Raw genomic sequence first — 67,500 nt, forward strand, 5'->3', positions numbered from 1 at the left:
AGTTTGTCATTATAAGCAGCCTCAGAGCATTATTATTTCATATTTAGTACAAATCTAGCTCTTTTAGTGCATATTTTGAGGATGAAACTGAATAGCTTCAATTGTGCAGATAATGGAATAAGAAATGTTTCACTTGATTTAGAAATACTTACCTTTTGTTTTGGCTTTGCAGAAAGCTTAAGAAATATTCTGTTTTGTCCTTGCGTTGACTTTTATTTAGTCTAGTTTCTTTCTTGACACCAACACGGCACAAACTGACAAAATGTAAAAGTGTATCAAAACATTATATGACACACTTGCTTTGCCCAGAATTCAAATTGTGTCATGACCCGACGATGACATGCTGACCTATTGCACTTATGTCTACAATCATGTCTACAATCATGTGTTACTGTGGATACACTGAAGTTAAAATAAGATACAGTTGATTAGAAACGGCTACATCACCTTTCTGTGCCACAAACCTGTCTATGATGTATTACAAAGACTTTTACTAATATAGCTTAAGTACATTGCATTTGCCTTTGAAAATCTTGCAAATCAACATTGAAATACATTATTACTTTTATGTTTATTACTGTCCAATAAAGATAGTAATACATACAAATGGGATTTCGTTTTCTGCAGCTCGATCTCACTTTCCTCATACACTTGTATCATGCTCGGAGTGAGTGACAGGTGGATTTAACCAGTCGCGCTCAAATATTGTGATCGATATTTTTGGGTTATTTTGCCCATCAATAGATTATGTCCACTACACATTTTGCGTAAAGCTTGCGTAAGTTCTTCACTGTTCTCCATTTATTTACTGTGTCATTCCCTCTGGCACTTCTCCATGGATAAATATTTCTGTGACGTGGTTTGAATTGGTTCGTAAATATTTTATTGTGGTCCATTGACTGTGTGACGCTGGAGTTATTCGCTCTGATGCATCATTTCTGATAAAACCCTGGAGTGACTCAAGCAGTGATCCAGCAGCTCAGTGTACCACAGGAGGCGGCTATAAAAGGATATGGAGTCATGAGTGTAGTAACAAGATGAAGACTAATGTTTAATGCATTGGAAAATTCCACAGGGAAATTAAATGATACATATTTCAAGTAGAGCCTTACAATCCTCAGAGGCCAGGCTTATCCAGCTCAACTTCTGTTATAAACACATTGTCTGAATGCCTGTCTGTTGTGCAATGTACTGCATTATATCTATTAATGGCCAATGGACATCAATAGTTTAAGCTAAATAGTATACGCAGACAGTAAACTGACTTGAAATTGTACTCATTAAGTTCTATATTCTGTGTAATGCTGTGGCTGCTTGTGAGAACTTAAGCAATGTTTTATTAAGCTAAGTCATTAATATTATGTCGATTGGAAAATGGTTCAAATGAATAAATGACAACAAATCTGGACAACAAAATAGTGCATTCCTTGGAGTGTTTTAATTGGTCCAGCAGATGCAAAAATCACATGCACAACATACTGGGAAAGAGTCCAACAAGCATCCATCCAAAAACTACATTCTAATAAATAAATATATATTTTTTACAAAAACATTCAAGTATCTCAAGCAAATGCGTCAACAGAACTTCTTTTCATTCAGTCCCAACTCAAAAAGTTAAAAAAACAAAGCAACAATCATTTTTCTTCATTCAACACCCCCCACTGTAGTGTATCACTCATCTGACAGAATACATTAATAATATTATTATCAGCACGCTTTTCTGTAACAAAAATAAGGACTTTGTGCGTAGCGACAGTGGCAGCAAAGAAAATTAAGGTAGATTTTCTTCTACATAATACACACATACATAAGTGAAATGTTAATTGACAAGTGAGATTACATTGACACGTTAAATTGAGAAATGAGATGAGAACTGAATTAAATTGCAAGTGAAGCAGCTTTAGGCACTATTTGGCAAAAACCTGCATAAAAGAAAGATAAAGGTAACTCAAAACATTGTACGCACCCACGACGTGCAAAATAATCAACAAAGGGTTCCGTAAATATACAGTAACCATATAATTGATAGACATTACACAGACATTATAAAAGAAAACTGAAGTAAACAACTAATTCAGTCAAATTTGAATTACAATGAATTTAAGTGGAAAAATAGAAAAGTCACAAAAATAAATGAGATGACCAATATCATTATATAACTGAAAGAAATCAGTGTGATCGTGAAATAAAGAAACCTTCATTAATTGTAAGACTGGTCAGTGGGAAGTTTGTGGTCTCTTGAGGAAAAGGGGTTGTGTCATTTGAAGATTTGAAAAACGTCACGACGACCAGTCTCTTCTCAGCTTCTGAAATACACAAAAACAAACAAAGCATAAAACTCTCTGCTTAGATGAGAAAGTCAAAAGATGTTCCAACCTACACTACATCACTTGGAGGTAATAAGTTACATATCACATTCACACAGACCAAGTGAGTGAAGTGTCTTGCCCAAGGACACAATGTGCTGGTTGGAGCTGGTATAAAACCACAAACCTTCCAGCTAAAAAGACAACAGACACAAGCCACTGTTGCTCCTTCTTTTATATCAGATGATGTAACAGGAGCTACGTTCATTGAAAACGACTTAAAGGCTCTGCATCTGGTTTTTACTTTTACATTTAAACATTTTAAAAACAACTTATTCCCTCCACTTTCCTGATGCATTGTGAACATCCTAATTATTCACCGTGATCAGGTTTAGCCCTTTTGCCATTGAGGTAAAGCTGATAACAATTAACATTCCAACAGCTTTATCATTTTGACCAAGAAACACTTTAACATTAGGTCTGCATATATAACTGCCTCTTTAACTGCATTTAAGTACAACGCATTAACTCATTTTGAGAACAACCGCTGTCATCGACATCTTGACTTTAATAAAAAAGGTAAACACAGCGCTCCCGTCGCATGTTTGAAACGCTCCTGAACACAACGTGCTGAAGCCCGAGGACAGGTTACATCACCTGTTGCCTCAGACCCGTTACTTCAGTGCTATTTTCAGCTTTGCTTCGGAGCGTGGGAACAAGTTGGCTAAGTGAGAAGGCTAATCCTCCGGTGATTATGAGTGAAGCCAAGACGCCGTTCCACTGAACCAGCAGATTCAGCGCATGGACAGACGCAGACGAAAGCGTGTCCATGTTCAAGCATCTGGCACGAGCCCATATTAGCATTTGTGTAATGTGTCAACCTCTTACGCTTCTGAAATATTAAAAAACGATATAGTATGAGCAGCCATTAACACGCATTCAACAATCATATCAACTTCATTGGTTTACTTGGCTTATTTCTCATCGGTACTTTAATATTTCTTTTAGCACATTTAACAAGTAATATTAACATGGCTCTTGATGTGTGTCAAAGCAGTAAAAAGTTATTTTCAAATATCTTCACGCCTATCTGCAAATACATTTTCGTTTTAGATGTTTTTTTTGTTATCCATAGCTTAGGCAGTTACTTCTACATTTAGAAATCTGCTATAAATGTGCTCGATGGAAGAATAAGTTACAGTTTTATCACGAAAACGGGCCCGTCTCCAGATATGATTGTGGTACGAAAAGTCTGCCATTGGCTTCCCCAAACATGAAGGTTTAATTCAAACTATTCTGCTATGGTGCAGTGGACACGCTACAAGTGTTTTACCTTTGACAGACTAGGAGCGACAGCACTTTGAGATAGTGAAGAATGGTGCGTCTTTAGCAGCACAAGAGGACAAAAATAAAGTAAAATGAGACAAGAGACAAGAGGGAGACACTGTCAGCATGACTCAGCCACATGTGTTGATGCATAATCAACAAGCAGACAGGAATTACCGGAATTTGAACTTGCTATACACAAATATGAGATACAATTTCCTGTTTCCTGCATCAATCACTGACAGGAAATGGGGAGGGGCTTCAGACTAGCATCACCATAAAAGGGAAAAGGAACTGTTTACTCTCAGGTTTTGTTGCCGTTACGGTAATAAATAAGAACAAGACGAGTAGAGCACTTCTGTTTGCATTTTGTGAGTAGAATTTGTATAAAAGCGCTACTATTTTAATCTATTTGTGAAGTAAATTGTTAAAAGTGTATGTAGTTGACAAACAGGGTTTAAACGGTAATTAGTTTGACTAATAGTAATAATTACGATCATTAAAAAAGGTATTATTGTAATATAAAGAAGTGTTTATATTTTAGGGAACATTTTTGTGTATTTTAAGTACATTTTTTACATTCAGGTTTACTTCTACATGAATAAAATGACTATATATACACGGTAGTAGCAATTCTACTCCACATTATCCCCTAAATGCACAACAGAATTCGAGTCAGTTATGGCCAAATTTGAACAGGAAAACAATGGCTAAGACGTGATGTGGGATATGACGGCTAAACATGTAAAACTGAAGATACTCACAGACAGACTTTGCCCAGCCAGTGCTGTCAGTGGCAACAAGGAGGAAGCAACAAACAGGGAAAGAGGAGCAGGGTGAGTGAAAAATGAATTAAATGTATTTAACAGAAATCAAGAACATAGGTCGGAAAGTGGCCTGTATCAAACTAGTATTAGCTGACATTAAGTGCAGAGGACAAATATCACAGCACAGATCTTATTTAGATGCTGTTCTGAGGCATTTTGTAACAGAAACACACATAAAGAACTGTTAATACAGATGAAATGTTCGTTTATTAGTCTGTTATTCTTATTTTGCCTTTGTACTAGTGTTTTAAGGGTAGTTTATTGTTCAACTGCACAAGAGCCGTCAAGTGATTTGCCTTGAGCACATATTAAATCAAGAGTCAAAGTCACCTGTCCAGCCAGTGTCAGGGGGAGGTGAGTGGGGCTGCAAAGGGCCAGAGACTCCACGGAGTGGGGCAGCTCCTGGATGGGGGCTTGGTCCAGGTCGTCGATACGAGGTTTTTTAATGTTGGACTCTGGGCTGGTCAATGGGGTCACACTGTTCCTCCTCTGCAAGGTCCCGGGACCCCTCTTCATCTCCTGCAAGAAGAAAACAACATATGTGAATTAAATGGAAAGAGAAAAATCATGTTCATGTGTATTCTGTTGCTGTGCTTTGTTGCAAGTGTAAAATGGTCTTCTTGATCTTATTGCGAAATTATCTATTTGTACCGTATTTACTGCACTATAAAAAGGTGCACTTAAAAGCCTTTAATTGCACCTTATAATCCAGTGCGCCTTATATGTGGATTAATTCTGGTTGCGCTTACTGACCTCGAAGCGATTATGTGTGGTACATGTTCTGTTTCTCTTAATGCGCCTCATAGTCTGGTGCGCCTTATATATAAAAAATGATCGAAAATAGACCGTAGACAGCTCGCCTTAAAATGCGAAAAATACAGTATGTGCTTTTTTTTGTTTTTATAATCTATATTGTTCGGCTAAAGCTATATTCAACCTTCATATAGTAATTTTGGAGATCTAATTCAACTCATTAAGAAGCAACACAATTGTTTATCAAAAAAGCTATCAATAAATCATCATATTTGTTCCCTATTATGAAAAAAAACATTGTGACCATGTAAGATCTTTATTTAGGTGTTTTTAGGTGTTGTTGTGTTGGTTGCTTCTTCTTTTTACCTCAGGTCTGTCCCGGTGAGTGTTGACCGCCTCCACGTTCAGAGAAATGGACTCCACTTTACAGCCGTAGGCCACAGGAGTGAGCTTCAGGACCGTGTGCAGCGGACACTTCAGGTACGGCATCTCCTCTGACGAACACAGGTCGCACACATTAAGGTCACTGGAAACCGGCAACCCCTGTAGCACTGTTGCCAAAATGAATGACCCATCTGTAGCTTTTTTTTTGCTTTACCTTTTAGCCTAATACAACTTTTTTTGACTATTCAAGGCAATGTTTTTAATCAGCGTTTTTACCTGCGCTTTTGTCGAGGAAATAAGCCAGCAAACATCTCATCACGGCCTGGTGGCAAATGACCAGCACGTTCTCCTGCCTCTCCAGCTCCATGATGACAGGCTCCACGCGCTGCACCAGGTCTTGATACGACTGGAAATCACAAAGCAAAATGTATCTAAGATGGACATAAATGATGATTCCAAACAGCATTTTGTTGGTTAAGTAGACATTCAAGTTCCATTTCAGTTCTTTTTTTGATAGTCAGCGTGAAGAGGGTTGAAAAAGAGAGTCGAGGCTTTCAGCAAATTGCCTAAACCTGTTAAGTTATTGTGTGATCTATGTAAACTGTTGATTATTAATAACAAAAGTACTCCGTGTACCTCTCCAGCGGGGTAGCGGTAATAATATTTATCTTCATCTCGCAGGGCAAACTCTTCGGGGTGCTTCTCCTTCATCTCGTCGTACGTCATGTCCTCACACACACCCTAAAAAGCGCAAAAGACAAACTTAGAACTTCTTTAATATTTCAGCTAATATTGTGCTTTTTTTTTTTTTTTTTTAACTCACAGCGTCGATCTCATTGAGGGCCTTCCACTGCTCGTACGGGATGCCCAGGTGCTCCGCTGTCTGAATGGTGCGGCACAACTGACTGGTCCAAACCTTCAGATTCTTCAGCTCCTGCTCCTTCACATACTTAGAGAGGGCCAGCGAGAACTAGGCACAAGAACAGCTGATGTTTAGTGATCAGAACCTTACAACACAGAGCTCAAGGTGTGCCCACCAGCTCAGAGGGCAAGAAGAAAGAGGAAAAACATGTCCGTAATGCCCTCTCAGCCTGTGGTTACCCCGCTTGGGCTCTCAACAGAGTGAAGAGAACCAAGAAGCAGGACAAAAGGGAAACTGAACAGAGAAGGAAGGGTGTTTCTATCCCTTATGTGTCTGGCCTGTCGGAAAAACTGCAGAGAATTTTTAGACAACACGAAGTCCCTGTTTATTTTAAACCAGGCAACACTTTAAGACAAAAACTGGTTCACCCAAAGGACAAATTGCCGACTCAAAAACAGAGCAATGTAGTTTATTCGATCCAATGCAGTGAAGAAAGCTGTAAAGAACGGTACATAGGTGAGACAAAACAGCCTCTACACAAGAGGCTTTATCAGCACAGAAGAAATACAAGTTCAGGACCACAGAGCGCCGTGCATCTCCATCTTGAAGCCTCTAATCACTCGTTTGAAGACGGTGAGGTGAAGGTTTTAAGCAGGGAGAAAAGATGGTTTGAAAGAGGAGTCAAGGAAGCTATTTTTGTTAAAAAAGAAAGACCTTCTTTAAACAGAAATGGAGGGCTTAGGTTTAATCTTCCTGTTATCTATAATGGGTTACTGAACCCCTGGAAAGGTAAAGGACCAGGGAATTCAAATGCTAATCAGGTACTCAGGGTGGTTGAGCCAGGGTCTCACTAAGACAAAGAGGTTTTAACAGCCCATTAAGATTCTGAATAGGCTAGCTCGGTAGATACAAGGGGGGAGTTTCTGTTGAAACCAACAACTCTTTCTACTTCAGGAAGGCTCCTCCCAATGGGCGGGTCTTACCACAGAACAGTATTAATATCGGAGTTCTCGACCTAAATTCTGTTATTGACAATGACTCTTGGATGAGAGTCGAAACGTCTACTTTTTCAAGTCCAGATGACTACAACTGAAGCTTTTTCTACTATGGAACACGCCTGGACGAATGAGGGATTACACCGACTGAAATAAATAAAGACTTTTTCCATGTCTATAGGCAAAGTATATCATGGTTATAAGTACACAAGTGTCAGGATAAATATGGTGAATGTAGGCACTACCTTCACCGTGCAGGCATCAATCTAAAATAATGACTACGTAATTGACTGACTTTTTATTTGCATTTTTACGGATCAAAGTGAAATTATATGCAGTAACTAGGGACGGTGTGACAAGATCTCACATTAAATCAATGCTTTTACTGAATATATGAAAAAAATAAATGAATTGGTATTCTATAAGAAAATTTGAAAAATATATGATTAGATTTATTATAAATGATGCCAATATCTCGTCCCAATCTCCTTTTTATGTCTAAGATACTCAATAAATACTTTTTCTATGTCTATAGGCAAAGTATATCATGGTTGTAAGTAAACAAGTCTACTGGTAAACGTAGGGCCCCAAACTCTTTTTTTTATGTCCAAAACACTGTCTAAAATGCTCACCTGTCTCCCGTGTGCAGACAGTCCCGAGTCTCCGCCCAGCCTGCCCTCAAGGTTGTCATAGCTCTCTCCATGGCGACACAGGTAAATGGTTCTGGGCTGTACGTGGATGTTCATCAGGTAATACACGATCTTACTCTGAATGTGATCCTGGATACGATTCACCAAGAACTGCCGACCTACGTCCATTATACGGATGAAAGACAACTCCCTGAAGACACAAAAAAAAAAAGAAAGATGGTTATGAATTAGTTTTACTGTGATACCTCGGTCGTCATGGGGGGACCAAAACCAGCAGATTTCTATGCATATATACACACACACACAGACACACAGACACACGTGTGGCGCGTGGCTTGAAGTGGTCACGACACCAACATTTCAAACTCAATTTTGATTCTACAAAAAAAAAAAAAAAAAAAAAAAGACTAATTTTGATACCTCACTGATCATGAAAGTACCATTTTTATTTTTAGACACAAACTTTAATTATTTATCCCTCTGGTCTTATACAAGTTCTAATTGTGACAATACTATTATTATTTTTTTAAATTAGTATATTGTTTTAATACTTTTTTTAGATGTATTATTGTTTTTATTTGTATTATTATTATTAAAGAGTATGCTAATGGACATGTTTAGTATCTGTTACTGTTCTTTTGACAACTCTACAATGTACAAGTTGTTAAATTATGTTTTGTGACTGTCCAGAGCCTTTAAATAGTCTGACGTTCAAGTAGTAATGGTAGAAGCAATGACGTAACTGCGGGACTATTTACTCGGTCTTGTCACATAAGCTTGAATTACCAGAACGGCACGAACTGTATTAGTTTTCAAATTTGGGATATTTTAAAACCACGAGTACACTGGTGTGTACTGAACCTGCTGTGCTGAACCATATGACATAACACTGTATAATATTAAGACATCGTAAAGAGAATTATTTAGTAGGGTAAATTTGCTTTTTTTGGGCTCTCTTTAGTAGAAATCACTACATAACAGTTTTTTCCCGAACATAAGAAATTGAAATAATCTAAAACAAAGCACCTGTCGTACGAGTCAGGCTCTAGGGGCTGGTAGCTCGCTTTGTAGCACTGAATTCTCCTCTGGAAATCCAACATGGCGTCGTCCTTGTTGCAGTCCTTATAATCGGGACAAGACACCTTCACCTCCTGCACAAATTGGCAAAATGCTATTAATATTTTCCCTTTTTTAATATGATTAACGTACCGTGAATTTGAGCTTACCATAATGTTAGAGGCGATCACGCTGGGGTCATCGCAAACAGATTCGATGAAGAATATCTGAATGAAAAAGCAGATCGGCTTACCACACACGATCGAGTTCAGTCAATGAATTCCTAGATCAAAGTCTGGCTTACCTTGAACTCGTTCTCTTTGCCAAATTGCAGGATAAGATCGCGCCGTTCCCGGGTCGTGTTTGTGGCGTCAAACACCTATTAGAAGGAGTTATGTAAGCGAAAATTAGCCCAAAGGAGATTTAGGATTCAAAATTTAAGACAGAAATGCCAGATCTTACAGCCACGTGGCCTTCTTCATCCTTTAAGTAAGATTTAACATCTCGCAGAGCAGCTAAGGCACATTGTCTGAGAAAAGAAGTACAAAAAGTTAAGTTTCAACGATACAAATGCGCATATATTGTGTTGTGTATGTCGCTTACTGCCTGATTTTGACGGCACATTCATTATCCGACGAGAAGAAGTCATAAGAGCTGTAGTTTTTCACCGCCTCCCTGCGATACTCTCCTACATTAAAGACTAAACAAGAAAAAGAAGAAGTTATTACTATTCATCAGCATCATACTAATATATTGATTATACAGCGTCTGTCTGGAGTCTTGCACCACTTGGTAATGTATTATATATAAAATGGAAAGACTCTTTATCTATATATGACCTGACACAAATGCAAATCCATTAGAAAACCATAATAAAACATTAAATGAGGCGTGTGAGAAGCGTCATGCCCAAAGACACAAAGACTGTAAAAAAGTGTAAAGTGCCACAAAGACTTCTCCTCATTTTTAAACCTGTAGAAGTTAGAGAATTTCTACAAGACTTTATTCCTCTAATTGCATGGTTTCTAATTTGTTTGTCTGAAGGCTACTTCTTCTTCAAGTGCGTGTTTGTCATACCTTTGGTGGGCGTGCCGATCCAGTTGAGGTAGCGGGTGAGTTTTTTGGATATGTAAGTCTTCCCTCGAGCGGGCAGGCCCACCATCACTATCACCGTGGGGGGGTTGGCGAAGTGAAGCGCGCCAGCCCCTTTCAAAGACAAGCAAAGAAGCAACAGAACATGAAAACCTCTCCAGAACTACTTCTCCAGAAGTCTAATTATTATTATTATCAACCATTCCAGCAAATACAGCGCTGCCTTTAGTTTAGATTAACAAACAAATATTGGTAAACTAGAATGGGCTGCTATATTAATTACTAAATAAACTAAATAATTAAAGTTTAAAAATCCCTAACATTCTTTATGATTCATCATCCCTAATATGAAAAATCCCTAATATTCTTTATGATTTGTACCGGTAAGACTAGAAGAGAAAAAATAATATTAAGATGATTAATTTTGACAAAGTAAAGTCAAAAATAGCAACAGCTGTGTCACTTTTCTGTGGACCTCTATCGCATTCGCTGCTCATTTACATGTAGTCAAATAACATTTCCACTTCCCTTAAAAGCAACTAAAAAGAGACAACTCAGATAAGAGAGCAGATAGCTGACAGTGACATGCATTACTTTCACTTTAAAATATTGCTCATAGGTCATTTTTAGTTGTTTTCTGTGGTTGTTTTACTGGATACATTTGAAGCTTGCATTTTTGCTCTGTTCTCACGCAACCGTTTCCAAGTCTCTAATGTCAGTGACTTTCTTTTCAATTCAGACCATTTTTCTAGGACTAGCCTCTCATGCTCAAACAGAAATATAGTTTTTTACTGTTTCACTCAAGGCCCAGAGCATTGTATGATATTATTGGAATCATTGTGGTTTATACGACCCACTTTCCAGCACGTGGCTATTTATACAGACACAGCCATTAGTGCCACCTCAGTGCAAGTAAAATAGCCCTGATACGCTGCTTAGGGCTGTGTTCAAAATATCGATACGGCAATATATGGTCACGGGTATCGATATACTGAGTCACAATATCTCCTCTGTGCAGAAGATGTTCAGACCAGGCCAATTGTTTGGCAAGAAACATGCAATACTTTACTAGAATGTGTTCCTTATATTTCTACTTGGATCAGTTGGTTGGATGTGTGAAGTTATTAGAGAAGAATGGATTTATAAATAAGTGCTTTGTGGATAAACATGAAATTTCATACATTTTCTTATTCAGAGTAAAAACATGACCCATTTGGTAAATTTTTAAGACCCTTTTTTTCGTATCGTGACCCCTGTATCTTGGCAATATCCAGCCCTAATGCTGCTACATTATGGAAATGTATGGAAGATGTACAGTCAAATCACACAATTCCATTTTTTTTCCCAAACTTCCAAATGACTCCAAACGTTATTCTAAAACTTGTATTGTTAGTACGAAATTGGGAAATACCAGTAATATCAGGTTTAGATTTTGACCTTGACCTGCTTAGCCTATTTCAAGTTTTACAGTAGTGTAGTTTGAGTTATGGATTAAAAAAATACTGCAATTGCACATTATAATAAATGTCATGTAGCCCAAATTTAAACATATTTTTTCTACAATTACAGCATTTAACACCAGCTTCTTTTCTCCCCTTTTTCCTTTCAGTAGAAGACAAGCGATAGTGATAATTATATCCCAACAGAAATCAATATAAATGATTTTCTATTTATCCCAACACTAGAATTTGGAAATGATAATGTTGGTTTGGTCATATGAAAAAAGAGCAGATAGAAAATAAAAACAAACGTGTGGTCCTTTTTACAGTCCCTTCTCGTTTTGTGCGATACTTGAACCTCAATCAAAACATTTACTTCCATGTTTTGGCATAATTCTGATTTATTGTTATATCATCATAATGTCTGAATGTTGTCAAGTCAAAATATTTTCAAAAATCTCTAAATTTCCCATTTTAGTCAATATTGCCCACCCACGCCCAATGCTGACCCACCTCAGCTGGTGCATTAGTGATTGGGATTAAGCCTTTAGTCACGTATGCCATGGAGCTCATCATGCATCAACTCAGCCATGTGTAAATAATAAATAGGAAAGTTCAATATTACATTAACACAATGATAAGGCAGTCATTGTGTCACTAACAGGAAATGCCACTCCTGAGGTCCACTGTGAAATGATTAGAAGTATAGTAGGTCTATACAAGGGAACTGAATTACACATTAGACTGTGAGTGGATGGTTATAAAAGACAATTTAGTCATTCATTTCATCCAAATAGCACTCCAGTCTTGAGCACATGAACCCAATGACCCGACAAGGATAAAATTAATGACAGAAGGATGTTTAGGGTGGGACTAGTGCTTTGTCAGCTCTTGGATACAGTCAAGAAAATACATGTGAATTTTAACAAACATTGTGCAGTAAAATAATAACATAATCCTTATCAAATGATTAAAGGAATGTTTAAACAGACTAAAAGTATATTATTTCATTTAAAATATTATCCAAGTTAAATGCATTCTTATGCAGCTATAGACTATATTTATGTGGATAGAAGGAAATTGGAAAGAGATGAAATATTTGTACAATTAAAAGTGTCTTGAGTAAATTGATTTAATGGCCTACATTAAATGAGCAGTTTTGGCTATGATATTCAGGCTCCCATTCAGCCTTTACACAGAGGTATAATAAAGGCATTTTATGTGATTCTGAGCTGTCAAAATGATAACCAAACGTGTAACCTTCAGACTACAATACACGACTAAAATCCAATTTAAGACGATTTTCACCCATTTCATCATTGACGTTCATCAGGTCATTTCATTCATTCATTTGACACATTTTCGTTTGAGCGCATCGGAGTGGCACCACCTCCTTGTCCAATCAGAGCCCCGCGCAGGCCGGCTCCGTCACTATGGAGACGGGGGGCTCGTCACGTGGCAACAAAGAAAAGCGTGACGTGAAGCGAGTGCAAACGAAGCCCCACGCCGCTTTTACTTCACAGGTGCACGTGGGTTTTTACGACTAAACCGGCGCAAACGTACAAAACGGCACAGGAAAGACGTAAGCAAAAAGGTGACCGCGGGAGATGAAAAAACGCCTTTACCTCTCCCCGGAGCCGGTCTGTCATCTTTAGCGGGAACCCATATCTTCTGGATCCTGTTCTGGGTCAGCTCCCTGGGCATTCCTTGCGGCTGGAGGTCCGAACAGACACTGCACGAATCCAAGAAAAAGCTAAAGCGAAAGTGTCCGGCAAAAAAACCCGGGGTAAAAACGCGTCCGTACAAGAGAACGTCTGTGTAATGTTCTCGACTCGTTCTTCAGACTGCTGTGTCCCGCTTCGTGCCGCGCTCTGCCGCTTATTTAAGCCGGCGCGTCCCTCTCACATCCGCCCGCCTGTGGTGAGACCCCGCCCGGCCCGGGAAACCACGTGTGAGGCGCTGACGGGAGAGCGAGTGCACACGCTGCTGCTGCGCCGCTCCGTTCCCCGCGCCGCCCCCATGTGGTGTTAAAGGGTATCGCGCTCATACTGGTTTATACTGACATTTAAAATCATGCAATATTGTCTTATGATAGGTCTAGCATTATATTCAATTATTATTATTATTATTATTATTATTATTATTATGTATATTTGTTTAAAGGAGTAAAAGCAACAGCCTTTGAACAGCAGCTTGCCTTTGTGGGTGGTCGAGGCCTGGCATTTGGCTCTTCAGTAGCCATTGCCTACGTGATGAAAATCTGGCACCGTGTAACCATAGCAATCGGTAATTCAAAACTAAACACTTTCCGCTTTTTTTTTTTTTAACGGGGCAAACTTTAAAGACTTTTATTGTCAAACCATTGGCATCACATCATGATTGTAAATTCTTTAGTTAGCCTTAACACATTTATAATTGCGCAGAGTATTTTGCGTGTATTGGCTATTTAAATGTCATCTTTTCGACAAACATTTGGACACGTTTGAAGATAATGGCAGTTGTTGATCGAACTGTCTTCTTTCCCTTTGTCCCCTCTCCCTTTTAAAAATTAAGACGATGCGTCAATATAAATAACCTTACAAAGCATCTGAGTAAACAGGGCTTTTATCCCAGCGCTTGGCAACAGAACAAAACTAAAGTAAATTAACGGTAACGCGTTGACTCTGAGCCAGTTGTAGAAAAGGGGGTCAAAGGAGAAACGTGCCAGAGCGCACATCAGCACTGCCGCGCGGCCTCATCCTGGACAGCCCCCTCTCACCACATGTGAGCAACACAGGGCTTTGGAAATAGTAATAACGTGAATTCATGTTCCCTTCTGAGTAAATGACGAGTCAGCTACGGGGTAATAAGTCTATAGATAATAAGAATGAAGTCAGGGTTTGTTTCAACAGCAAAAAACAAAATTAGGCAATACATAATATAAAATGTATGGCTGTAAGAGGCTGGGTGACCAAATCAAAAGTAAAATTAGCTGAATAAGAGCTGAATAGTAGCCTTACTGAAGAGTATATTAGAATATGTTGTTGTTGTTGTTGTTGTTGTTGTTGTTGTTGTTGTTGTTGTTGTTGTTGTTGTTGTTGTTGGTGGTGGTGGTGGTGGTGGTGGTGGTGGTGGTGGTGGTGGTGGTGGTGGTGGTGTTGTTTTATGGCGGTTGGCATCCAAGTGTTGCATTAGCGCCAGACTTTATTCTTCAGACTTTGTCGTATTCTTTGGAAGTTCTTCTTCCATTACTACTGTTTCAAAGCCCATGAGTTCAAAGCATGGTAGAACATCCTCTTGCTCCTCATCCTCAGCTCAGTCTCCAACACGATCCCGGGCAAATGACCTCCTCAAAAGAATATGATAATCCCGGATAATCAAAGCAACAAAGCAATAATTGGAAAATGAAACATTAAAGGAATCAGAAAAGGTTCAATGACGACAGAGTCAGAGGACTACGAAAAGTCTGAGGAATAAAGTCTGGCGGTAATGCAACAATTGGATGCCAACCGCCATAAAACAACAACAACAACAACAGCCATTGTCAGTGAGTCTGAAGAATAAAGTCTGACGAATAAAGTCTGAAGAACAAAGTCTAAAGAATAAAGTCTGGCGGTAATGTAACACTTGGATACCAGCTGCCATAAAACACCAAAGAGGAAGAAGAGGAAGAAGAAGAACAATATTCACAGTTCATTGTGACATACAACAATGAACAAAAATAAGGCATGCATTAAAGTAACAAATAAGGCATGCATTAAAGAAACAAAAACAAATTAAATTTACTAAATGCATATAGAGGTAGCACATCTTCCATATGCCATATGTATACTACAGTATAATCCTACACTGCTTCTATACTTTGTTTCATCAAAATAAAGAGACAAGTCTAACTATACATGCAGTCTATATAGAAATGATTTGAATGAGGGCTACACAAAGGTAAGCATTCCTTCTCATCAGTTATTAAGTGCAATGTGGATTCAAAAGCATGTCTGGGCCTGGTCTTATTATGGGCTGTTTCTGCTGATGTGGAACTTTAGGGTGATGACTCCAAACATGTGGATTAAGAAAGAGACACACTATAGAATCACAGGTGTGGGACTTTTCTGGTAAAGTGTCGCCACCACCACTGCTTTTCTCATGGTTTAGGGTTGTGGGGTGTGTGTGTGAATGATAGTGGGGGTCAGAGGGGCAGATGGGGCAGCCTTGCTTCAGTTAATCTGCTCCAGGGCAGTGGTGTGTTGAAAGGCGTTAAATAAACCCAATGATTCCTTAATGATTAAAAATGTGTATAAATGTATGAAGTGCCTTGATGGCTCACTTAATGAAACCATTCATGTTTTAACAATATCTGAGCAAAGCACTGTCAGATTCAACACTGGAGGCAGCTTTTTTGAGTAAAAAAATAAAATTTGATTCATGAAAATAGGTAATGTAAATATTGTAAACGTTCAGCACACTAGAGGCAGAGAGGAGCAAAGACTTCACACATGTTTTAAGCATTTTGGTTTGAGGTTTGTTAAGTGTCAGTTTTGTTACAGAACTGACTGACCCTGAGACATTCACTCACACGTCATTGTCAATGTGCCATAAACTAAATCTTTTCACAGCATGCTATAAAACAGTTTTGCAATAACTTCACTTCACAGCGTTTCATCACTGTGACCTCCACGACAGACCTTCTGATTTCTTAAATCATTGATAATGAGTTATATAAGATATGATCTCAAAAGTGGCACGTAGAGAATAGAAAAATGTGGTTGTGAAACTGCCCTGGGTTTGTTCATGGGTGTTTGACTTGATAAAGAAGCACACTGTAATCTGCCCAGAGGGGCCGGGGGCCGGATACAGTGGCTGCTTTTCATTCTCCAGACAAGAACCTGACGGATTTGCCTGAACCTCTTAGGAATGTATAGAGCGTAGTTTAGTGAGGTGGAAAAAACAAAGTCATCTTAACTCTGCACAATCGAGCTGGCCATTTATAAAAAGTTACCCAATATCTGATTTCACTTGACATCATTTAATCATAGGTTTTGAATGTGTTTCATTTGCTAAACTTAATATATTTGTATACACACAAATAAAATCATGTCGGTGCACACAACTGCTGCTGGACACGCCAGAATGTAAAGTATTGGAGAAGTGTGGTCTGACCATAGCTGAAATGGAAGTTTAACAGCATATGCCCCCGTTTGGTGGTTCAAATCCCATTCAAGACCCTCTTCTAGCTTGAATACATAAGCATGAAGAAGCTGCCAGCATGACTTGTTCATTACATCGTCTAGAGCCAATCTGTTCCAGGGCAGCTGTGGCTTTACCAACAGGTTATTTATAAGTACCACTACATCATGTCCCTCTATGACCTAGTTTTGGGCTAGTTTAAACCAGGTCGACCGCAGTGCCACGTATTGTCTGGTTCTCAAGGCCTCTTTGACCCTTCAGCCCGGTCTCGTGTCACTGTTCCAGGTATTCAGGTCAAGGTCATAACAGGCTGCCATAAAGAGCCATCAGCCGATCACATCGCTGCATGCACAGCTCTCGTTGGGACCATGCACTGACCATGCACCTGTAACCACACCCACGCACTCAGGTTTGGCCACCGACGTGAAGATAAACTGTCTGAACGTGCAACTGAAACACAGAACTGTATGCCTTTTACAAATTATAATGGGGATTTAGTGAAAAAGTTACAGTTCAATTGAGAATGTCATATTTTCTCATTCTTGCAATTGCCTCATGACCCATGTCTTGGTGTCATCTGGCTATTTTCCACCCTTGACCTTTGACATTTGCATAAGAGTTTGAAGTTGTTGAGAATTCTTATTTACAGATGTTAAAAAAAAGGGGGGGAAAGAAGGCATTCAAAACAATAGATATTACCAAACATGAGGCTCTACAAGGATATTTACTACAACCTATTCTGACGTAATATGGTTGTGTTTTGGAAGTAAATTGAGAATCTACTTTCAAAATGACTGGAATAAGAGTGCAATCAGTGCGTTGTTCTCATAATCCCTCGTCTACTGGCCTGAGATATCAATTAGCCTGTGCAATGGGCTCGTTGTGTCTTATCCAACGTTTGTCTTATGAATTTAACCTGCTCCGGAGGGATCTCTCCTGACATCCTTCTCTGCTCTTCCCCTGGGCACTTCTTCAGTTACATAAGCCTTCAGTCAAGCTGGCTTTGTGCTCACCAAGAGTCCATCAATACATTTAAATTCATTTTTGTATATTTTTTTTTATGATACTGCACAAAGCACTAATCTGGAATCACTTGCTGTTGGTTAAGATTAAAACCCAAATAATATTGTTTTAGCACCTTTAAAACGGCCTGATTTCCAAACGGTGAAAGGAATACAGTAGGTGTTTAAGATCTACTGTTCAACAATATAACCTTGGTGGAAAACTCAAAATGAACTTGTTTACACAACAAACTCGCGTCACAGCTCTAACTTTTATGGAGTAACGTAGAGGCTTTGCCAATTGAAGGTGCATTAAATACGTCCAATCATGTTTTTAAAATCAGATTCAACAGATTTAAGAACGGACCAGGTTAGACTTACCACCACATAAGAAGGACTTAACCAAAGTATATAATGTCTACCGTATATCAAGAGCCAAAATATAAGACTACAGAAGGTTCATTAAAAAAAAAAAAAAAAAAAGACAACAACTTACCCATGGATAATAAAATTGTTGACAATGTTTCATTTTATTTGGTGTCCACATAAAGATGTTTTAATGATAGAAGACATGGCAGACTGACGACATAATAAAGACACATCATAAATCAACTATAAAGACATATGTACATGATGGGAGGGGATTGGATGTGCGAGCGAACTCAGACTTGTTCACCAAGATTCAAAACCCGAAATTTATCCAAATTATAGAAGCAGGCCTTGACCACTCGACCCCCAAAATACCGTCCATTCAGATCCACCACAGCTGAGGAGAGAAGAAAAGGCTAAATTAATCATCACATTTAATAACCATAACGATACGAAAACATGCAATTAACGGGGGAACATTTTGTCAATACATTATATTATTTTCCATGCTGCCATTTCCCAAGAATTGTTGATTAGAATGAAGTAAATTAATCATAAACTAAAATGGCTTCCTCTTTTACCAAGTTAAATCAGGGATAATAAAGCTAAAGGTTTGATTGAGGATGAAATTAAGATCCATTTCAATCAGTTTATTGTGCATTGGTCAAAATATGAATGACATTATTATATAGTGTTGCAAGTAGGGTTGGGAGTCACAAGGCAGCTAAAGATTTGATACCAGTAATATGATGTTAAACACAATATCAATATTTTCTGGAGGAAGGGTGCAGTTTGCCACAATAATACTTTGCAAATTCACAACTTTCTCTGACAAAATTTTACCCAGATGAAGCTAAAGTGATGGAGTACACAGGTATTTACAGACTAAAAACACAAAATGTATGTTTCATGTGTTATTTTGATATAAGTACTGGCATGTTTGGAGTCTGTACAGGTAGAGATAGCTATTATTACTAATTTAGTTGATGATTTCCTCAATATTCCATTGCTGCAATCAATTGTTAAACTTGTTTCAGCCTTACATATTCAAGTCAAGCTGTAACACTGCTGTATAAATATTATCATCAATTTGCATATTACAGTAAATAGGTACAGTAAATACTTCAACGACTGATGGATACCTGTGAATATTTTTTTTTTGCTGCAACAAAAAGTGTTAAGTGTCAAGAACAATCAATTTTCTCAACATTTCCAGAGCCATAAATCTACATAAACCTACACTAATCCACCACATGGAGCTGAGGGATGTTGTGCCCACTACACGAGTCACTAAATACCAATGTTTGAATATGCACAGTATACTAGGTGCCCATGGTTTGTTTTAGTTGTATTCTATTTATTTTTATTCATGGCTGGATTAATCCCCTTTAAAAACGTACATGCTGCGTTTTGCACATGCAGCAACAAAAACAGATTACAGTGCAGTGGTTTTGCATATCATCCATCATTGTCGTCTAGAGGTTTACTTTCCCTTTAAACCTTTCTTTCATGGATAATAGAGTATAGTAGATAGATGGCTCAATTGTAAGCTGCGCAAATACAAAATAATACGTCTTGTCTCATCATTCCCTGAAGTTAGTGAGAGTAAATGAATCACAAAAAGATTTAAATCCCTTGCATTTTGGATAATCGTTCTCCTTATGGTCACTACGTTTCTGTCCTGATTCTTGTATAAATGATGTAAGTATTTTGGGGACACAGAGGTGGGTTGATGGGACACCTCTGATGTAATCCTTTTGGGAGCTCCGTCTCACCTCATTTCTGATCTGGGACAACTCATTTAAGAGGATAACAATGTTCACACATTTATGGAGCGGTTACACAAGGGCGAAGCCATGCCCATTGCGTAAAGTTGACATAACAAAAGAAAAGTAGGTGGATGTTTATACATTGTGGAGGCTTATAAAACAGAGTGCAAATATGCTTTAAGATTTAAGGATTTAAAGCAATAGTACTTGGAATAGCCCAAAAAACTGTGGGTCCTTCATTATGCAGTGTTTATGCTTTTCAAATACTGTTGTTGTACACATATACAATATTTTACAATATGTTCTGCAACAAAATGAATACTATTTCATACAAGTTAAACAAAAACATGTTTAGTTTGAGATATATAGCTTATAAATAATCAGGTCAAATGATTATAGTGTTTGTGCACTAGAGAAGAAACACCTGACCTTAGGAAATGTAATCAGCTGTCAATCAAAATAGAGGTGGATGAAAAATGTTATTTGTGTCATTCTTTAAATGTTATATTAAACCTGACTGGGAGTCGGAGGCACGTCATTGAGTCAAAATAAGTGCCTTAATGGAGGTTGTTGACATGGTGTTGCCTCAAATGTAATGTTCTGAAGTTAAAATACAACAGGCTAGCATCACGGTAGTATTTAGCCCAGAGCTACTGTTAGCATTCTTGGATATTTACACACATTTTGTCCGTGAAGCCCCTTTACCCACGTCTTTGTGTCTCTATATTTGGAAAGTTACTCAAAGTCTGTTTGCTCTTTTAGTTGTTGCACACTGGGCGACAGAGCAGCTCTTCTACATTAAAATGAACAGATCAATTCTCTCTCAGAGGTCCGTTAGTGGGCCGTTCTCTCGAATGCTGACTGTAGCTATTCCAAAAAGGCAAAATTAAGTTTGCTATTTTCTGTTATAGATTATAAAACCTTAAGCAATTAAATGTGTTCAATGCATTCTGAAAACTACCAATGCATCTTTTGGGCTGCAGTCCCTGATGGTTTCAAGAAGATTCATAACTTTATGATTATTCAAACCATGACAAACCTTTAATAGCCGACTCGACTCTCTCAAACTCCAGGAATATCCGGACTGCTTCATCGTCCGTGACCTCCGCTATCTGAGGGAGGAGTAACAAAACGAGTGAGTCTTCTGTATCTGAATAAACACGCTTATCTGGTCAAAATAATCCAGCAGTGTTACCTCAAATATGACACATTTGACCACTTTGCCGTATTTCTCACACTCTTCTTTCGTCTCCTCCTCCAGGTCCTCATCCACCTCTCCGCGACCCACCATGTTCTTACAAAAATAAACACAGCAGTCATGCACAGCTTAACCGAGTCACTCTTGCTCATCTATTTAGTAGGTTTGCATACAGCGTGGCTAAACAAATACACACAGATGCCATCAAGATTGTAGTAAAGAAATGCAAAACAAATATGCATTATCAAACCTCCAAAGAATTTGAACATGTAAACAACCCCACTTTTAATCGGTGTAGTAGTGTAGGTGAACCATAACCTCCTGATTAAAACGTGCACTAGCAGATGTAGTTTTTGCACCCTACAGGGGCGATGTCAAAAACTGATAATGTGTAAAGTTAAGCTCTTACTACTACTAAATATACTATTAAGTATTTATGAGAAATAAAAATGTGTTGAAGTCAAAGTAGTGCTGAGCAATATGACAAAAATGTATCACATTTTGTTCTCGTCACTGATCAATGTCCATTTTATTTTCAAATTTGTATCTCATTAAAAAAAATATATAAATTGTTTTCAATATTAATTAATAACATAACATAAGCATTACTGAATTTTAATCATTACAATTTAACACAAACTGTCTGAACTCTGCTCCAAACCACATAAATGTAATTTTGTCATTTCTCGAATATTTACATTCAACCTACGGCAGGTCCAAGGATGACAAGAAGCCTAAAATAGCCCTGATTAATGCACCAGAGCTGTTATTATTGCTGCAGAGGTTAGTGCCATGTTTGTTTACTTACCCTCAGCAGCACCACTTTGGTCGGGTTTTTGAGAATCTCTGTGAGAGGGTTTGCGTCAGACTTCTTGGAGGGATCTAGTGCTGCTGCTGCTGCAAAAACACCATAATTTAATGTTGAAAACAAAATATTCACTTTTATTACCACTGCACCAGTATAATATTCCACACAAATGTTTGGAAACTGATATTTTCTGATGTACATGTTCTACTCTTTGAGGGTTGCCTGAGCAGCCAGTCCCTCCAACATTCTGTCCAAATGCAGAAGGGTTTGGAATCGGACAATAGGGGGCATCAAAAACTCTCCAAGCATGGGCCGGTCCAACCACCACCTCTAATTTGTAGCATGTGTCGCTTATATTTGGAAAACAGCTCCTCTCAAATATCCTCGTGAAATTTAGAACTAAATATAGAACTTAATTTTTCTCAGATTTAAAAAAAAAAATAGTGCAGCGCTTGTTGACTCTGCAGAAATCAGCACCGTTTCTCAGTGTCAGTCCTGTGTGATTTTTTTTTTTTTTTTTTTTTTGTAAAGCCGCCATGATTGTTGATACATGAACGGACCATTCATTTCTCTGATTGATTTATCCGCCTGTCAATCACGCCCTTGAATCGCGGAGACAGGATATGATTCCAGACCAAACCGTCTTTGTAAAGTATTGTCAAAGTGTGTGGTCTTGGCTGGTCAGGCAACTATGAGGGTATCTTTCAATTTTAGCATTCATCATCAAGCATTTATTTATTTTGCTTCCTTTAATTCACATTTTGTCTCTTTTTTGGTAAGTACTTATTTAGAGCTGCTACTACCACTACTAATACTACCACCATCTGTTTGGTCAAGTTCTGACAGAAAACTACACAAAAAAAACATCTCTTCTAATAACACAGTGGTAAACAAGCTATTTTTATCTGCTCATTTACCGGAGATATTTTGGCACCAGGACTTTCACCTCAGTCAGAGATGACTTCTGATGTTGTGACGTGTCTTATCAGATGTTATGTCCTGTCCAGGCGTGGTCAGTCCGATAAATCTGTCAAACTGACCACACCTGGGAATAACATCTGCTAAAAGACGCATCACATCTGACGAAACATGTCAGGTACATGAACTATTGCTTGTAAACCACAGTCTTATTAGAAAAAAAGTGAAATTTCCTTTAAAATGTCCAAATATAGAAAACTGTTACAATCTCAGTTATGTATTGGAGACTATGAGGAACCCAGTCAAATGCTGGATGGGTAAATTTACTTTTTCATCTATGAGAGAAATCCATGCAAACACCTAATTACACACAATCAGAGAGAAAAATTCAAACCTGCAAACATTGAAGTCTCGGCTGCCAGACTGGAGCCTGCTGTTCACAACCACAATGTAAAGAAATACACAAACATGCATACAACATCACAGATAAACAACATAATTCACACAAAAACTTAAAAGTAAAAACAGAGCTGGGCCTGGGAGATATAAAGCTATAGAATCTATCATATCATAACGATCGGGACACGCACTGGAATCGCTTTAAATTAACTTGTTTTGACTTTATTCGGCTGGATTGAGTGTTTTCGTCGTGTCGTGGCGATGTGTCTTGGCTCTGAGTCCCCCGGCTCCGGCCCCGCCCCCCGCCGTACCGCGTTTCCACAAAGGAGGAACTCATGAAACTGCGGAGAACTGTCGTCTTACCCGGAGATCGTCACGTTATCCCGTCGCAATACTGACCTAACCTAATACTGATGTGCAATTCTGTCATATGTGCAATTGCTGTTGGAATTCATGTGCAATTCATGTGCAATTACTGTGAAATTCATGTGCAATCTATGTGCTGTCGTGACACATATTCATGTGCAATTACTGTCGGGATCACATGCAATGGTATTTATTTATTTATTTGTCTATGGGAGTTTTTATTTATTTATAGGAGATCTTCTACTGAAAGTGTTTTTCAGACTTCCTATAAGTGATCTGTTCTTCTGTATCTACCTCTGTATCTTCCTGCGTTGCACCAATGAAATTTCCCCATGTGGGACAATAAAGGAATATCTTATCTTATCTTATCTTATAATAATTAGATATAGCATTAGGGCAACCATCCATTTCAGTGTGGGTGTGAAATGTGGCCAAAATGATTTGCCTTATATTACCTTTATGAGGCTAAAGGATTCTCAAAAAATCCTTTCCCTATCATTTTAAGTGAATCACAACTGTAGAATTGGCACGGTGACACAATGGGGATACACACTGGTCTCTTTGGTCTTAATTTGAAGCTAAATAATAGTTTCTTAATCACGTAACAGACAGGGGACAGACAGCATTATGTGTTGGAAAAATTGTCTTTGGAATGGAACAATTCACAATAAGGTCTTTTTGTGATGCTAAATCTCCCAGACCGTGAGACACAGCGTTCATTAAATCACAATGGCATAATGAACGCAAATGCAAATGTATAATCATGACACAAGCACTTATTATGTCAGTCCAACTATTTGTTGGACTGACATATTTTGGTACAGACTGCAGTTCGACTCACTTTTCTCGGCTGCGTCTCCGATGATGATCTTGCCTCCTCTCTTACTGGTCTTCTCCACAGACAGGGCCGTGCTCAGACCCTGCTCATGTTTGCCCAGGCCCTGTCCCTCTTTGAAACCATACTTCTGCATGATCTTGTGAGCCACTGTGCCACTATAAAAAGGAAAGATATTAATATTACCGTAGGATATTATTCATGACAAGCAGGATATTTATTTGCTTGAACATTGTGTTTTTTTAATGTTCATTAGTGATGTCTTTCATTAAAAGGTAGGGTATGAGAGAGTCGTGCAAGTCCGCATTGGATAATCGTCTCTTAAATTAGATTGTAATGGAAAGTAAATCATTGCTATGGTGTCCCCTGATGCACAGCTTTGACGTATGGGGCTGAATGTACTGGACTTTATTAAAAATATTGACATGAACAGAGAGCTGAAAACAGGATCGCCATTTTGGAATAAATAAAGTTGATAAATGATTGAAAACACCAAATGAAAACAACAACTTGGCCAACGTCGTCCAATGTTTTTGTCCAATTTGTATTTGTATTGTACTTCGTATCTGGGGACAAATATTCTACATTCGGTAACCTCTCTTCAAACGGAACTGAAGTTTCAATGGGAAATGGAATTTCACCTTTTGATGCAAAAAGAACATACATTTTAGATGAATTTACATACATTTAGTGGGATTCACAACAGATTGAAGGCAACTGTATAATGATTTCACAGTTTTCCAAATACTCTTGTACTCCAGCTCATCCCAAACACTCTCACTGGGGTTCAGATCTGTAGTACATTAGTTTTTGCTTCTCCTTAGATGTTTTCTCTGCTCGATGCCGAAGATTTGACCCTTCTCAATCACACTGACATCTTCTCCATGACCACGGGATTTCTCTTTCCACACGGTTGTTTCAGAAATGAGAAGCCGCTCACTGGATTAGTCAGGTTTAAATACCGTGTTGCAGCTAAAAGATTCAGCAGGAGGAGATTACCTACTGTATTTGCTTTATTGAAACCAAGTGGCGACTTTTTTTTTGGACAGGCAGTGCACCATCCTTTTTCATCTCTAGATTTTAGACTGCACATACATTGGTCTGTTTTTTGTCATATTACTAACCCCATATTGGCCAGAAAGGAGCTGGTGGGTCCAGGAGGAGATCGCGGCCGGTCTGTGTCGTCGTACATTGGAGGAGGAATGGCCGCTTTTGGAGCTCGGGACGGTCGACTATCCTCATCGTAAGAAAACGAAGGGGGGCCTAAAAAATATGATTGCATTATTCATTCACTCAAAACCTGATGGTGGTAAATTACTATTGTAGCCCCTGGGGAAGACTGAAAAATAATTCCTTAAGAATCTTTGATCTTGACTAATGGCAATTTAAGCTACACAACAAAACAAAATATACAGTTTTACTGCAAAAGCTCTTGCGATCAAAACAGGAAACGTACCTTCTCGGTCGATAAGGGACGAAGGAGGGGCGATTGCTGCTCCACCCAGGCCTACAGAAAATATTAATTTCAATAAACAACAAACTCAAATATAAAAAGTAGAGCTTATTAGAGAGGTTTTTATAAGGACAATGTTATGTACTAAAATGTCTACATTTAGAGAAAATACGGCAGTTTTCAAGAGATTCAAATCAAGAGATGCCTTTATGTACTTACTGCAGTCATCTAGAAAAACAAAAGATTTCAACTCTCATCAAAGAGTCATTCTCAATCTGTGGATCGAATCTCGGAACTCAGATATTTAACGTACTCTGAGTAGGCCCTGCCGGGACCTCCTGATAAAGGGTCTTTACAGTTTATGTACGGTTTACAGTTTATGTACTTACTCCGTTTCCTTCTCTCCTTCTCATAATCCTCTTCATCGTCCGACTCGCCTTCTGCAGCTGGAAATCTGGAGAACCCACTTGGAGGACCACCACCTTCATGTCTGTCTTTCCTCTTTCTACAATGAGCACAAATCCAGTTTTAATATTGGACATATTTATTATATTGTCACATTTATGTGCACTTTTGTTCATATTTAAAAGAGTGGTGCTAATACAATTCAAGTGTTTTACCCTCCTATACACAGTATATTTTATTGACCAAACTGAGCCTAAAATAATACTCAATTGACATATGAGTGATATATAATCAAATTGATGGTACTTCTCTCTCTCCTCCATCTCCTTCTGTCGCTCCTGCTCCCTCTGTTTCTGTCGTTCTTCTCTGTGCCGCTTCATCACTTTCTCATAGTCATTTGGAAACATAGGATCATATTCATCGGCCAAAGGGATCAACACGTCTCCGGAGGAGAAGGCACTAGGGGCTGGGTCCTGAAAACAAAATAGAACTTTTACAGGCAGTGTAATATTGTATGAACTCAGAATGTAAAAGGACAAAAAGTATAATTTAAAAAAAACTCTTATCAAACATTACTATTTTCCATAAATCATACCTGATTAATAGAGTACTTATATGATTACATTTGAATTCTGAGATTATTTATCTTAAAATACTCCATTTCCTCATCTCATCACTACATACAATTTTTGTGACCTAGATAAGAGCTCCTTGTTGATGCTCATCAATTTAAAATTCTGCCTACCCCTTTAATTACATTATGACATGTACAGACCTTGAGTGCGGTCACTGTGTGTGGGCCACTGTCGAGAATCTGTCGGTCGTCGCTGGAGCCGCCTCTCTTCAGGTCAATGACGGGAGCCAAAACTGTGGTCGGTTTCGATCGCTGTGACTGTGTTAACATGAAATCATCCCATTTATTAAACATCATATGCATATCAACTTTATACAAAACAAATAAAAGGCAATAAAGTTAAAAGGGAAGTATTACTTACCTTGGCCTGAGTGAGAGCTGCTTTCTTCACTTTGAGCTGAGACTGGAGCAGTTTGAAGTTCTTGGACCATCCTTCAGTTTTTGTGTCACTGGCCCCGACACCGAGATCATCGTACAGTGACATTGTGGTTTATCAGGTTTGTGCACTATAAACAACAACCGTTTAGAATCATAGTATGTAACCACGTTTGAAAACACAATCTTATTTGATTTTAATCAATGGGTAGAAAAAAAACAAGTCCAGGCTTGGAATTATAGAGTATATAGTCCAAGATTTATCTCTCTTTTTTTTCTCTTTATCTTTCTTTCTTCTTTTTTTTACGGTAGAGCGTATAACGCACGTAAAAATACAGTAGGTGGCGACAAAAGCTACAACAACTACTACTACTATTACTACTAAGATGTCAATTATAAAAGGTTGTTGGCTGAAGTAATTGTAAACATAAAACAGACGAGCGCTACAAACCAATGAATGAACCATAGGAGTATGATTTGTCAGGCAAGTCTGCCCAGCACATTCAACTATACGCCAAGATGCAACTAAACTCTTGGCTAAACGCGTGTAATACCTCATTTTGAGACGTTTTTACAATGTGATGCCAGGACGCGCACTCAGACATCCACATGAAACGTGTCAATTATTCTATTTCAATCAAATGCAGCAGATGGAAGCTGCAGCGTTAACAAAAGGTAAAGTTAGCATGCGCTCTGAATAAGAAGACAACATCAGCTACACAGTCTTTTTAACACAAATATTCTTAAATGCAAATCATGCTTTGGATTTTAAACTTACCGGTGTTAGAAACTAAGCATGAGGATAGTGCAAAAAGCATGAAATTGTTAAGCACACATTAGATACAGCGCTTCTGTGTTCGGCGGAAGTGGAGCAAAACAAGACACACGCAGCTGCAAGGAAAGGTGACGCGCGCCACCTCGCGTTTGGAGGACTGTCGGAATTTATTTTTATTTTATTTTATTTACGCATTTATTTTTTACTTTTACTCATATTAACCATCGGGAAAAAATATGTATTGGAAATAATTAATACAAGGTAATAATAATAAAATAAAATAAAAATAGACACGCAAAGAAACATGAGACCAACTAAACCCATCCTTCCCCATTTTCCCTTACAAGAAGCGTTTACGTTACAGAACAAGTGGGAGTGAAAGTGAAACAGTCCTGGCCGTGGTGCAGCAGGAGGACGCGCACGGAGCGAGAATGCTTTCCACAGAACTCGCTTTGGGCGTCAGCAATGATTTGACTCTGCTCGTCCGCGCTCACCTCAAATGGATCGTGGGTTGTTGGCGCCCGGTGCGTGCGTAAAGCGTGTCTTTATAGTGGTTTACCTGCTGCTGGGATCTACGCGGCACTCCGGGACCGGTGAGGGTTTTTTATGAGCAATTTAAATAGAAACGCTTTATAGTCTATGAAACGACCATTTAGATTTACTAGTGCAGCAGAAGACAACATGTGTAACCAAGAGAGTATTTCGTTTTTATTCATTTGCAAATGTTTGGTTTTTATATTGTTGTTTATATGTATATTTTTGCAGACGTTTTCGTTGTTTTTTTATTAGTCTTTATTTTTTATTTGTCAGCCTCTTCACTTTACCAGCCAAACACATGTTTCTTTCTTTCCAATTGTTCCAAATAATCAGGATCCATATCAACAAATAAACAATAATCTGATTAACTAACTGTTCTCAACACTGAATGAATATTTTTGTTATCTCAGCAACCTCAGTACCCTTAATAACAGTTACATGAACAGGGCCCACAGCAACAGCACTTGATCTAACATGTCTCATTTATATGGTATGCTTTACTGGTAATTGCAAATATTATAGTACACACAGGCAGTAGCCAATACAGTCAAGCTGTGACACCTGATTCATTGTGTTATTTATAGATATCATTAAAAGAATCAACAATGAAATGAGTTGGACTGTTAAGCGTTTAGTCGTTCAGATCATTACTTCTTACTTCACCAAATAGGTTTTTATACTTAACTAATTACTTGATTAGAATTAGAAATGTGCCAAAAGAGAAAGGTGAAAGCATGAATGAGTCAGACAGAGATTCCATAATGAGTTGTAAAAAAAAAATAAAAGCATACACATATACAATTTACAGCTTTTCTTGTCTTGTCAGTGCACTTAAAGTAAATATATAGTCGGTGCAAAGAGAGTGAATTGCTAATTGCTTCCACGCTGCTTTTAGGTGACTAATCGATGCATAGAGGATCTCTTTAGTTGACCAAGAATTTTGTTTGTTTATTACAGATGTAGAAATTTGTAATGAATCATTGTTATCTAAACTATACACTATACATTTATTGCAAATCAAAACAGTCAGTTTAATCCCTCATTGGTCCGGGAGTGTTCCAGTGTGGAAGACGATTGAGTTCGGCGATATAAAGAATCTTAAAGCAAGAGTGTCATTCTTCTTATGAAATAAAAAGTGTTTTCCTCTTAATTGTAGAAAACACTTAATCTAGGCTATATTTCTCTCAGTTCTAGATTATGGTGATATTATATATATGTATTCTACTGCGACAGTGTTAAAACCTCTGAACTCAGTTTATCATTCAGCTCTGAAGTTCAGCTCTGAAGTTCAGCTCTGAAGTTCAGCTCTAAGGTTCATTATAGGAGAAGGATACAGAACTCACCATTGTGAATTATACTCTAAAGTAGAATGGGATGATTGGATGTGAGAAGAGAACAGCACTGCCTTTAGTTTGTTTATGAGGCTCTAGTTGTCATTTTGCCTCAATATTTATCAAGTTTATTGCACGTCACATCTGCCTGAGGTCTCAGGACATTTTTATCTTACAACCACATCATATCAACACAGAGACAGAGAAAAGGCTTTCAACAACTTTGCTCCTGTGGAACAAAACACAGAGACTTTTTTAATTAAATCATTTTATTAATGATTTTAAAGCACCGGCCAAGGACTAACTGCAGTGCCGATGCACTTGTTTTATACAATTGTATCTCATACTGTATGTATAAATGTGTTTTTATGTATTGGTTAATTTGATTGAATGTTTATTTTGTGTAGTGTTTTAACAGGATACCCATGAAAAAGAGAACTTTTCTCATTGGGTTTTCCCTGTATAAATACGTTTGAAAAATAATTAAAAACATTTATATAAAGAATGTATTTTTTGTGGTTGTGATTAAAAACCTTCCATGCTCCATTAAGATCAGTCATATTTCTGTGTACCAGCCTGACTGCTATCACACTAATGGATCTTCATCTCTTTCAGACTCCAGCTGTTCTTGCAGCAGTATCCCTCCATTGACCCTAACTATGCCCCCTGAGCAGAACTGCTCCATAAACAATAATGCTTATCGTTACAAATGCATCGATGGATATGTGAGGATGGCAGGCACCTCCAATCTCATCCGATGTACGGCAGGAAAGTGGTCCAATTCCACTCTCATATGCATAGGTAACGTCTTCTTTTACCTTTATTATCACATATGGACTATTCTACCTGGACACAACAGGACATACACAAGATCTTGGCAGGAACAATAGCGGCAAGCTTAAAGTGCATATGACAGGTTCTCATATTTTTTCAGTTATCATCACTTAGTTTGGTGGGACAGTCCCTGTGGTAAATAGTTATCAAGGTTGAAAATGACAGGACATAGATCTGAGAGACAGAATACCTCGATCGACGTCATCAATAAACAACAGTTTACACACAACTGACTGTCTGGCAGTTTAATTAATCATTAATAAAACAAATGTGATATCATGTATTTTTATTTGTCAAATTATAACTTTTGGAAATTGGCCCTTGTTTATAGTTTGGTTGCTAGGTAACGGTTGTCACCAGCATTGTCAAACTGGGGGAAAATAAGAAACAATGTTAGTAAAATCTTAAATAGAATCATGTTCACTATGTTTTAGTCAAATGTGTAATATAACATGTCACATGCACTTTAAGACAGACTTATAGAGAGATTAGATGTCGATAAAACAACATCAAAGACTGAGAAATAACTTTATCTTTCTAGACATCACATTCTAATTGTGGTTTTATATGACAGAAAACCCACTGAACCCTCCAAAGAAAACAAGCACTAGTAAGTATTTGTTTTTGTTATCGTAAATCTAAATGTTTTAAACAACTTTATCCAATATTTAAACATTCACACGGCCTATGCCAGCAGTAGTTGTGGCATTTGGCAGGATTCTGACTTTATACACTAATGATGAGGGATTTTACACTCAAATCACACATTCCAATAAAACATGTTTAAACTGGAACAATCCTTCGAAGACATTAAGCAATCTCATGTACCAGCCAAAGCTGTAATTCTAAAGAAATCTCCTGTTATGTCAGACCGGTATGAGACAGAGCTACAACAGGACAACAGCAGGATCAGAGTACTCCACGTAGTAATAATAGTTACGTCTTGTAATAATAATGTAACAGAGTGAAAGCTTCACAATGATAACAGAAGTGGATGTCTTTTCTGGAATTGACTAATTCAAATGATTATTTTTGAACTCTGCTTCAACACAGCACTGTGAACTTCCTTTTCCCTTTTTTATTATTAGTCATTATGGCGGACACAAAAAAGTTTACATCATTGTTCACAATAACTTATTTACTGAACAATACAGGCATATAAATAATACATTACACTGCAGTTTTGATTCAATAATATTACTCTCAAATTAAAATGTATATTATTTTATTATATTAAGAAATATAACAACAAATAATACTAATAATGAACAAAATTGACCAAAAATACCACTGATTGTGCTTTCTAGTGATGCGCAGGTCAGGTTTTATTCCAACCTACGCGTCCCACAATTTTGGCATTCTTTCCCCGCATCAACTTCCATTTCCTCCGATCCGCCCCGCGTCCATTTAAAAGGTTGCGTATTGAAATGCAGGGTAATTTGGACTACGGTCTTGATTCTGGCTCATTCTGTACCTAAAAGTTCTAAACTGTTGACAACATGTAGGATCTGCACCGGTGCAATGATGCATTTTAACACAGACTAACGACTAATAATCATTTAAGAAGGATTCGTTCTGCTCATCCTCGTGCTCTCTCTCTCGCTCAATGGCTTATAATTCGACTCATATTCACTGAGAAATGAGTAGACCAGTGAGTGGAGGAGTTTTTGTGAGCGGGGAAACTCATGTGTTTGGGATTAACAGACCAACAACACACAGACCTGCAACAGCCGCATGGAAATAATAATAATACTTTTTAAGGCTTTCCTAGGCTTTAGAGTTAGATGATCAAAAAAGAACATTTAAATTGCATATATATATATTTAAAATAATGCTAGGGCCTATTTATAATGGCATATTGTTATTATTATTACTTATAATAATAATAAAAAAAAAACTCCTCCTTGAGCCGACACCTTAACGTGGTGGAGGGGTTTGAGTGCCCGAATGATCCCGGGAGCTATGTTGTCGGGGGCTTCATGCCCCTGGTAGGGTCTCCCAAGGCAAACAGGTCCTAGGTGACGGGTCAGACAAAGATCGGTTCAGAAGCCTCTTATGACGACGACACAATCAAGGCAGTTCACGTCGCCCGGATCGGCGTCACCGGGGCCCCATCCTGGAGCCAGGCCTGGGATGGGTGCTCCATGGCGAGCGCCTGGTGGCCGGGTCTTACCCCACGGGGCCCGGCCGGGCACAGCCCGAAAGAGCGACGTGGGGCCGCCCTCCCGTGGGCCCACCACCCGCAGGAGGATCCATAGGGGGCCGGTGCAGAGAGATCTGGGCGGCAGTCGACGGCAGGGGCCTCGGCGACCAGATCTCCGGACACAGAGACTAACTCTGGGGACATGGAATGTCACCTCGCTGGGGGGGAAAGAGCCTGAGCTTGTGCGGGAGGTTGAGCGATACCGACTAGATATAGTCGGCCTCACCTCCACGCACAGTTTGGGCTCTGGAACCCATCTCCTCGAGAGGGGCTGGACGCTCCACTTCTCTGGTGTTGCCCGCGGGGAGAGGCGGCGGGCTGGTGTGGGCTTGCTGATAGCCCCTCAGCTCAGCCGCCACGTGTTGGAGTTTACCCCGGTGAACGAGAGGGTCGCGTCCCTCCGCCTTCGGGTGGGGGACAGGTCTCTCACTGTTGTGGCGGCCTACGGGCCGAACAGCAGTGCAGAGTACCCGGTCTTCTTGGAGTCCTTGGGAGGGGTACTGGACAGTGCACCGACCGGGGACTCCGTTGTTCTACTGGGGGACTTCAACGCCCACGTGGGCAATGACAGTGACACCTGGAGAGGGGTGATCGGGAAGAACGGCTTCCCCGATCTGAACCCGAGCGGTGTTCAGTTATTGGACTTCTGTGCTAGCCACGGATTGTCCATAACGAACACCATGTTCAAGCACAAGGGTGTCCATCAGTGCACGTGGCACCAGGACACCCTAGGCCGGAGGTCAATGATCGACTTAGTTGTCGTGTCATCAGACCTCCGGCCGCGTGTCTTGGACACTCGGGTGAAGAGAGGGGCAGAGTTGTCAACCGATCACCACCTGGTGGTGAGTTGGATCCGCTGGCGGAGGAGGAAGCCGGACAGACTTGGCAGACCCAAGCGCATTGTGAGGGTCTGTTGGGAACGTCTAGTGGAGCCCTCTGTCAGTAGGGTATTCAACTCGCACCTCCGGGAGAGCTTCTCCCATGTCCCGGGGGAGGCTGGGGACATTGAGTCCGAGTGGACCATGTTCTCCGCCTCCATTGTTGATGCGGCTGCTCGGAGCTGTGGTCGCAAGGTCTCCGGTGCCTGTCGTGGCGGCAACCCCCGAACCCGGTGGTGGACACCGGAAGTAAGGGATGCCGTCAGACTAAAGAAGGAGGCCTATCAGGCCACTCTGGCTTGTAGGTCTCCGGAGGTCATCGACGGGTATCGGCAGGCCAAGCGAGCCGCGGCTCGTGCTGTCGCAGAGGCAAAAACCCGGGCCTGGGAGGAGTTCGGGGAGGCCATGGAGGAGGACTATCGGTCGGCACCAAAGAAATTCTGGCAAACCGTCCGGCGCCTCAGGAAGGGGAAGCAGTGTCTCACAAACACCGTTTACGGTGCGGGTGGAGGCCTGCTGACCTCGACTGGGGATGTCGTCGGACGGTGGAAGGAATACTTTGAGGATCTCCTTAATCCCTCAGTCACGTCTTCTGAAGAGGAAGTAGAGACCCGGGACTCGGAGGCTGGCTCATCCATCACCCAAGCTGAAGTCACTGAGGTTGTCCGCAAACTCCTCGGTGGCAGGGCTCCGGGGGTGGATGAGATCCGCCCTGAGTACCTAAAGTATCTGGATGTTGTAGGACTGTCTTGGTTGACACGTCTCTGCAACATCGCGTGGCGTTCGGGGACCGTGCCTCTGGACTGGCAGACCGGGGTGGTGGTCCCTCTGTTCAAGAAGGGGGACCGGAGGGTGTGTTCCAACTACAGAGGGATCACACTCCTCAGCCTCCCGGGTAAGGTCTATTCCAAGGTACTGGAGAGGAGAATCCGACCGATAGTCGAACCTCGGATTCAGGAGGAGCAGAGTGGTTTTCGTCCCGGTCGTGGAACACTGGACCAGCTCTATACCCTCCATCGGGTGCTCGAGGGTTCATGGGAGTTTGCCCAACCAGTCCACATGTGCTTTGTGGATCTGGAGAAGGCTTTTGACCGTGTCCCTCGGGGTGTCCTTTGGGGGGTGCTCCGGGAGTACGGGGTCCGGGGCCCTTTGCTCAGGGCTGTCCGGTCCCTGTATGACCGGAGCAGGAGCTGTGTTCGCATTGCCGGCAGTAAGTCAGACCTGTTCCCAGTGCATGTTGGACTCCGCCAGGGCTGCCCTGTGTCACCGGTTCTGTTCATAATTTTTATGGACAGAATTTCTAGGCGCAGTCAGGGGTCGGAGGGGGTCCGGTTTGGGGACCACAGGATCTCATCTCTGCTGTTTGCAGACGATGTTGTCCTGATGGCTCCATCAAACCCGGACCTGCAACATGCACTGGGACGGTTTGCAGCCGAGTGTGAAGCGGCTGGGATGAGAATCAGCACCTCCAAATCCGAGGCCATGGTTCTCGACCGGAAAAAGGTGGCTTGCCCTCTCCAGGTGGGTGGGGTGTCCTTGCCCCAAGTGGAGGAGTTCAAGTATCTCGGGGTCTTGTTCACGAGTGAGGGAAGGATGGAGCGTGAGATCGACAGGCGGATCGGTGCAGCGGCTGCAGTGATGCAGTCGCTGCATCGGACCGTTGTGGTAAAGAGGGAGCTGAGCCGAAAGGCAAAGCTCTCTATTTACCGGTCGGTCTACGTTCCTACCCTCACCTATGGTCATGAGCTTTGGGTAGTGACCGAAAGAACAAGATCGCGGATACAAGCGGTCGAAATGAGTTTCCTCCGCCGGGTGGCTGGGCGCTCCCTTAGAGATAAGGTGAGGAGCTCGGCCACACGGGGGGAGCTCGGAGTAGAGCCGCTGCTCCTCCACGTCGAGAGGAGCCAGCTGAGGTGGCTCGGGCATCTGTTCCGGATGCCTCCTGGGCGCCTCCCTCGGGAGGTGTTTCAGGCATGTCCCACCGGGAAGAGGCCCCGGGGAAGACCCAGGACACGCTGGAGAGACTATGTCTCTCGGCTGGCCTGGGAACGCCTCGGGATCCCCCCGGAGGAGTTAGAGGAAGTGTCTGGGGAGAAGGAAGTCTGGGAGTCCCTGCTCAGACTGCTGCCCCCGCGACCCGGCCCCGGATAAAGCGGCAGAAGATGGATGGATGGATGGATGGATGGATAATAATAATAATACTAGGCTTACCACTATTAATAATGATAATAATTCATAAATCAGAGTGTTTATTGGCATTCAACGTCCCCCCTTTGTTTGCAAAAATCAAATAAATAGGGCAAAGTTTGATCTTTACTGAATGTATTATATTTATCAGAAGACTACATTATCATTTTAAATACATTTCTCTTATATTGTGTTGAAAATTACATTAAATCAGTTTTAATCATCATTGTGGTATCGAAATTGGCATTGAATATCAAGCCTTTTTCTTTGTATCAAAATAGTGCTTGTAATGAACTAATGCTGTCAGTTTATGTCATAAGAGGACATACAGACCTTAGAAACGGGTCTGACCTGGAATAATCTCGAGTTCTGCTCTTTGTGGGGTGAAAATATAAATCAGAGGATTTAACAAGCTAGTGAAAAGCTTTGTAAGTCTTACGTCACTGATCCCATCATACCTTTGACATTGTTTTGTGAAAAGCTCCTTCTGCCCTTTAGAGTCTGTCAGTTGTATTGCAGTGAATATTAAAGTAAGGCTGTGGCTGCAGAGCTGCGGCGCGGTCAACTGGCCCAGCAGTTTCAGGAACCACGGCACTGCCATATAGCCTCATGGCTAACCCTAACCCTAACCTTAACCCTGACCCTAACCCTAACCTTAACCCTGACCCTGACCCTAACCCTAACCTTAACCCTGACCCTAACCCTAACCTTGACCCTGACCCTAACCTTGACCCTGACCCTAACCTTAACCCTAACCCTAACCCTAACCTTAACCCTAACCCTAACCTTGACCCTAACCCTAACCCTAACCCTGACCCTAACCCTAACCCTAACCCTGACCCTGACCCTAACCTTAACCCTGACTCTGACCCTAACCCTAACCCTAACCTTAACCCTTAACCCTTAACCCTAACCTTAACCCTAACCCGGCGCGGTCAAATAGCGCAGCAGTTTTGGGAGCCGTGGCACAAAGTAAACATGGCAGTTTTGGCCGCGTGCCGCGGCTCTTTAGACACTCCCTTAAAGTAATCAAGGCTTAGTTCAAGGTTCTGCTGTTATATATGATTTATTGGTTTATAGGCCTTTATACTGGCCTGAAATAAATGATTAAACCATGTTCCTTTAAATTAACAGTTTGGAATAATCCATAATGAACCCATGAATTTAACTATGTTTGCAAAATATGTTTTTGTGAATCATAAAAATAATCCAGTAACAGTAGAAAATGTAATGAAGACATACTTTCCAAAAGAGAGACACACTTTGTAATCCAGTGTTTTTGATTTCTAAAGCATATGAACATATAAACTTGCATGATACCAAAGATTAGACATGGTGCTAAATGCATAATCCAGGCTTGTTAAACGTCTGCATCGCCATGTTTTGGTTTGTTTGGGCTTTTCGCATTTGGTTTCTGGATTTATTGTAGTGGTCCGACTTAATGGTGGTTCAAACACAGACACGAGAGCTGTTCAAAGAGAGTTTGCTTCTACTCTTACTGTGTACATAACAGGTTTGTACATGTTGTACTAATTACTAGTTTGTTTGGTGGGATAGTCCATGTGGTAAATACTTATCATAATTTTACATCAGTCAAGTGGCAGTTTGTTTGTTGAAAGTTATAGGAAATAGAAAGAAATCCCTCTATGTAATAAATACACTAAATTGCATCCAAAGTTAGATCCAGTCTGAGATGGTTCATATGGCACTAACATGTCCAAGATGTACATTGGTGCTAGGCCATGGAGAGACTTGTACACAAGCAGAGCTGCTTTAAAGGTCCCATAACATGCAAAATCGACTTTTCAGAGCTTTTAACCTTCTTACATTGCTATTTCACCCTGGAGAGACAAAGAGACCACGAGAATGGACTGTTGAGCAAGCTTTATTCGCGAGTTATTTGACGCTCAGACCCCGGCGGAAGACGTTGCAATCATGGGCACTCCATGATCTATTTGTATTAGATGTCTCCCCCCGGAGCCTGGAGCCTGGTGGTGGTAGATGTTAAGAGGAGGTAGAGGATGAGGGGAATGCAGAGGAGGAGCAGGGGAGGTGGTGGGTCGCAGTACGGTTTGAGCGGCCGAGCCATCAGCCTGAGGGCTTAAATGCGACCGCCTGGTGCTGATTGGGAGCGCAGAAACCTGGAAGAGTCCATGGTGAAGTGAGGGATCTGACTCTCACAGACGGACAGGCGGGCGCCCGCTTGAGTGCGATGATGGCGCTGGGGAGAGGGGTCCTTCCATGGAGGCCTTGACGTAGATGGATGAGTTAGGTCTTCCAGGCTGAATTTACACAGGCTTCATTTCACCCTGGAGAGACAAAGAGACCACGAGAATGGACTGTTGAGCAAGCTTTATTCGAGAGTTATTTGGCGCTCAGACCCCGGCGGAAGACGTTGCAATCATGGGCACTCCATGATCTATTTGTATTAGATGTCTCCCCCCAAAAACCCGGGGTCTGAGCAGCTGTGTGCCAAGGTTATTACTGATACTCAGAAAGAACGTAACAGCAGATACTTAATATAGAGTAGACTGGTCAGGCCACGAGGCCGCCATTGATCACATGGTGGCCCGAGAGGGGCGGATGCGTAGTGACGGGGAGAGTAGGGGGCGATGCCCTGAAAACCCGAAGCGTCTGAAATGGAGGCCTCTATTCACGGACATGTGGTGAAGGACCGGGGACAGGAATATGAAGCACCTGGGAGTAGATAAGAAATGACGTAGACACGGGGAGAGCAAGAGGATGCCGCTAAGGAACAGGTAATGAGGGATATGAACCACCACCAGTATTTGTAGCGAGACGAGACTTACTAGAGATGCGAGGGGCGTTGAGCCACCAAGATCGGAGGCAGGTAGGAACGAACATACGAGCAGAAGGGCCCGAGTTGTTAGAGGGCTGTGGAGGATATGCCCTGAGTGGCCGCGGATGTAGCAGCTCCTATTCTAAACCAGTGCCCGGTGTGAAGACGAGAGGGCAGATTGCATGGGATCGATGTTACCCTCGGATATTTCCGAAACCAGGGTGCTGCAGTCATGGGCTGGCCTCCTGGAGTCAGGAGCACCGGGGATGAGGTCCGCCCGTAGTTTGACCCAATTGCGAGTTTAGCCGAAGCTCTAAGAGGCAGAATGAGCCACGTGTGCGGCTATGAGATGCAGGGGTTTTGCCTTTAGGGATTTGAAAGTTACATGATAGACTTCTAATACCCCCCAAAAACAAAGGAGGCAGCAGACGACAGGAAGTGGGGGTGTTGGCAGACGGCGGAGCGTGGACAGGATAGCGCCGGCAGACGGCGGAGCGTGGACAGGATAGCGCCGGCAGACGGCAGAACGTAAACCTGGAAGCGCCGGCAGAACGTAAACCTGGAAACGCCGGCAGAACGTAAACCTGGAAACGCCGGCAGAACGTAAACCTGAAAGCGCCGGCAAAATGTGGACCTGGAAACGCCGGCAGGACAGCGGAACGTAGACCTGGAGCGCTGGCAGAACGGAAACCTGGAAAGAACGGCAGAATGTAGACCTGGAAGCGCCGGCGAACGGCAGAGCCTGCACGCAGTGCGCCGGGGCAGACGGCGGAGCGTGCACGCAGTTGCGCGCGCGCAGTGCGCCGGGGAAGACGGCGGAGCGTGCACGCAGTTGCGCGCGCGCGCAGTGCGCCGGGGAAAACGGCGGAGCGTGCACACAGTTGCGAGCGCGCAGTGCGCCGGAGCGGACGGCGGAGCGAGCGCGCAGTGCGCCGGAGCGGACGGCGGAGCGTGCACGCAGTGCGCCGGGGCAGACGGCGGAGCGTGCACGCAGTGCGCCGGGGCAGACGGCGGAGCGTGCACGCAGTGCGCCGGGGCAGACGGCGGAGCGTGCACGCAGTGCGCCGGGGCAGACGGCGGAGCGTGCACGCAGTGCGCCGGGGCAGACGGCGGAGCGTGCACGCAGTGCGCCGGGGCAGACGGCGGAGCGTGCACGCAGTGCGCCGGGGCAGACGGCGGAGCGTGCACGCAGTGCGCCGGGGCAGACGGCGGAGCGTGCACGCAGTGCGCCGGGGCAGACGGCGGAGCGTGCACGCAGTGCGCCGGGGCAGACGGGGGAGCGTGCAGGCAGTGCGCCGGAGCGGACGGCGGAGCGTGCACGCAGTGCGCCGGGGCAGACGGCGGAGCGTGCACGCAGTGCGCCGGGGCAGACGGCGGAGCGTGCACGCAGTGCGCCGGGGCAGACGGCGGAGCGTGCACGCAGTGCGCCGGGGCAGACGGCGGAGCGTGCAGGCAGTGCGCCGGGGCAGACGGCGGAGCGTGCAGGCAGTGCGCCGGGGCAGACGGGGGAGCGTGCAGGCAGTGCGCCGGGGCAGACGGGGGAGCGTGGAAAGGAGAGCGCCGGCAGAGCGTGTACAGGAGAGCGCCGGCAGAGCGTGGACAGGAGAGCGCCGGCAGGCGGCAAAGCGTGGACAGGAGAGCGCCGGCAGGCGGCAGAGCGTGGACAGGAGAGCGCCGGCAGGCGGCAGAGCGTGGACAGGAGAACGCCGGCAGGCGGCAGAGCGTGGACAGGAGAGCGCCGGCAGGCGGCAGAGCGTGGACAGGAGAACGCCGGCAGGCGGCAGAGCGTGGACGAGAGAATGAACTCTGAAGCAAGATGGCCTTGGAGGACCAGATTTGGCCCATGAAAACAACCAGAGGGGCCCGGAGCGGGCAGATTCCAGGGAGAGGGACAGTAAAGGAACAGTCTGTGGGGCTGGACAGACTGGTACGGTGCTGCAACTCCTGATACGCGCATGCGGGAGTAAGCCGGTTTGACAGGCAGTTTGAATTGAATGGCGTGGCTTTTTTGTGCGGCGCTTGCGCTGGTCGCTTAGCGATATAACAGTGAGTGTAGCATGACTAGAATTACCGTACTTTCGGGCTATAGAAGGGTGCTCCAGAATGGGAGCTGCCCTGAAATTTGGGAAGATTGTACATAGCTGGCCGCGCCGTCATGTGCCCACGATGTAACGTGGGATATTTTAAACGTGAATATATAGTACATGATGTGACGTAACGGTTGTCTTTTGGACCGGGGGATTGTGGTGTGCCTGCGGACTGGGCACATGGACCCATTTCTCGTGAATATGAGTGAGACGTGCTGCGCAGTTTATTTAATTTTATTGTTTATTTATATTATCTATTTATTAATGAAACCACAGAGTGTTTGGGAAAGCTGAGGAGCAGATACCTTTTCCAATGAATGAGATTGGACAGCGCTGAATAAGAGCCCTAAAAGGAATGAATGGCACGATATGTACAATGCATGGAGCTGCCTCGATCTGCTCCACAGGGAGCAGCGTGCGTGAGGTGAGAGGGCGGGGCAAGGATGTTAGGAATGAAAAACGAAAGGTAAGTTAGATTGTTGGAGACACCGTAGTTGAGAACCTTGAAATCTTGCTAAAGATTGTGATTCAAGCAATATTCGCGAGATGAAGACAATGTAAAAATACTTAATTTCGACTGGGGACATCGCTGGGAGTTCGGCCTAGGGGCCCTATATGGCCAGCGGCGGGCCTGGGACAGGCCCCCTGGAGTCGAGGACAGGGCGCTGACGCGTGTTGGAGCCTGACGTGGAGAGGAGCGTGTTCTGGAGCTGCTGAGCGATGAAGCTGGACCTGGTGTCAGCGTGATCCGGTGGAGAGACGCTGTGCGCGGGAGGAGCCACGTGAAGGAGACGTCCCGACGCTCGATGCGGAGGAGAGGCGCCGCGGCACAGCAGCGTGCGCGGAGCGGCTGATGATTTCCTGGTTCCTGCTGCGGGGCGCGCGGCTGGTGGATGGGAAGCGTTTCGAGCGCAAGTGAGGAGTTCTCGTAATGAGAGAATGCGGCGAGCCGCTCAGCTCTTCCACCGGGTCAGGTGGATGCGCTCTTACGAAGCCGGAGGACCGCGGGAGGAGCCGGAGCCCCCGTGAGAGGTACACGGAGGGTCATCTGATATGAACTCTGACATAATATCAGTCGCAGTACGGTTTGAGCGGCCGAGCCATCAGCCTGAGGGCTTAAATGTGACCGCCTGGTGCTGATTGGAGCAGGGAGGAGTCACTTGAGAGCGTTGATTGGGGATGAGGAGCAGGTGCGAGGGCCATGGTACGGACGCCCCCTGACCTTTCACCCTACTTCTTTGGCCAGGAAAAACTGCATAACCTCTTTGGGATAAGCGCAGAAACCTGGGAGAGTCCATGGTGAAGGAGGGATCTGACTCTCACAGACGGACAGGCGGGCGCCCGCTTGAGTGCGATGATGGCGCTGGGGAGAGGGGTCCTTCCATGGAGGCCTTGACGTAGATGGATGGAGTTAGGTCTTCCAGGCTGAATTTACGCAGGCTTCATTTGTGCTTCATATATGTACCCAGAGTGTTTTTTTTGACTGATTCCCGCAGTTTTTAGCTATATTACAGACTATCTCCTTTCCGCGAATCTCCAAACTGAGGGGCGGTGGGGCAAGACCGCGTCATAAGGGCAAGCACGCGTCATCATCTCCCCTCTCCACCCCCCTCCCGCCTGCCGCCTCCCGCCCCCTTCCCCCCGGCTCAAAGAAGCCCAAAAAAATCATTAATGATATCGCACTCTTTACTATTATCACAATGGTGAAGGTTTATGTGGCAGTTGATGTAGCAACCGGGAAAATAAACGTAGAGAAGTTCTATCCGATACCGAAAAACCAGGAAATAAGACCGCGATGGACATAAGACTTATATATATATATATAAATCTGTTCTGCGCTCGCTGTAGAATAAACACCAGATTTATTTAGGCTCAAAGTAGTGTTGATCTGAAGTTCTATCGTTTCTCACTCATTCGCGCGGAGCTGCGCAGCGCGGAGCAGACCGCTGTGGGGCTACATCACGGGTGGGCGGGGCAAACACGCGCTCTGAGACTACGTCACGGGTTGGGCGGGGGAGCCAGATCGCTCTTCGCAAGGGTGGGGGCGAATATCAAACCAAGCCGTTTGCATTTCTGGGTTGGTGAGGGGGTCCAAGGTCTGGGTGATATTTCTTAACTATTATGTTAAGGGTGTTGCACAACCCTTATTATTATCAATTATACACTTAGGATAGACTACGACACGTGAAAAAAGCATGTTATGGCACCTTTAAAGTCTATTCTCTGAGCCACAGGAGCCAGTGCAGAGACCTGAGAACAGGACTAATGTGATCATACTTCCTGGTTCTAGTCAGGACCCGAGCAGCAGCGTTCTGGATGTGCTGCAGCTGTTTTACAGCTCGTTTGGAGAGGCCAGTGAGCAGGCCGTTACAGTCTAAACTACTGGAGACAAACGCATGGATAAGTTTAGATTTTTTTTAGATGGTAAAAGCTACTGATGTGGTTGTTAAAGTTCAAGTCTGAGTCCATTATTACCCCCAGATTTCTAACTTGGTTTGTAGGTTTCAGACCAAGACTCTGGAGGTGACCGCTAACACTTTCTCTTTGTTTCTGTGGGACAAAGACGATCATTTTAGTCTTGTCTGAGTTCAGCTGGAGGAAGTTGTTTTGCATCCACACTAATCTGTTGGAGTTAGTGTCTGAGTGTCGTCTGCATAATTGTGATAGGACACATTTTGGCTGCGTATCAACTGACCTCACGGCAGCATGTAGAGGTTGAACAGAAGGGGTCCCAGGACGGACCCTTGGGGCACTATATACAGTGTGATGTTTGTTTTTCTGTTTGTGTCTGATTTTCAAGAGGACATATACATTATTTATTGTTGCAGTGTTCATGTATTACCCATTCTAGCATCTCACAATTGTTTTCTAAATACATACATTTGTTATAGCATTACATCTTCCTCCCTAAATGTATAATTGTATTGTTCATTGTGGTTTTTAATCTTATTCTGCCCAGGTTTGTCTCTTTTTGCTATGGATTGGTTCCGTTGTTTTGGCGATGTTCACCTAATTCCTCATACCAGGGCCTTTTTAATGTTATACTAGTATGTTTTTTTTTTGAATGAATTCAGTTTCTCCTGTATTGTGTAAGCTGGAGTCATGTTTCATTCTTGGCCCTTCACAGAGAGGTTCCTGGTAATGGCCCACACTCTGATTATGTGTGGGCCATCACTCACTCAAAATCCATCTCCCAGGAACCAGAATACTTTCAGCTCTATCCGTACACTGCAAAAACACATAAGTTAAAATTAAATTGTTTCAGGAAATGTGTCTTATGTTAAGTTTTGACGAGCTTGCATTTATTAGGAAATAATGGCATTTTATGTGCTATTTTCTTTCCATTGAAAAGTCGCTTTGAATACTAAGGAAAAAAAAGGCAATTGAGTGTATACTGAATAACTAGACAAAAATATACAGACTTTTGAAGGGAGTGATCTGAGGTTAGTGAAAACTAACTAAAATAAAATAAAAACTAATTAAACATATTGAATTCAGTGGCTGTTTATATTAGTAACTCATTACCTTGAATGCTTCATGTTTTACGTATTGAGTATTTTGTTATTCTGTCTGTGTAAGCCATAGTCTGAATGAAAAGCGTTTCTTAGTCCGCCAAAATTGAAATGGCTTTAAATGAGAAAACATATAGAACCCAAATGAAATTAAGAAAAATCCAAAAATAGCCACATTTCCAACCATTATTGTCCTTATTTGTTGGACTATTATATACTCTGAAAAAACCACTACCAGTATAATTATATTTATATTTTGTTGCATCTTCCACTTCAGTTGTGACCCCCACCGTGTATGTCATCTCTTCAGTGAGCCCAGAAACAGATCTAGAGACGACCTCAACCGTCCTCCCTCCGCTGCACACGTCAGGTAAAGTGTAATTGATGTTCAGTGTACTAACCTAACCAGTTCTATCCTGATGCTGAACCTTAGACCATGCAGTTTCTCATTCTAGGTTTGCTTCTGTTTTTCACGTTTTGTTGGGGAAATAGAACCGGGCTTACAGTAACAGTGGAGGGTCATTTTGTATTTTTTTTCTTTTAGCGCAGTAGCGCGTAGTTTAGAAATCTAGTGATAATCAGAGTAGAAGGCAGAAACTTTAGGGACTCTGCTCAGTAAATGTGTCCGTCAAGTTTTTGGCAATTCAATCACTTGTAGTATAGTGATGGTGATTGAAGTGTTTCTGTAGATTTTTAAAAATGATTTAGAATCAGAATCAGAAAGGGTTTATTGCCATTGCCATGAACAGAATTCACAAACAGGATTTGCAGATTGAGAATGACTCTTGGATGAGACCCAAAACATTTTGTTTGTCTAAAAAGAGAGTCCAGATTGTACAACAGATTTTCTTCTACAGTGGAACACTCCTGGACGAAGGAGGGATTACACTGAATAGTTAGAATCTGTGATGACCTTGTCAACATGTTACAGCTGCTAATCCAGTTCTGACAGGTCATCACAACTGATTATTTTGTTTAAAAAGAACAAACCTTCTGTGAATTCAATCAATAAGCAGTAAATACTAAACCATAATAATCAAGAGAATTAAAACTTTAACTTCTCTTAATTTTATGTGAGTTATTTTGTCGTCGTATCGATAATTGTTAATACAATTGTGATGTTTCTTCTTACAATAATTGTTCTCACAAAAGAAGTTGTGACATCTGTAGTCTCGAGACATCAAGTCTCACATCAAGCTAAATTATCTGCCAGTGGAATAAGAACTATGTTTATTTCCGATTGGCAGAGATACACAAAGGAAAATTTGTTAATGTTGTTTTTATTTTGTAGAAAAAGGTTGAGTTGTTTCATCTGGAGTCAGTTTGAGACGTTTCGACTCTCATCCAAGAGTCATTGTCAATTTTGCGAATTTAGACCGGGAACTCAGATATTTATTCTATTCTGTGGTAAGCCCCGCCCACCTACAATGGAACTCTCGTGGACGAATGAGGGATTACACCGATTTGTTTTTATTTTCTTTGTCTGTATTTCAGAGGCCTCATCACAAACCACGACACTACCACAGAGCAGCACAAGTGAGTTCATCTTTCAAGTGGATTGACACAATCAATTAGAGATGAAAGAAAATATAGATCATAATCATACATAAACGCACTATTCTATTGTATAAGGCTAATGGCATCAAACTTACACTTACAGTACTATCTGTGCATTATGTTTGATCATGTTTATAATAATAATAATAATATGTTGTAGGGCAAAAAAGCAAATTACACAAAAATACAAAGGTTAGGTTCATAAATACTTTGTTAACCACTGCTTTTAGTTTCTTTAATAACATTACGGAACATTACGGAACAGAACAGGAGCTGTGAAAGGATGATTAATGAAGTTACAGGACTGTGATTTTAAATTAAGTTTAAAAGTATGTTTGTACTATCACTCAGTTGTACAAGATTTATAGAGCCATAGTGTTAGCTTGACATAATCCTAAAATAGAAAACAGAACATGAAAACCCCTGTACGTCTGCAATGAGATGTTCTTAGGAACAAACAAGAGGAAGATAGTTTCTTGTTCCATCTTTGTTGAAGTTCAGCTGTGCTTACTTTAGCGACCATGTCATTCTTTTTATGTAACCTCAGTACCCTTAATAACAGTTACATGTACAGAGCCCACAGCAACAGCACTTGATCTAACATGTCTCCCTTCTTCAGGTAGGTCTTGTATTTTACCACAGTTCATTTATATGGTATGCTTTACTAGTAATTGCAAATATTATAGTACACACAGGCAGTAGCCAATACAGTCAAGCTGCAACACCTGATTCATTGTGTTATTTATTTATTCATTGTGTTATTTGTTCTTTTCTTCTGTATCTACCTCTGTATCTACCTGCGTTGCATCAATGAAATTTCCCCATGTGTGACAATAAAGGAATATCTTATCTTATCTTATCTTATTGATATCATTAAAAGAATCAACAATGAAATGAGTTGGACTGTTAAGCATTTAGTCGTTCAGATCATTACTTCTTACTTCACCAAATATGTTTTTATACTTAACTAATTACTTGATTAGAATTAGAAATGTGCCAAAAGAGAAAGGTGAAAGCATGAATGAGTCAGACAGAGATTCCATAATGAGTTGTAAAAAAATAAAAGCATACACATATACAATTTACAGCTTTTCTTGTCTTGTCAGTGCACTTAAAGTAAATATATAGTCGGTGCAAAGAGAGTGAATTGCTAATTCCACGCTGCATTTAGGCGACTAATCGATGCATAGTCTTTAGTTGACCAAGATTTTTTTTATGTTTATTACAGATGTAGAAATTTGTAATGAATCATTGTTATCTGGACAGACTGAAGTTTGCAGAGAGAAGAATTTATTGCAAATCAAAACAGTCAGTTTAATCCCTCATTGGTCCAGGAGTGTTCCAGTGTGAAAATAAAGAATCTTAAAGCAAGATTGTTATTCTTCTTATGAAATTTGTAGAAAACAGTTGATCGAGGTTAAATTTCCCTCAATTCTAGATTATGGTGATATTATATATATATGTATTCTACTGCGTCAGTGTTAAAACCTCTGAACTCCGTTTATCATTCAGCTCTGAAGTTCAGCTCTGAGGTTCAGCTCTGAAGTTCAGCTCTGAGGTTCAGCTCTGAAGTTCAGCTCTGAAGTTCAGCTCTGAGGTTCAGCTCTGAAGTTCAGCTCTGAAGTTCAGCTCTAAGGTTCAGCTCTGAAGTTCAGCTCTAAGGTTCAGCTCTGAAGTTCAGCTCTGAGGTTCAGCTCTAAGGTTCAGCTCTGAAGTTCAGCTCTAAGGTTCAGCTCTGAAGTTCAGCTCTGAAGTTCAGCTCTAAGGTTCAGCTCTGAAGTTCAGCTCTAAGGTTCAGCTCTGAAGTTCAGCTCTGAGGTTCAGCTCTAAGGTTCAGCTCTGAAGTTCAGCTCTAAGGTTCAGCTCTAAGGTTCAGCTCTGAAGTTCAGCTCTGAAGTTCAGCTCTAAGGTTCATTATAGGAGAAGGATACAGAACTCACCACTGTGAATTATACTCTAAAGTAGAATGGGATGATTGGATGTGAGAAGAGAACAGCACTGCCTTTAGTTTGTTTATGAGGCTCTAGTTGTCATTTTGCCTCAATATTTATCAAGTTTATTGCACGTCAGATCTGCCTGAGGTCTCAGGACATTTTTATCTTACAACCACATCATATCAACACAGAGACAGAGAAAAGGCTTTCAACAACTTTGCTCCTGTGGAACAAAACACAGAGACTTTTTTAATTAAATCATAAGCCTTTAATGATTTTAAAGCTTCGGTCAAGGATTACCCACAGTGCCATTGCACTTGTTTTATATCATTGTATCTCATATTGTATGTATAAATGTATTGGTTAATTTTATTGAATATTTTATTTGTGTTTTAGTATCCTGTGTTTATTTGTTCTTTATTTTGTGTAGTGTTTTAACAGGATACCCATGAAAAAGAGAACTTTTCTCATTGGGTTTTCCCTGTATAAATACGTTTGAAAAATAATTAAAAACATTTATATAAAGAATGTATTTTTTGTGGTTGTGATTAAAAACCTTCCATGCTCCATTAAGATCAGTCATATTTCTGTGTACCAGCCTGACTGCTATCACACTAATGGATCTTCATCTCTTTCAGACTCCAGCTGTTCTTGCAGCAGTATCCCTCCATTGACCCTAACTATGCCCCCTGAGCAGAACTGCTCCATAAACAATAATGCTTATCGTTACAAATGCATCGATGGATATGTGAGGATGGCAGGCACCTCCAATCTCATCCGATGTACGGCAGGAAAGTGGTCCAATTCCACTCTCATATGCATAGGTAACGTCTTCTTTTACCTTTATTATCACATATGGACTATTCTACCTGGACACAACAGGACATACACAAGATCTTGGCAGGAACAATAGCGGCGAGCTTAAAGTGCATATGACAGGTTCTCATATTTTTTCAGTTATCATCACTTAGTTTGGTGGGACAGTCCCTGTGGTAAACAGTTATCAAGGTTGAAAATGACAGGACATAGATCTGTCTGGCAGTTTAATTAATCATTAATAAAACAAATGTGATATCATGTATTTTTATTTGTCAAATTATAACTATTGGAAATTGGCCCTTATTTATAGTTTGGTTGCTAGGTAACAGTTGTCACCAGCATTGTCAAACTGGGGGAAAATAAGAAACAATGTTAGTAAAATCTTAAATAGAATCATGTTCACTATGTTTTAGTCAAATGTGTAATATAACATGTCACATGCACTTTAAGACAGACTTATAGAGAGATTACTAACCTAACCAGTTCTATCCTGATGCTGAACCTTAGACCATGCAGTTTCTCATTCTAGGTTTGCTTCTGTTTTTCACGTTTTGTTGGGGAAATAGAACCGGGCTTACAGTAACAGTGGAGGGTCATTTTGTATTTTTTTTCTTTTAGCGCAGTAGCACGTAGTTTAGAAATCTAGTGATAATCAGAGTAGAAGGCAGAAACTTTAGGGACTCTGCTCAGTAAATGTGTCCGTCAAGTTTTTGGCAATTCAATCACTTGTAGTATAGTGATGGTGATTGAAGTGTTTCTGTAGATTTTTAAAAATGATTTAGAATCAGAATCAGAAAGGGTTTATTGCCATTGCCATGAACAGAATTCACAAACAGGATTTGCAGATTGAGAATGACTCTTGGATGAGACCCAAAACATTTTGTTTGTCTAAAAAGAGAGTCCAGATTGTACAACAGATTTTCTTCTACAGTGGAACACTCCTGGACGAAGGAGGGATTACACTGAATAGTTAGAATCTGTGATGACCTTGTCAACATGTTACAGCTGCTAATCCAGTTCTGACAGGTCATCACAACTGATTATTTTGTTTAAAAAGAACAAACCTTCTGTGAATTCAATCAATAAGCATGATTTTTCAGTAAATACTAAACCATAATAATCAAGAGAATTAAAACAAAAAATCCCAGAGAGTAAACATAAATGTAAATTGTTTTAACTTCTCTTCATTTTATGTGAGTTATTTTGTCATTGTATCGATAATTGTTAATACAATTGTGATGTTTCTTCTTACAATAATTGTATTGTAGTCTCGAGACTATTTTCTCACATCAAGCTAAATTATCTGCCAGTGGAATAAGAACTATGTTTATTTCCGTACTCGATTGGCAGAGATACACATAGGAAAACTTGTTCATATTGTTCATCTTTTCTTTGTCTGTGTTTCAGAGGCCTCATCACAAACCACGACTCTACCACAGAGCAGCACAAGTGAGTTCATCTTTCAAGTGGATTGACACAATCAATTAGAGATGAAAGAAAATATAGATCATAATCATACATAAACGCACTATTCTATTGTATAAGGCTAATGGCATCAAACTTACACTTACAGTACTATCTGTGCATTATGTTTGATCATGTTTATAATAATAATGATAAATATAGCCGCAAGCGGCAATGATCGGCCCTCGCCACGCCGCCGCCACGCCACAAGAGGAGGGGGCGCTATCGCGCCCCAATTGTCCTTTTATTACGGCTACTGCTGAATCTGTGACGCTGTCACATCTTCTCCCCTTTGTTTTACCATCAAAAAGCAATTTTATTTTGAATTCTTGGCAAAATGTGCGGCTTTGCCGCACAGACACCGTGACTCTGAATAAAAATGTGGATAACTTTTGATGGTCCACCCCTGAAGATGAGTCTCACCAAATTTCAGGTTAATAGGGCTGACGCCCTAAGAGGAGTTTGTGAAAGTCTAAAGTGTAAACATGTTCTGACGATTTCCCCATTGGAATAACATGAAAGGTTTCGGTCATCGTTACGGCAAAGCCATAACAATTATGACATGGGTCTCATTGACTTTTTTGATGGGGATGCCAAAATTGAGTTGTGTGTCAAATTTCATATAATTTCGCAAAACTAAATATTTAACCTCCATATAAAATCTGTAGGGGGCGCTGTGGCTCCAAATTAATTTATTTCACTTCAAATAGGTTTAGGGCAAAGAGTTTAACAACTGATTCTAATTTGACGCAATTCGGACTTTATCTGCGCAAACGGCAGAAATGTTAAATTTGGGAGATTTCTGAAATTCTTGCTACAGTTTGCGGCTTCGCCGCACAGAGACCGTGACAGGTATCAATGTAATTTGGATAACTTTTGATGTCCCACTCCTCAGTAGCATTTTCACCAAATTTCAGCTTTTTAGGGCCAACGCCCTGGGAGGAGTTCGTAAAAGTACGACGTTTGGAAAAACTCCGAAGTCATGTTTAGCCATTTTTGAAGCAATATGGCCGACATTTGGTTGGGCGGACGGCATTGCCGTAATAATATTTTTTACTTCTCTTGTCACCATCTACCTCTGCGCCAAATTTCATGATTCTACGATCAGATTTTTTTTGGGTCATTTCCCATCTCTCAATGCATTTTTGGTACATTTGGGGGCGCTGACGCGCCAATTTTTTTTATTTTAGAAAAGGGAAATAGCCAGAATGTAGAGAGGCACGATTTTTAGAGGTGTGCAAATTTTTGTGACTTTTCGTCAATGTTCACTGGGTAAAAAATGGGGGGGTTGGTCCCAGAAGAAGAAGAAGAAGAAGAAGAAGAAGAAGAAGAAGAAGAAGAAGAAGAAGAAGAAGAAGAAGAAGAAGAAGAAGAAGAAGAAGAAGAAGAAGAAGAAGAAGAAGAAGAAGAAGAAGAAGAAGAAGAAGAAGAAGAAGAAGAAGAAGAAGAAGAAGAAGAAGAAGAAGAAGAAAGAATATTCAATGCGAAAACAATGTTTCCCATTTTTCAAATATTATAAACTATACATTTTCGCTACCTCATGGTGTGGGTCCCTGGTCACTGACGGGTACTTTCGTTAATTTTGAGTGGGCTCCGCCCACTTTGTGTTTTTGGCCCTCTATGCAGTAATAATGTTCAATTTTTGCATTACATGCTTATATGCACGGAACATGCAAGAGATGGGGAACGTATTCGTGAGCTACTTAGGGCAAATGAGTGCTTTATATGGAAAGTGTATGTAAAGTGCTCGTTTAGTGCGCACTTTTGCACGGGCTTCGCCCGTTTACAACGGTAATGTTCCATTTTCCTACTATTAATTAGTATGCACGGGGCGTGCGTGAGTGAAGGAGTGCGTTAGTGAGTGTTTGGAAGTGGGCGAGCGCTTCGCGCTCGATTTCGAGATCTAAGTGATCATGCACCGATTTTACACTACTGTAGATTTGGACGAAAAACAAAAGACACTCTGGAAATGACCCTTTGTTTAAGAAAAAAAAAAAAAAAAACAGCGTTGAAACTTATGTATGATAATGACAATGGTGAAACTTCTCCACCCATACTCTGGGATACCTCAAAAGGGAAGGATCGATTCGATTGTGCCTCATATAGACCTATCTCAATCCTGAACGTGGACTATCGTATATACACCTCAATTATGTCCAAATGAATGGAACAAATGCTCCCAAATTTAACCCTAATGATCAGACAGGATTTATTGACACACAACAAACCCAGATCAACATAATACAATCTTTACAGGAAGCATTTGTTTCTGTTAATTATTTAAAGCGCTGAACACATTTTTGATAGGCAACTAATAATATTTAAAACAAAATTGGTTCTCTTTACGATAGTCCAAGAAGTCACTTGACAGAAAGAGGGGTGAAGCAGGGCTGTGCTTGGTCCCTCTCTTGATTACTTTGTATTTTGAACTATTGGTCTATTACTATTATCTACTATTGGTGTGACGGAACATAAAATAGACAATGTTCTTTTTTTTTTACAAAACTAGAAACATATGAAATATTGAAATTTTGGTCCAATGCCTGGATATACATTGAATATACTAAAATAATTTCTTACTGGTGACCACTTTTAATGTTTGAAAATACCTAGTCATGACTGAATATCTTAAATATTTGGATGTAGTTCTCCATAGAGAATTATGTCGAAAAATAGAAGCTGAGTAGAACATTCATTTCATTTACCTTGTTTGAACAAATACAATATCTCAAATCATTTCCGTCATATTCATGTGCAATTACTGTGAAATTCATGTGCAATTCATGTGCAATTACTGTCGTGACACATATTCATGTGCAACTACTGTCGCGATCACATGCAATGGTATTTATTTATTTTTATCTTTATTATTTTTCCCCTCCATCCCTTGTTGGGTAATGGGAGGTTTTGTCTATGGGAGTTTTTGTTTATAGATCTTCTACTGAGAGTGTTTTTCAAACTTCCTATAAGTGATCTGTTCTTTTCTTCTGTATCTTCCTCTGTATCTACCTGCGTTGCAACACTGAAATTTCCCCATGTGGGACAATAAAGGATTAACTTATCTTATCTTAAATCAGAGCATTGCTGGCTGTACTTGTGTGACCCAGAATATGAAGCTCAATGGAAATGAATATGTGTAATATGATGCCGAAGGTTCCTGTACAGGCATTACTGGTAGATGAAAAACGATTGGGTCAAATGGAGGAAATTAAATCTCTGGGTAAAATCTAAACTTGGAAAGAGCTAATCAAAACATATAAATTAAACTAAACAAAGATGTGAAAACCATAATTTGGTTTGCTTATGACCAGGTTTTGTATCAAACCACACCGATCTCGGATTAAAGATCTGGATAACTACTGCAGGTATAAAGGTTTTTTACTAGATTGTTTTAAAAAAATCAAATCAGATGAAAACCTTTGATATGCTGAAGGAAATTCTTGGCTTGGAGAAACAGGACTTTTATAGATATTTACATATAAAGAGTAATAACCAAGAAATTAAACAATGCAATGACCATTTTAAACCTGTGACTGAAATGATTACGAATATCAATTAGAACTTTCATGGGGAATAATAACTAAATGATAACAATGCATTAATATTCTGGACAACCATTCTACTAAATATATTAAAAATAAATGGGAAAGAGAGGGTAATTTGTTTTGACAGACGAAGAATGGGAAAATATATGTCACCTCGATGTTTGCAGGGAGTTCTGTTGGGCAAATGTAACAAGTTTTTTCATAACACCATGTCAAAGTGCTGACTATTCACAGGGAAATACAAAATATTGGAAAATTCCAGAAGTTTTTCAGAAATATTGGATTGAGAACAATAAAGCGCTGCAGACTGTTGTTGACTTGATTTCAGAACTGTGTATTTGGGCCTTAAAACTTCTGCCGTGGACACAATCAGGGGAGATCTTTGGAACATACTCTTTTCAGCAGGAAACAAGGCCATTGCAAAAAAACACCAACAATAAAGAACTGGACCCAAACTAAAATTTTAAAAATAACATTTGGACTTTTTTAAAGACTTTGGACTAAATTTTTCTGTTTGCTTTCTTAAAATTTAGAGAAATTGAAATAAAGATTTATCGACCATGACCCAAAATATAGGGGGAATTACCTGATATTCCATTGATGTATCTATATATCATTCATAACCTAATTAAAAAATAATGTGTTTTGTTTTATTCACAGACACTCCCGGCACAACTCCAGCTTCCTCTTCAGTTCCTCTGAGTTCTCGTTCAACTTCCACTCTCTCTTCTTCCATGACCACACACAGTAAATGTCACTCAACAATATATCAATGTTTATGACATTATGTCACTTGACGTGGTTTTACAAGTGTTGCATGTTGTCTTGTCATGTTTGTGCTGTAGCGGTTAGGTTTAACAGGATCAATGCTGTAGGTACACTTAACGGCTGTTCTTCCACATGTTCTTCCCTTAAACATGAGAAGAGGAGTTACTTCTCTCAAATCGGAGGAATACATTGTGTTCTTTGATCATGAAGTTTAGGCTTCAAATGTCACAGAATTTGTGAGAAAAATAGAAAATGCAGCTCTTATACTAAGTGTGTGTTATTTTTTTCCACTGCCTATTGGTCTTTTAATCAACAACAACATGCACTTTTCTCTTATTACTCCTCCGTTATTTTTTTCTTTTTATATTCACACAAATTTGATTATGTAAAAAGTATACATAGTTAGGAAAAGGGAAGGTTATCACAGTTATGTGATGAATGATCCTCTCTGTGACAACGATTCTTGTTACTTACTGTACTTCAGTTTCCCGGCACTGCAACTTAATCAGTTTTTACTCATTGTTCAAATATGATACCAATTCCCTCCTCCCATCCTCCCATGTCTTTATCAAAATAAAAACATTCTAAGTTACAGGCTGGATGTGCAACAGCTAAAACTGACTCATCAGGTTTAAACAGAGGAATACATCAAGGATGAGTCAGTTTTATGTTGCTCATGCAGCCTGTAACTTAGAATGTCTTTATTTTGATATGATTTGATATGATCTTGATATATTTGATAGGGATAGGTTTTATTCAGTGGTGTTGACAATTCTTCTAATTCATTAAATTCCTTAATTAATTTCTTATCAATCCCTATACAGCCTATAAAATATTATGTGTCTTATGTATCTAGTTTTATAAGCCTGTATTTAATACATTTTGAGTGACAGAACTACTTATCTTTTAAACTACAATGTAAACCATTTTAAATGATCCACCCTCGATGTGTGAAGGAAAGGTTCCGTAGGTCTTTCCTTCCTGCTGCTGTCAGACTTTATAACAAACACTGTTAGTACTGAACACTCGCAATACTGACCTAACCTAATACTGATGTGCAATTCTGTCATATGTGCAATTGCTGTTGGAATTCATGTGCAATTACTGTGAAATTCATGTGCAATCTATGTGCTGTCGTGACACATATTCATGTGCAATTACTGTCGGGATCACATGCAATGGTATTTATTTATTTATTTGTCTATGGGAGTTTTTATTTATTTATAGGAGATCTTCTACTGAAAGTGTTTTTCATACTTCCTATAAGTGATCTGTTCTTCTGTATCTACCTTTGTATCTTCCTGCGTTGCACCAATGAAATTTCCCCATGTGGGACAATAAAGGAATATCTTATCTTATCTTATCTTATCTTATGATATAAAACAGAATTTGATGCCCAAGTCCAGTCCAAACTAATTTCTCAAATTGCTTATTACACTGTGATACACAAACAGACATGTGCAGGGATCAAACAATTCCGCATAATGCTTCACAGGCTTCATAGGCTTCACCAGAGCTGAAACATTTTTTTCATTTGCTTGTAGTGAGGAGGACGTAAAGAGAGCAGCACAGGAAGTTGGCCCAAAGTGGCAGCGATAAGCAGAATCGTTCAGGGAGGAGACAAACGATTCTGATGGATTGCTAAAAATGGAACTCGTTCGATACTTATCCCTAGTTTGAATAGAATTAGATTTAGCAACCAACGGGCCTATTTACAGTTCTCTGACCCATTAGCAGGGGGTGCAACTGACCCCTCAGCACCCCAAGTTCCCGCTGTTATGGGCATAAGAGTTTGGCATTGGCAACCAACGCATTCAGTCCCACTAGCCACTTTGCCAAGTTAAATTGAATGCATAGTCTCCAAAAATGTTTACCAAAAATTTTATGAATGGAATCGTATGCACAGATGTATATAGCCCCACATCACTACGGTCAGTTTATAATACTTCCCATTATTTCTCTGGCAATGTTGGCTTGAGAGCGTTAATATAATACATCCATGCTTTAGAGCTAAAAACAAAAATGTAAACATAAAGTTCTCACGTCATGTAAACATGTTTGAATTGTGAATTTATCATAACAATTGGTTGACATTGTGTGAGTGCTGAATGTCTTTATGCTCCTCGTACAGGGCCCAGACGGCAGGACAGCACCACATCTCCCAGCAGCCTCTCCCTCAACAGCACTTCCTCCTCTCTTCTGACAGAGTCTGTGGCCACTAGTGGTGAGGTTAACTATGAAAACAAGTCTAACAGTCTAAGTCTGTGTAATGTCACCAGTTCTCCAGGAGTCTTCCATCAAAAGGGTTTCATAAGTCGTCATCTGGATAATAGGGCTGCAATCTTTGGGTTGTTTAGTCAATGAATCTGTTGTGTTTATTAGTCGACTAAAAATGTTATTTAGATTAAAAGGATTTATGTAGTGAATATAACAGTAAAAATATCGCTTGGCCTTTCTTGATTGTTCCACGATCAGAGGAGAGGACGGGAAACTCCAAATAGAAGTATATAGGAAACCTACACACACGGACCAGTATCTGCTCTTTGGTTCCAACCACCCACTACAGCACAAGCTGGGTGTGATCAGAACCTTACAACACAGAGCTCAAGGTGTGCCCACCAGCTCAGAGGGCAAGAAGAAAGAGGAAAAACATGTCTGAAATGCCCTCTCAGCCTGTGGTTACCCCGCTTGGGCTCTCAACAGAGTGAAGAGAACCAAGAAGCAGGACAAAAGGGAAACTGAACAGAGAAGGAAGGGTGTTTCTATCCCTTATGTGTCTGGCCTGTCGGAAAAACTGCAGAGAATTTTTAGACAACACGAAGTCCCTGTTTATTTTAAACCAGGAAACACTTTAAGACAAAAACTGGTTCACCCAAAGGACAAGTTGCCGACTCAAAAACAGAGCAATGTAGTTTATTCGATCCAATGCAGTGAAGAAAGCTGTAAAGAACGGTACATAGGTGAGACGAAACAGCCTCTACACAAGAGGCTTTATCAGCACAGAAGAAATACAAGTTCAGGACCACAGAGTGCCGTGCATCTCCATCTTGAAGCCTCTAATCACTCGTTTGAAGACGGTGAGGTGAAGGTTTTAAGCAGGGAGAAAAGATGGTTTGAAAGAGGAGTCAAGGAAGCTATTTTTGTTAAAAAAGAAAGACCTTCTTTAAACAGAAATGGAGGGCTAAGATTCAATCTCCCTGGTATCTATAATGGTATACTGAACCCTTGGAAAGGTAGAGGACCAGGACCAGGACATTTGGATGCTAATCAGGTACTCAGGGTGGTTGAGCCAGGGTCTCACAAAGACAAAGAGGATTCTAATAGCCCATTAAGATTCTGAATAGGCTAGCTCGGTAGATACAAGGGGGGAGTTTCTGTTGAAACAAACAACTCTTTCTACTTCAGGAAGGTTCCTCCCAATGGGTGGGTCTTACCACAGAACAGTATTAATATCGGAGTTCTCGATCTAAATTATTTTATTGACAATGACTCTTGGATGAGAGTCGAAACGTCTATTTTTTAAAACTGAGTCCAGATGACTACAACTGAAGCTTTTTCTACTATTGAACACGCCTGGACGAATGAGGGATTACACCGACAACAGTAAAAATAGTATTAAATAGAGTGAGTTAACGCAAGAGTTTGAGAGAATCATGAGTTTGATTTAACTTATAAATATTCTATATTAGTAGTACTTTTTTATATATATGCCGGTAGTTGTTTTGCATGAACTCCTGTGCAGTTGTACTCTTTTGAGTGCAGTTTGGGTTAGATACATGGAGATACTTCATAGATTTGGATACATTTTTAAGAGGAAGAACGTAATGAACTTTGGTCTTAAACCCTCAAATATTTTAGCTGATTATCACAATTCACATTTCTTATCATAATTCAAACAGATTGTCCATTTATTCTGAAAATACTTTCTTTTCCTTTTGTCTTGTCAGTGATTGTGCCAGTCGTACTTCTACTCATTGTCCTGGCTGCAGGTGGAGCAGGTTGTTGGTTATACAAACGGTACGCAAAAACTCAAATTTCCTTGACCTTTGAAGATTATGATGGGCAAATATGTTTTTAATGTATCTTCATTGCTATTTACAGGAAAACAAGAAACAGAACTAAAAAAAAACACAAAGATGAGGAAGAACGTGTTCCCATGCGTCAAACAAATGGGGGCACGTAATACACAACACAGAGTATACAATATAGGACTAAAGAGTGTTTTATGCATTATACATTTTTGCACAGTTTAATACATACAATAAATAAATTGAGCCATGAAATAATTATGATGAATATAGACTATATGACTCATTTGTCTGCACTATAGATTTTTTTTTGTAAGTAAATGATTACGACTACATTACTTTGCCTTGAATGTTCCACTGATTGGCTTTAAACGTTGCTATCTTGCAGTTATTTCATTACGGGTGTTTTTATATCTGACCGGTTACTTGGCCTGATGGTGTCACCTGCTCGATAGAGAAGTTTAATGCCACACTGTGGAGCATTCAGCAGGCGGCAGACCTCCACCAGAAAGGTTACGTTGTGCACCTTTTAAGAAGTTTTGAAGTCTGTTGTTATAATTACTCTGAGGACAACAACTGAGGAGATTATTTTTTTAAATCATGGCAAATTTTACAGCACAATGGTCAGTCTGTTGTGGTTCTTGAAGAGAAGAGTTCAAGATTCACTCCAGTTTTTTTTAAAGAATGTTGTGTAATAAAACTGTTGCGCAATTTCCTTCTCAGTGTTCATTCCTTCTGTTCATTTAATGAGTTCTGAACTGTAAATCACCTTTTCATTACTAGAAATGTTTTCCCACCACTGCAATCACACTGGAGCACCTGGGAAAAACATGCTACTTAAGCTTCAAATCCTTCAAGGTTTCATTTTTTATTTTTACTCTATTTTACTCATCTTCTAGGCTTTGTAGTATTAGCTGGCATCCAGTGATTTATTCATCATGATGTTTCAATGGATGTTTTAACTCTTTGGACTGATCTTTTGCAGATGTTTGACAAAAGGAGCTGGAGCTGTAGTGTCGAGTTACTTGAGAATTGATTTATTCACTAAACATATGAAACGAATTCACAACCAGTCAGCCCTAAAATATGTTCAACTTTGGTGAATTCTAAGGGTAATATCAGCCTTTTGACAAACAGGATTGCACAATTTCCCCATGAAATCCACTCTAATTGTAGCTGAAGCTTTGCACATAGAAAAGGAAAAAAAGATTGTAAGTTAATGGAAAAGTTGAAAGTCTAACGGTTTCTTTTGACTTGTGTCTCTGCTGCCTGAAGTCAGAACTAGAGCTCCAGTCATTTAAGGCCAAATAGTGCTTTTTTGGGGCAATAAACCCTATAAAAGTCTCAGGATCTATTCTCAGTTACTTATCCCTTAAAGCACAACACAGAAAGAAGAAAAAGTACAGTAGAATACCATGTAAAATGAAGAGTTGAGCTAAACAAAAACATCTGCCTTTACATCATTCTTAGTATTATTAGATTTCATCACATCTGTAGGTGGAATTCTGTGATATAAACTCATTTTATTCATATTATAATTTTTTTTGGGAGGGGGAAACGGCATTTTTTTTTTTTTTCTTTTTTTTTTATTAGTGTGCTCACAGTTAGTTGTTTGCGTACAAAAACAAAATCGGAAATTTCGGTGATTTCCAGATTGTCTTTTTTGGATTTTGTCTCTCTCAGCGCATATGCACTATAATAAGATTTGTATAGGGACGTGTTCAGAACAGAGCGAGCAGCATGATGTAGTGTCAAGACATTTGGAAGTTTTCTGGGATCTCTGCCAAGACAGTACTTCGTCGGTCATGAGGAACGCCATGTGTCCAGACCGCGCCCACACACAGCGCTCACACAAAGCCCCCCCGGCGGGAGACTCCCCGACCGTCTGAGGAGGGGGGAGAGCGGGAGAGAGGGGACAAGGTTTGCATGGAGGGTAAACGAGAGTGATTTTGTTACTATTGTGCAAGAAGCAAATGTACAAATGTAGTGCTTTTGTGTTAGAAATGCCAATTATTTAATGCCATTAATGCAACTAATCATGACATTATTTCAATATTTTAACCCTAAAATCACCGATTGTTTAATGCAAACTGATCTTATTTAATGCAAACTGACCTTCCTGTTGCTGTCAGACAAACAAACACTGTTAGCCCCGAACACTTGCAATAGTGACTTAACCATGTGTAATACCGTCATATTCATGTGCAATTACTGTTGTACTCACATGCAATAATGAAAATAGAGTGTTTATTTTATTATTATTAGTATTATCTTGTCTTACGCTAGCTGTTTTTATTTTATTTTATTGTTATTTTTCCCCTCCATTCGTTATTAGGAAATGAGAGGTTTTGTCTATAGGAGTTTTTGTTTATAGGAGTTCTTCTATTAAGAGAAGAATAAGTTATACTCCTATAAGTTACCTGTACTTTTCCTCTGTATCTACCTGTGTTGCAACAATGAAATTTCCCCATGTGTGGACAATAAAGGAATATCTTATCTTATTTCTGATTTTATTTCAAAAGTGGCAGAGTGACAGTCTGAGGAGCGTTTTACACAGTGGATCTGGCGACGCAACATGACGAAGGCCGAACCGGGGGTGATACAGTTGGGGCAGTTGGACACGCAGCAGGGCAGAGGCTGGTTGTCATGACGAGGACAGAGGACATGTCCGACTTCAGGAAGTACTTCTGCAACATGGCAACAACGCAAAAGAGAAGTGAGAGGTAAAGAAAGGGTTTATTACAAGTTATATTTCACTTGGAAATGTGGAAATGTATAGCTCGATGGAAGATGTTTGACTCTGCAAATAACATCATCTCTGGGGAACAATGATAGAATTGAATATTTGTGCGACATAATAGCTGAACATTTTAAGACCATGTTTCATCTTCCGTTTAAAATGTGATGCAAGTTGTTCACCAGAATTTGTGTACTTGTGTTTCCAACAATAGCTGTGTCAGAAGTGCACAGCTGTTAAACATTTGCCGGCATCAGATGATGGTTCAATACAAATTAAACAGCTGCAAATCTGCACACAGTTTACTCCACATGGGGTTTGCAAAAACAATTCAAATAGAAATGTAAATGTTTAGAAAGAAAAAATTAACACATGATATACAAAACTACGGTACACTTACAAACATCCTGGTCATTGTTAATCCTACTGTAAATGTCCACTATCTAAATGTTATGAAATGCAGCGTTTGATTCCGTTTTTACTTATCTTTTGACAAATAGGACCACAGGGACAGAGACGGAAGCAATACAGTACAAGGGCATTGTAATAAAGAAAATGGCTTGTTCAAATCTTGCATACTGTAATTCATTTCAAGTAAATATTAATTATGTAATCACATTTTCTTCTTTGTGCTGTATACGTTGACACTATTATAGCAGAACAATGGTGCTGGTCTCATGGTACATTTCTGTCATTAACAAATCATACAGATTTATTGCTAACAATAAAAACGTGCAATAGGAGTGTTCATTGTTAATTTCTGTGCTAATTTGCTGCACATAAGACAAAAGAAAGTACTATAAAAACTGACATAATCTAGAACAGATCAACTTAAACTTGATATTTATCAAAAACACTGTATGTGACATCAAGTCAGCGAATGAGTCAATAATTGCTGATTAAGACTGTGAATTGCTGTAATAATTATTGTTTAAACCTGGGATACCTAATTTTCAAACCGCAAAAGCAAATAAAAATTTATCAAACTTGTTCCTAGCACTCACAAACCCTTTAAGCGTTAATATTATCATGTTTTTTAGCTTTTTAAATAAAAAAACTGCTGGGTTTACAATAAAGGAATTAATAATATATGATTTGTCACATACTGCTGCTATTACCCGAATCTATGGGGGAAAAACAAAACGACTCATTTCCAAGAATGAAGTCGAATACCTCACCATTAACATTTAAAAAGGGAACTAAACATATAAAAGAGGTTCTCACTCCGTCCAGAGTGAGGAGGCGGTGAATGCTCTCAGAAATAATATGACAATTCAGCCCTGGCTTCTACCTCCTCAGCTGATGCCCTTCTGCCCTTCAAAGTCCTCATCGAACATCTCCGCAGTTACACCCTCCAAATAGTCCACTTCCTCCTCGACAGTTTCTTGTTCTCTTGTTCATGTTTTTCACTGTCAATAAACTGGCATCGTCAATGTCTTCTTCTTCCTCCTCCTCTTCTTGGTCCTTGTTTGGGTCGTCCATGGGGAAAAGTGTCCTTGGTGTAGTTGTGTGTGTGGATGAACAGGGGTCTTGGGGCTTGTTTGGACTAGAGCTGAGGCTTCCAGTGACTCTGTAGAACTTGTTGATGTCTTTCTGATGCCCGGCTGGACTCGAAGGGGCAGAGCAATCGAAGTTATGAATTCCACTCCTGGTACACTGGGTCTTTTGTAGTTCCAAGACTTAATTTAATCATTCAATGCTATTTTAGTTAGGCTTTATATTTGAGTCACCCTTTTAAAATGAGAACGAGCCTTGGTTGTTTCATGTCTAATATTGCCTAGGTTCAGACCAGTTTTTTGGTCTTCCCTTGCACTTGCACTGCCAAATATATAATGAAGTTTGTGTATGATGTATAATGTTTTTTAGCGCAAGTTATTTACCATATTTGCGTGGCTTGCTGCGAGTTCTGGGATACAGGGCTTTTTGTGGCTTGCTCTATGCAGAGTGAGAGAGCTGGAGCCTGCAGAGGACAGCTCACTGCAGTCATCCACATTCAGGTGTTTCCGCTTGGCCTTCCCTAAATAAAAACAAAACAGAGATTCAAATATACATTTATGAAACTTTCTCTATGGGGACCTTAAATATGGACCAACTGAAATCAAGTGAGTGCCATCAGTGGTTCATAGACTAGGACAATAAAGTAATACAAATATTTAATGTTTACTGCCATAAACTAAATGCAGACTTTCTGCTCAATGGAAAATGTTTCCTAAACTCCCAAGAATAAGAAATATGTATATATACTTTTGTTTTTGTAACAACATTTTACAGCTTTACAGAGTTTGAGGACCGGTAAACAAATTTGTTATACTTGCTTTACCTACCAACATTATTGTAACATTCCGTTACAATAATAAGCCCCTTACATATTTGGCTTTGGTGTATTTCAACTAAAGCTAGATCTGTGATTTAAACAAAAACAAGATAAGGCGTTATCTTACCTATAGAAGCGACCTCCATATTTGCGTTCAGCTCATTCAACTTTATATAACTTATTAAAAACTTTATAGAGTCAACGTGTCCACGAGCATGTTATCGTGGGAGATCTGCATGAAGAAAATCGAAATGTTCGTAAATAGAGTTTTTTTTATTACTATCCGCGGCTAAAGTCCATGCTTCTACGAGTTAAATTGTCATTTATATAGTTAATTTATTCATTTTCTACTGCTTGTTCCCGTTAGGGGTCGCGGGTGACTGGAGCCTATCCCAGTGACTTTGGGCCTTGGGTGGTGTACAACCTGCACAGGGCCCAACTCGTTGCAGGGCCATTCACTCTCACATTAATTCACTAGGGCCAATTTAACCTAACACATGTTTGTGTTTGGATGATGGAGCCGGAGAACCCGGAGAGAACCCACGGTAACACGGGGAGAACATGCAGACTCCACCCAGAGAGATCATGTGATGTTGGTCTGGCCCGGGAATCGAACCCATGATCTCCGCTTGTACGCAGATGCCGAGGGCAAGGAGGGCTAAATGTCTTGCCCAAGGACACAACGGCAGTGTTTATCTGAAGCACCAGGGGAGAGCGGGATTCGAACCGCCGACCTTCGGATCAGGAGACGAGCACTTTGTTTGGGTGGACTTTTATTTACGTTTACACATGGGGATAACTTTTGTAAAAAAAAAAAAGAATTATCATAAATGTAAAATAAACAGGAATAATGAAGAAATAATAAAGTCAAAAGTGTTACTTGTTTACAATTTTAAACTTGGGCTGAACAAGGAAAACAATTTATGTCACATATATTATATTATGTTAAAATTCAATTAATATAACCACAAAGGACATGCTAATCTAGTGTTTTATTTGGTCATTATTATTCAACATTTATAGGCAAAATTAAGAACTATTTTCTCCAGTGCCACATTTAATGTACTACAGCTGCAAAGCACTTTATTTAAATTGTTAATACAATACAATCCATAATTAGACACCTGGAACCAATTCATAAATTCTAAATTTAGTTTAAAAGTGTACCTTGTGATAAGTAGGTGGAACATCATTTTAGAAGTTGACAAACAACAGATAAACACTGAAGCATGTTATTTGAGCACAGTCTGATTCAATGACCCCATTTGAGGGTTGTAAACTAATCTGTAAGCTTGAAGGAATGTTCACACAAAAGGAAGAGCCCCAAATACTTTTTCAGTCATTATCATAACATAAATGCAAAAGTACAGTATTATTAGATAGAAGAATTTAACTTTGTTTAGGCCACATGGTATAAAAGGCACAGTTTAATACCAAATTTCAAAATTGTGACTCTACTGCTTAGACATGATTAAATCTTAAATGGTAGTCCTATATGTCAAGTTTTGTTGTCGAATCTAGAGTTTTTGACATGTGGCCCAAGCAAACCCTTAGGATTGTTCCAGCACACTGCAGTTTAACTATTAGAGGAATTTCTTTTGACTTTGTTACATTCTTTTTCTGTCGTTCGTAACAGAAATGTATCCAGCCCAGTTCTATTGCATTACTGCTTGAGAACAGGAAGCTCCCTTGGTTTAAAGAAAGCCTGGACCATCCCCATGGCGTAGATGTACACTTTTGCATCAACAATGATCTTGCCCTTTTTCATCAACTCTGGAAAAAAAATGCATATTTTATTAATTATAAACTAGTAGTTTGTGAGGCCAATACCAGGCTATGACTGCATTACCATCTATTTTTTCTTGAAATTCATCGAGAGGTAGAAGTATGACTTCAACAAACTCTGAAAATAAATAATTTTTAATGACAATATAAAATGTATACTGTACATAATGGTTCATAATGTTCTCTTATTCTTACATTAAACAACAATATACATTACAACTTAAAAAAATAAAAAAAAATGCCATTTTCAATAATTGGTGTTCCATCACGTGAATATGTGGGTTTTCTTTAACAAACTGTATAGTACTAACCCTGAATTGAATTTAAGACACAAAACGCTACATACCTCCTTCACCTATGGAGAAGACAACACAACATATCAAATTAGTCAATCGTTTGGTGAATTTCATAAAAGAAGTGATGTGGTTTTGAGAACCAACCTAGCTGCTGAGTTGGGTGAATATTCTCACGATCGTCCCCATTGATGTTTACCATGACGATCTGAGTGGTGCAGTTGGACAGTCCAGGGTCCAGACAGGTCACTGCGAAGACAACAGAATCAGTATCACAAAAATATTTTAAGTATTTTAAGGTATTGGGTCACACTATCATATGGGGGCAGGAATACTGTGTGTACACACTGTTCTATTGTGCATTTACATTTGCTCTTCCATAGAAAAAGTTTTAACTACTCAACACATGAAATTAAAACCAGCAGTGTCCAAACAAATTCTATACAAGCTTGAGTACATTTTACAGAGGTCAAATCAAACCTGGGGTGACTCCCACCACTTCTCCTTTGTAGCCAGTTTCTTCCTTCAGTTCCCTGAGAGCAGCCTCTTCAGCAGTCTCCCCCTTGTCAATTAACCCTGTACACAAAAGGATAAAATACTGTCATGCAAAATACTGCCATGTATTGATGATATATATTGACACACAGATGCAGCTACAATATATAAGGGTCAAGGTTTGAGCCCAGTTAAGTTTTGATGTACTTGTGGCTCTATCGTGTTCTAGACCGTGTTTTAGCACTTGTCCTCTAAAGAATAAAGTATAAAAAACTTTTTTCACCGAGGATCGCATTTTGAAACTTATACAGAGCAGAGGGCCACAAACAACCTGACAATGTTGAATTGAAAAGTGAATCATTGGAAATTTTGTATTTGACATAGTTTCAATGCCTCCACACCGTTAATAAGACTTGGAACATTAATGTTAGGTTGGTATAGCATCAAAATGCTTGAACTGTTCCAATTTTCCAATAAAAAGTAATACTTTTTGTTGTTGGGACAAACTTAACGTGTGTTCACAACGCAGCGTACAATTTACGCCCGAGGGGAGTTCGACGCTTGTGCATTTGAAGGCAGATGCCTCGGACGCATGTGGACATGGGCAGTGGAGGAGTTGTGTTTCCCACTGTAGCTGTGCGATGGCAGAACAGGTGGAGAAAGTGGCTTTGGTGTAATAACAGAGGCGATCGGCTCCAGAGCTTGTCTGGGACCTGCAGGTGAGCAGGTCCCAGGTGAGTTTAGTGAATATCATTATTTGCTCCGAGAGCTGCGTCATGAGGATTTTTTTTGTATCGTTGTTTTGGGTCTTCTTCCGAGCGTAATCTCTGATTGGTTGCTGCGCCGCGTCTGCCGCAGTTGGACGCCCCTGACGAGCCACGTCCAACGCTCAAAACGCAGGATTCGCACTGCAAAAACGCTGGACGCCTAAGACGCGAGTCCACATAGACTTTGAATGCGGTAGTGTGAACACTGCTTTAGCAGGAAGCCGGAGGGCCAACAATAATTGGTCTGAGGGCCTCATTTGGCCCCCGGGCCGTAGTTTTGACATGCCTGGTCAAAGGAATAAAGTCTAGAATCTAAGACGTACAATTACAGTAGGTGGCAGTAATGTAACACTTGGATACAAACCGCCCATAAAACCCCAAAGAAGAAGAAGTGGGTGGAGTCTGGGGAGTGAGGTGGATGGCGATGAGTGCACGTTTGCGGTGGTGGTTGTTGTTGTTACTTTTAA

The 67,500-nt window shown here is 40.5% G+C and overlaps 4 protein-coding genes across 9 annotated transcripts in view; 1 reads left to right on the forward strand and 3 right to left on the reverse strand.

The window, feature by feature from the left end:
- Window positions 1-1,419: 1,419 nt before the first annotated feature.
- On the reverse strand, window positions 1,420-13,473 carry pfkfb3 (6-phosphofructo-2-kinase/fructose-2,6-biphosphatase 3). 3 transcript variants are annotated; one of them, XM_072454967.1, is made up of 16 exons: window positions 13,316-13,472; window positions 10,237-10,365; window positions 9,763-9,859; window positions 9,622-9,688; window positions 9,464-9,538; window positions 9,330-9,386; window positions 9,130-9,254; window positions 8,086-8,293; window positions 6,420-6,566; window positions 6,233-6,337; window positions 5,873-6,002; window positions 5,579-5,706; window positions 4,790-4,978; window positions 4,397-4,419; window positions 3,640-3,690; window positions 1,420-2,306 (listed from the first exon to the last, which is right to left on the reverse strand). In XM_072454967.1, the coding sequence occupies exons 1-16, from the start codon at window positions 13,392-13,394 to the stop codon at window positions 2,300-2,302; spliced, it is 1,617 nt and encodes a 538-aa protein (XP_072311068.1). In that variant the 5' UTR covers window positions 13,395-13,472; the 3' UTR covers window positions 1,420-2,299. The 3 variants fall into 3 exon arrangements, with proteins under 3 accessions (XP_072311068.1, XP_072311065.1, XP_072311067.1); XM_072454964.1 differs by lacking the exon at window positions 3,640-3,690 and having other exon boundaries at window positions 13,316-13,473; XM_072454966.1 differs by lacking the exons at window positions 3,640-3,690; window positions 4,397-4,419 and having other exon boundaries at window positions 13,316-13,473.
- A 4,892-nt stretch (window positions 13,474-18,365) lies between these two features.
- rbm17 (RNA binding motif protein 17) lies at window positions 18,366-28,284 on the reverse strand. 4 transcript variants are annotated; one of them, XM_072454969.1, is made up of 13 exons: window positions 28,162-28,284; window positions 27,370-27,514; window positions 27,150-27,266; window positions 26,681-26,847; window positions 26,359-26,474; window positions 25,973-26,023; window positions 25,641-25,779; window positions 24,523-24,674; window positions 23,311-23,349; window positions 21,999-22,084; window positions 21,188-21,286; window positions 21,032-21,104; window positions 18,366-18,620 (listed from the first exon to the last, which is right to left on the reverse strand). In XM_072454969.1, the coding sequence occupies exons 2-13, from the start codon at window positions 27,490-27,492 to the stop codon at window positions 18,517-18,519; spliced, it is 1,266 nt and encodes a 421-aa protein (XP_072311070.1). In that variant the 5' UTR covers window positions 27,493-27,514; window positions 28,162-28,284; the 3' UTR covers window positions 18,366-18,516. The 4 variants fall into 4 exon arrangements, with proteins under 4 accessions (XP_072311070.1, XP_072311069.1, XP_072311072.1 ...); XM_072454968.1 differs by having other exon boundaries at window positions 21,999-22,087; XM_072454971.1 differs by lacking the exon at window positions 23,311-23,349.
- A 261-nt stretch (window positions 28,285-28,545) lies between these two features.
- Window positions 28,546-59,290, forward strand: il15ra (interleukin 15 receptor subunit alpha). Its single transcript, XM_072453824.1, has 11 exons — window positions 28,546-28,751; window positions 30,642-30,827; window positions 31,435-31,470; window positions 44,805-44,897; window positions 46,022-46,063; window positions 48,657-48,842; window positions 50,245-50,286; window positions 54,507-54,593; window positions 56,746-56,838; window positions 58,562-58,631; window positions 58,716-59,290. The coding sequence occupies exons 1-11, from the start codon at window positions 28,658-28,660 to the stop codon at window positions 58,795-58,797; spliced, it is 1,011 nt and encodes a 336-aa protein (XP_072309925.1). The 5' UTR covers window positions 28,546-28,657; the 3' UTR covers window positions 58,798-59,290.
- A 5,380-nt stretch (window positions 59,291-64,670) lies between these two features.
- The window catches only part of nudt5 (nudix (nucleoside diphosphate linked moiety X)-type motif 5), a 4,250-nt gene continuing 1,420 nt past the window's right edge, over window positions 64,671-67,500 (reverse strand). Inside the window, exons 6-10 of the mRNA XM_072453611.1 lie at window positions 66,252-66,347; window positions 65,919-66,020; window positions 65,825-65,833; window positions 65,543-65,596; window positions 64,671-65,466 (exon numbers count right to left, since the gene is read on the reverse strand). Of these exons, the coding sequence (XP_072309712.1) occupies window positions 65,357-65,466; window positions 65,543-65,596; window positions 65,825-65,833; window positions 65,919-66,020; window positions 66,252-66,347 (371 nt within the window). The 3' untranslated portion in view covers window positions 64,671-65,356. The remainder of the gene's footprint in view (window positions 65,467-65,542; window positions 65,597-65,824; window positions 65,834-65,918; window positions 66,021-66,251; window positions 66,348-67,500) is intronic.

Source organism: Eucyclogobius newberryi, unplaced genomic scaffold (assembly GCF_026437365.1).
Source record: "Eucyclogobius newberryi isolate DKJ021-1_F unplaced genomic scaffold, fEucNew1.0.hap1 SCAF_2, whole genome shotgun sequence".
Taxonomy (NCBI): Eukaryota; Metazoa; Chordata; class Actinopteri; order Gobiiformes; family Gobiidae; genus Eucyclogobius; species Eucyclogobius newberryi.

Coding starts and splice junctions, on each gene's coding strand:
- rbm17 (XM_072454968.1), bottom strand. CDS start 27,492: ATGTCACTGTACGATGATCTCGGTGTCGGGGCCAGTGACACAAAAACT. Junction 26,848..27,149: donor ACACAGTGACCGCACTCAAG/GTCTGTACATGT, acceptor TTTTGTTTTCAG/GACCCAGCCCCTAGTGCCTT. Junction 25,780..25,972: donor GTCCCTTATCGACCGAGAAG/GTACGTTTCCTG, acceptor CATATTTTTTAG/GCCCCCCTTCGTTTTCTTAC.
- pfkfb3 (XM_072454967.1), bottom strand. CDS start 13,394: ATGCCCAGGGAGCTGACCCAGAACAGGATCCAGAAGATATGGGTTCCC. Junction 10,366..13,315: donor CAGACCGGCTCCGGGGAGAG/GTAAAGGCGTTT, acceptor TGTCTTTGAAAG/GGGCTGGCGCGCTTCACTTC. Junction 9,860..10,236: donor GATCGGCACGCCCACCAAAG/GTATGACAAACA, acceptor TTTCTTGTTTAG/TCTTTAATGTAGGAGAGTAT.
- il15ra (XM_072453824.1), top strand. CDS start 28,658: ATGGATCGTGGGTTGTTGGCGCCCGGTGCGTGCGTAAAGCGTGTCTTT. Junction 44,898..46,021: donor CCCTCCGCTGCACACGTCAG/GTAAAGTGTAAT, acceptor TCTGTATTTCAG/AGGCCTCATCACAAACCACG. Junction 58,632..58,715: donor GGTTGTTGGTTATACAAACG/GTACGCAAAAAC, acceptor TGCTATTTACAG/GAAAACAAGAAACAGAACTA.